The sequence below is a fragment of the Ruditapes philippinarum genome, unplaced genomic scaffold (genome assembly GCF_026571515.1).
Source record: "Ruditapes philippinarum isolate M1 unplaced genomic scaffold, ASM2657151v2 ctg5041_1_1_1_1, whole genome shotgun sequence".
NCBI classification, from domain to species: Eukaryota; Metazoa; Mollusca; class Bivalvia; order Venerida; family Veneridae; genus Ruditapes; species Ruditapes philippinarum.
Genome location: NW_026853079.1, coordinates 31896 through 103984, shown reverse-complemented (window position 1 = coordinate 103984; position 72089 = coordinate 31896). Strand labels below are relative to the sequence as shown.

Genomic DNA, 72089 nt, shown 5'->3' with positions numbered 1-72089 from the left:
TTTTACAGTCTCCGCATGGCATAAACTATGCTTATGTAGTAATGAAAATAGAAACAAAATCACGTTTGAAAACAAATGACCATGTTGCACTAACAATGTGAAAATCTAACATTATACAACATTACAAAGATCACGTTGCCAATAACGAGGGTACTCGAGGAGTGATTGCGTGTTTCATTTAGTTGATTATATATTTCCTATATGCATTTAGATTTAAAATTATTTTAACTTATTCTTGTTAGTATTTAAAATAACTTTAAAGATTAAGGATCAGCGTTCCGAAATACTACAACGGAAATGTTGAAATACGTATAACTGATTTGTAAATGTGAGCAAACTGGAAACTTGCTTTAGTATCATAAAAAATCCTCCCATGGTTATTACGTTTTCATCAAATATGTAAGTTTGACATTCTATGTTGCATTTCAAGACTTTCTTGTATGTATGTCCGTTATATCATTAATATGATCGTTTGATCTGTGAATATATTTTTCATTATTTTAAAAGATAGAAATGACTTATGAGCAGTGTTTGCCCGTGTATGTTTGTATTCATTTTACACAAAATATTTTATATATACTGTATACTTATTCTTTGGTACAGGAATCAATCTTTCGAGTGATTACATTTTGTGAGCCAATTTTACGAAAAGTGGCCATAGGGAGTTTTTGTAAATATCTATCGGAATTTTCCTGTAACGTTCAATTTATTAAACGAGTGGGGCAGTCTTTTTATAGTTCGGTAGATTAGTATTTTATCCATAACATTTTCCAACATCAACTGTTGTTCAATCACCAAAATAGCTGTCAGTTTTGTGAAATATACAGCCATATCAGCTCAACTTGACAATGAAAAAGAGCATAATGTCACTTTAATTCTCAAGTTAAATATTACAATACGTACATGACAACGGCAAGAAAGCTCTAAGCTAGGTTACATACTAACATAATAAGCTATATATAATGTTTTGTGTAAGAATGTTAGGTTTTTAATGCTTATTTATGTCTCATCTATTTACACACATATTTTATACAATGCCATAAAAGCATGTACACCGCTATTCTATGTAGGTATTGTAAGTATCGGACGTACCATTTTCTAAAATCAGGTAATAAAAATTACCTATAGTACCTATAATAACACACTGGTAACGAAACTCTGATACAGATTAAATGTTATAATTAATGAAAATAACTTAATATAGAAATTTCCTAGTTTCCTAACTGTACTTCTTATAAAAACAAGAGTTGTCAGACGAGACAAGACGCTCGACTCATTGGATACCGGACGCAGTAAAATAGTAGAGCAATGTCGTGAAAATCACCTATTATAATATAAAATAATATATATGTATTAGTATCAAGAAATCACTCAAATGTTCAACATTTTTTTCATGAAATAATATGCATATGACCATGTCACTAAAAATTAAACAAACATTTTTCTTCTCTAATGATAGATACAACAATTTGAATTCTGAAGTCAGTAACAAAAATGATTAGAGCAAAAAATTTAAAGAGATCAAAGTAAATTTATGAGTTCAAAAAGAAAATATCTCCTGAAATAAAGATGCTAGTGTTATGAACCTTGAAGTGAGTCATGGCAAAGTACAATTATCTTTAAGTCTATAATAGATACCACACTCTATATAATCACAAAGATAATTCTTAAAAAGAGTATATATTTTCAAATAAATTCTTAGTTAAAATTAAATGGAGACAATTTAGTAAATACACGTCAGCTAAAGTTGTTAATCCAATCACATATGATAAACCAGTTGAGAACAAACATTTTTATGAAGTCTGAATTAAATCCACGAAGAAATAAAGAAGTTATAGAACAAATAAGGACAATCCTTAGTTTAAGGGGAAGATAATTCTGAAAATATTGACGCTGAATATATTGCGAGACAATATATACTTTTTGTGACGGAAAAATATTTATGACAAAAATTTCAATTACTACAAAGAAAAAAAGTAAACCAACATGTTAAATATGTTTTGTGTTTCGTTCTGATAGAATGTATCTTACTTGTAAAACATCTGCCATATACAAACCTTGATATATTTGCTCCTTATAAAAGTCATTAAAAGTGATCTTTCCAAAACGTTTTGTTGCAGTCACAGATAAAAGGTTAACTCGGCTTGTAATGAACGATTGCAAATATAAGCATATAACTGGGCCGTCGGGAAATCTAATATTACTTTGATTGTAGCAATAAGAGTGGGTGTGGATCTATCCTCTTGTAAGAATCATTGGTCTCGTGGGATACCTCTAAATCAGAATAGCTCTATCCAATCTTTAACAGCACTGAGAACTCGTTATGTTATAAAGTTGTCACAAACCGGCTGCTATAAAACACTTCTTCACTACTATTGTACTATTGATCTCTTATATTTGTATTGATCAGATTTCATTAACGATATATTCATATATTTCATTAGATATATATATGGTATACTTTGAAATTGCGGACTAAAGTCGTCTTTATTTTAAATAAATACAAATACTAAGGAATTAGCAATTTCTTTTAAGTTTCGTTATGTTTTGCTTTATTTTTGCCAAATATAACATGCCAACAAGCGAGGTCCTTAAGGTATCCCTTTGATTGAAGACAAAAATAGATACACGATTAACTTACTGTCTATAGCAAGACTAATAAAAGCAGAATTTTATTTATACGTACTTTAAATGAAATTTATTACAATGTAATCTCAAATATATATATAAAAAATGTTATAAAGAAGTAATCATAAATTATAGTCAAGGTATAAGACGCATACTGCCTTATTTTTTTCCTTTGATTAACTACATTTTTGTCTCCATTTCCAGAAAGCTAATTTTCATGAAAGTTATAAAAATGTTTTTAAAAGTAAATTATGGTGAAGTTAACACGTGCAACCGGCGCTTACAATTCACATTAATTACCACAAAGAGGTAAAAGTATCCAAAAATAGTCCTAACTGCGTAAGTCAAGCAGTAGAAACATGGTGATTAATTCTGCAAAATCAGACATTTATCACATATAGTATGTAAATCATTACTTGAAACTTGAATCTGTTTACTTTTATTTAAGTTTTAGTACCTTTTTATCAAAGTCTGGAAACAAAGTGATCCCTCGGAAGCATTTATCACAACAAAATTACATGAAAATTGCAGACTCGGTTTGATTGAGTCTGTACATGAGGGAGAATGAATAAGTGTAACATCCCTCACACTCCGTAGCACCGGCTTGAGCGGTACTCAATTCTCAACACTTATAGTGCTGGCATCAATGATCCCGAAGAACCAGAAAAATATAACAACAATGAAATGAAGTACTGGGCAACTTTTTACAGCTGCCACTCGGCATTTGACACCTGCTGTTGTGAAGTATAACTTTGGAAGCAAAGTGATCCCTCGGAAGCATTAATCACAACAAAATTACATGAAAATTACAGTCTCGGTTTGATTGAGTTTGTACATGAGGGATAATGAATAAGTGCAACATCCCTCACGCCCCCTAGCACCGGCTTGAACGGTACTCAATTCTCAACACTTAATAGTGCTGTTATCAATGATCCCGAAAGACCAGAAAAATATAACAACACTGAAAATCAAGTATTTTGGCTCATCTGGAGTCATGCAGCTTTAAATAGGAATCGTCACTCCAGTCTGCTGACGACTACATAAGAGATGATTACAGACTAAGTTCAATCAGTGTCGTCTGCCGGTTATAGTCCACACTGCTTGTTGTTAAGTAAGTATATAATTTGAAGGGTAAATGGTTTTGTCCGGATTGAAAAATGAACAAGTCCATATAAGATATTAAGCATGTTAAGAATGATATAAGAAAGTTACCTTCACACGCAAATATATCTTTTGAACATTGGCTGAATATGACACAACAACTTTACCACTAAAATGGTATTCTATAATTTCATTCAACTATGAATAGCGTACTTCTGTTTATTATTTGGCGATTTTTTGGCATGTGCTTAAGACACCATTTTTATTTAAATTCCTATAAACTGTATGTGATCAGTTTAGATTGTTATAACGATAACAACTAAAGATTCTAGAAAAAAAGATTAATCTTTTCGTTTATATCAATGGAAAAAATCAATTTGAAATGATATATCATAAGGAAATATTCTGATAAAGATTGGAGTCTTTTCACACATCTATACATCTATGAGGTTTAACTTCGGAATTCGCAGGTGATACACATCAAAGGAAAATTAATTTTGTTCTTTATACTTACTGACAACTCAAAACTCTCGTAAAATATATATCAATATTTATCTTTAACGGAAGCTACTCATCAAATTTACAACTGATAAGATTTAATGTTAAATCATTGATACCTTGAAAATGTATGTAAAGGAAATTAAATAATTACAACAGTATTAGATATATAGGTAAATAATTCAAATCTAAATGTTGTGCAGTTTTAAAACTATTAAGATCGGCACGAAATTTTAAATCCTGCTCAATTTAATAGCTATTTATAGAATATTTATTACGTAATATGAAACAATTAAAATCAGATTAATGCATTGTCGTTATACTGATAATCACGTGTGCGTATGTTCTTTCCATTTTTGATGCAAAATGTAAATTTATGTACGTAAACAAGTCGTTTTTATGTCATCAATCGCGCAAAAGTGACCTAAGACCACAATATTTTACAAAATTATTTCTTTAAAGCTTTTACTACTAAAAATACCAAAATCAGTTCAAAATGTCATGTACTTGAAACCAAAATGATGTTTCAAAATAATGTTGGTCTGACATTAAAAGTGTACTTTGTTTCCTTTTCCGAATTTTATATTAACAAGTACTTTACAATACAACCGAATCACCTTTATAGAAAGGTCTTTTTTATGGGAACATATAACATGTATGCAAACTATAATGTTTGTGAACATATGTACTTAAAGACTAATTGTCTGTGAAGATATAGGATATGGTGTCTATTGACATATACACTGCGTGAACATATAGATTGTCTGTGAACATATAGATTGTCTGTGAACATGTTGACTGTATGTTGAAATATACACTGCCTGTGAACATAAAGACTTTTGTGGACACATAAATGTATATGAACACATATGTTTTCTATGAACACATAGATTGTCTATGGACACATAAATACGGTTTGCGGACATAATATAATGTATGTGAACATATCAACTGTCTGCGAACATATTATTTATCTGATGTCATAAAATCTACCTGTGGACAGATAGACTGTCTATTGACATACAAACTTTCGTTGACACTTACTCTGTCTTTGGACATAAATCTGGGTTAGGACATATATACGGTCTGTGGATATATAAATTGTCTGTTGGCATAAAAACTGTCTCTGTACATATATAATGTATTCTAACATATGAACATATCTACTGTTTTTGGATATAGACTGTCTGTTAACATGTTTGTTGTCCTATGGACTTATGTGCACATGTAGACTGTATATGGATATATATAGAGATTATCTGCGGGCATATTGACTGTATGTGGATATAAAGATTGCCTGTGTGCATATATACTTTCTGTATAAGACTGTTTGTGAACTTGTAAATTGTTTGTGTTCATATAAACTGTTTATGGACATATAGATTACATGTGAATATATAGACTGTTTGTGGATACAATGGACTGTTTGTTGATATATATATACTGTCTGTAGACACAAAGACTTGTGTGAACATATAGACGAACAAACGTGTGAACACTTAACATTTACCCTAGCAAACTTTTGCAATGGATCGGCCCTGCTGTGATGTCGGAACAGTCAATTTAAATTTTAAGGGATGTTAACGTTAAATACAAACTAAAAATTAGTTACCAACAATATAGAGCTTGGCCACACTGCACGGATATGCTGGTCTGGGTGAATGATAACCACTTATTGTTGAGACAAATTGAGTCTTTATTATAACAATGGACATGCATGGACCATTAATAGAAAATGTGGGGATATATTTTGAAAATAATGTTTCAAAGAAACCATGTGAAATGCACGAAACATATGCACAGTTTTTTTGCAAACATTTATAGAACATTCGAATATTTATAGAATAAAGTAAGTGAACATTTATAGAAAACGTGACGTCTAGAAAGCACGTGAAAATATTTATCAAACATATGAATTATATCTACATATTTATTATGTAGAAACAAGAGGCATAAGCATGTGGCGTAAGGCCATACAATATACATGTGTGTCATTTAATAAACTGTGAAAGTATCTTATAATTATAACACAGCAACTTCACATTTCAGTTAAACTACTCATAATCCAGCACGTATCATTTAATATTTCAACAATTATAAGTTTTATACATACTTGTAATAATTAGATCAAGTACCACATTTAGATAACCTAACTAGGAAAATATGTTAACTGTCGTCAAAATAGCAATTATAAACAAACCATAAAAATAGTCATACGGTTTCTAGTACTTGAATTATTCTTTATCATAAACTATTTAAAGTCAAATATTTTTTTTCGGATACACCCATCAGTTTAAGTGGGAAAGTTTTGTCTTTTAATTTACACAAGAATGTGGATTACATTAATCATTTAATTAAAATATTTAAAAATCATTATTTTCAAGCTTACACTTTTGTATAGTTTGTGAATTAATTGAAAGCGTCCTCTATCACTTTATGTTATATTAAAAGACATTCTAATGCCACACTCTATACATATCATTGTTCTGAAGTTATTGGTCTATTTTTTAATTTTAGATTACCGTAATAAGCTACCTAGTCTCTTTTTGTCAGTGTCACTTGTAATTTGTCTTATTATCAAATAATATTTACGTGTAGCCAACGCCCGAAGTAGGCAGACAAAAATAAAATTAATAATTGATTAACTGAACAAATAACCAATATTGAAATAATATTTCTGTTCAAATAGCGACTTGATTAAAACGTTCCAAAAATATCTTTAAACATCGTTTGAATTTCATATGAAAGATATCAAATTAAACTAAATATTCTTGTTTTACATTAATCATAAAGATTTGTTAGCATGATAAAAAGTGTACAGACATTCACACAGTCTTGATCGAACCCAAAATACAATTTTAGTCACATGCACGTGTTTATGAAAGTGTTATTTTTATTTTCATTGCATTACACGCATGTGTTATCTGCTATCAACAAGAAATATTTTTATATTAAAACCCCATTGCACTAGACAAAAAACCGCCTATAAAAACTTTACTAAAATCCCCTTTGATGAAAGCCGTAATTGAATGCATCGTTCACCTGATTTTCAATTCATTAGGCGCAGCTGTAACTCTTTAGAATACTAGAATACTCGAGTAACCGTGATGTAGCAAATATAGAAGTTATGTAAAAGAATTTGAAAAATTTGACCAATTTAGAACATATTAAACTGAAGTATATACAGATTACAAATAACAAAGTCCTCAGAGGTGTCCTTAAAAATGACCACGATGACCATCAGGTGTAGGATTATGTAATAAAAGTCGTATAAGGTTAAATAAAAGTTACGATTTCATGGTATCTTAGCTGACCAAGGTTATGAACAAGTTAAAAGATGGGTTGAATTTGAACATGATAAGGCATAAAGGATATAATATATTAGAAATTGAATAATTTAGTAACCCTTTCATCATTATTAAATTATAAATGATTTTGTTTTTCACGGTTAAGAATTTTCATTGAAATATCAGCGAATAAAACATGTATTATAATGATACCTCTTTAAATTGAAATGTAAAGCTTCATTCATTCATTCATTCATTCATTCATTCATTCATTCATTCATTCATTCATTCATCCGTTCGTTCGTTCTTTCATTTAGTTCGTTAATTCGTTCGTTCGTTCGTTCGTTCGTTCAATCATTCATTATTTTTATTTTGCCTGAACTTGTCTATATAACAGTCTACCCCCCCCCCCACCGCCTGCTACCCCTCCTCTCAACATAATAAATGTTTATCTGGTCTACTTGTTAGTCAAGAGCCGCCTTGTGTATTATATTTATTTTATGTTATAGCTTTCTGTTACTTTTCCTACTCTACTTTTATTTATGTATCTAATGATTGACTTTCTTTTTTCTCGTTTTTTGTGTGTGTTTTTTGTTTGATTGTTTTTTGTTTTGTATTTTGTTACTCACATATGATTTTATAAATAAGTGTTAACATATTGGATTATATTTCATTATAAGTTGTTTACTTGTTAGTTTTGGAAATGAGCATTTTCCATCTTTATTTTTACGCGTGATTAATCATTTTGTTATTACAGGAATCTGTAGAATCTCAGAGGAAAGTTTTTTTATCAACTGAAAGGTAATATACAGATGTATATCTCTAAAAAGTATATGATTAAGGATTAAAGAGATATTAATAATCTTTATCTCAAATCAAAACATTGCTTGTTCACGCTAGAACTCAACAAATCGATCTCCACGTGAAACATGTGCAAAATATCTTAAAATGCCAAAGAACAGTACTAATAACATTATGTCAAGGTACGAAGTTGCTCATGTGCCAACTATCTGTTGCTGCTATTTTAGAAATTAATGTTAATGGTTATAACAGGTTTAAAATCGAGTGTTCCGTACATTGGTTGAGTTCGACTCTGTTAAAGACTCTTCTCTCAGAGATAAAAAACGCAAAACGTAAAAAAGTTGTTTTTCTAAATATAATAAATCTTAAATGTTTATTGTGGCTTAATTGTAACAATTTATTTCCTTACTCGAGTACAAGATATATTCTAACATTCAACAATAAGTGTTTGGCATTATTTCTGACTAAAACTCAACCTACATGATTTTATGACTGACACAGATTGTAGATGAGTTTACCGTATGGAATCTGATAGCATTCCTTCAAAATTCGTAAATTCTAACATGATTAATATTCTAGAATTTTCCAGAAATATTATTAGTTGAAAAAGAAAATCATTAATGAAAGGTCTGATGAATGTTATTTTGAACTGACGAAGGATATTGCGCCGTATGGAATGGAGATGCTTTAACGTATGTCCATCCTGTTTTAAGGAAGAAGGCATTGCCTATTTTTGATCAACGTGTTACTGAAGCTCTTCAACAGGTTCTAAAAGAGGAAAATTTCGGAGAATATTGAACTTTGAAAGATTATCCATTTCTTCAAGTCATTAAGGTTCATCAGTGCATATGAAATATGCGTAAAGCAAAAAAACAAACAAAAAAACAAACAGACGGTCTAAAGTGTTCAGTGGCAAATATAATCGTTATATTGCTGTTGACGATATTTTGAATGTGTATCCATATGTAATGGTTAAGGGTTCCTTAACAGACTCGTATTTCGTATTAAAGATGCACATATGTGTAATTATATGAAAGGACAGTCAAGACATGAAATGACTACAGCAGTGGTGATATGAGCCGCGTCACGACAAAACCAACATAGTGCGTTTGCAACGAGCATGGATCCAGACCAGCCTGCGCATCCGCGCAGTCTGATCAGAATTCATGCTGTTCGCTATCAGTTTCTCTACTTGTAATAGACTTGGTAAGCGAACAGCATGGATCCTGATCAGACTGCGCGGATGCGCAGGCTGGTCTGGATCCATGCTGGTCGCAAACCCATTATGTTGGTTTTGTCGTAACACGGCTCATATGCTATAAGTAAACAATCTTGAGAGTAAACAAAATGTGCCAAATGTGGGTTGACATTTAAGTATGGACCTTTCCTTTTTTCTGAACAAATACTGTGGTTTCTGTGCAATAGAATAACATTAAAGACTGTTTCGCTTTTACTTCTATAAACACTTTGTTATTGGGCTGACCGTCATTTTAGCCACATTTTAATCATTTATAAAACATTTAAATTGCGTCATATTCAACGCATATTAGCAAATTTCAGTGTCAACATTAAAAAAGTAACAACAACAAAACACCTAAAGTATCAACAGATATACGTGTATGTTTATTTTACATATTGTGACAATACAAGGGTGATGTCGAAAAGTCATGTTTTTATTCACAACTTTACACTTTTTCCCCAGCAAATGTCAACCATAATTTAGTCTCTTCATAGACCTATCCTAAATTCGGAAGGTTTAGATTTCAGGATAGAATATTATCATAAACACAAATAAATATATCCATACATTTTATATACGTTTTAACTACAACGGTTAACCTTTCTATGGTAATTTCCATAATGTGACGTCACAACATAGCATGCCCACATTCTTTTCTCCAAGAATAGCTCGAATGTCCCCATGGGACTTATGGCACAAGAATATCTTGTTCTTTGGCAGTTTCATCAAATTATCAAAGAGCAAATTCACACTGATATACCATTCATTGTAGACAATATGCCAATGAGTCTTTTGTGTCTCGGATTGCGCAGTAAAAAACGATCTCGACTTCACCATTAAGCTTCATTTACCGTTACATACAGCTAAGGAAAACATTCCTTTTATATTATGTTTCCATTTTTAGGCAAAACAGAATAAAAGACGTCAGAAACGGTAAAGACCTCCGACATTATGATGCAATGAACATATATTTTGTGGGAATCAAGATTGACTACAATTTGATTCATGCACCCATAAAAACGGAAATCAACCTAAATATGGCAGAGGTAGCCACACTTTTTACCTTATGTTCTTCACCATGAATATTCCAATATGAACGTAAGCTTTCTTCATATTGGAAATTAAGTGAACCAACATTACTTTTGTTTTAAACCCCCGCCTTCTGTATTAAGACATTTTTAGGGGGGCGATGGGCAAAATCTGAAATCAAGAATAATAGAGTTATATCACATAATTCCCTACAATTTAGCAGTGTTTCATCTTTCAAATACTTTACACTTTCATATTTTCTGAATTTTGCCTATCCTTATTATTGTCTTCCTAGTTATATAAGTGTTTGTTTCTTTATAAATGCCCGGCGTTTCATATTATAAAATATTAGACTTCAGTAATGAACAAAAATTAAAAAAAAAACGAATAATTTGTTTAAGAGGCGCAATTTATAACATATTTGGTTTATGGAATTATATTATTTATAATCTCAATAAAATAATCAATTATAACATTCTTCAAGGAGTAGCGATATCATTGGAATTCTTGAAATAGTTTAAATATTCTTTCCACTCGACATACAACCGTTTTCTTTTTGAAGTAGATTTTCAAAAACTTAGATAAGCTTTAGTCAACCGGAATATCTCTGTTAACATTATGATACATTCGTGTATACGTCATAATTAAAACAACTGTAATTTATTGTATCTTTGCTAGTTTTATTACATTTAAACGTTCCGTATGACAGCAAAATGTAATTCTTTATGCGGAAGTAAAATGACAATATGCACCTATAGAAGGCCCAAATCTTATAAAGTTGTTTTTATGAAATCTTATAAAGTTGTTTTTATGCTTTTTGAAAACTTTTGCTGCTTTAGCCGCGAATGTACCTATTTATCCAAGGTCGTACATGATTGACGGTCATTTACTGCATCGGTCAGTCACTGTATAGGTCAGTCACAGAAAGTAAATGTCAAATTGAACAAACAAACTGTGCTTAAAAAATGACATTACTATAATGTCTGCAAATCCTGCAAATGTTTTACTGCTAGTAATTCATTGCTATAAAGATGGATCTGCACACTCAAATAGCTTTCCAGTGTGCCTTAATCTTACACAAAATATTTAAACGGTCTCAGCTAATTTCATGTAAAATAAATACGTAATTGTTATTTTAAAACGAACTAAATCTATTTAAGTAAATATCAACACAATATTCCCCAAGATACCAAATAAACATCAAAATTAGTTACCTAAATCTGGAGACAAACTAACTCAATTAATACAGAAAGATATTTAACAATCCGCACCCAAAGAAACTTAGTCGCCGATCCAATTCAAATATTTCACTTTTACCTACATAGTTTAATATGACTACATAACGCCCAAAATTTAATTGTAAAGTCCCTATTCAAAAAAATAAAATAATAATAAAATATTGTAACCAATTAGTGGTATTTTGTATAAATGGTTTACGTTTTGCTTTATCATTCATCATATTAAAATTCAATCATGTTTCGGCCATAGATTGTGTCCTTCATTCACCACATAAAACCATAAAAGGAAATACAACAGATTTTAGTATTTTAAGAAATATAAAGTCGTCTTTTAACCGCAACTTAAATTTCATCAGCAACATCTTGAAAATTACATCATTACGAGAAATATTTTAATTCCCCCACAATCTACCTCAAATATGCATGTTTTTTACTACTATTTAATCCCAGATACCAAGTGTTTCCGGATATTACCGAAAATTCCCGAACACTGACATCCGTTGCTAATATTGACTGACAGTTTCGTAACCAGCGGAGTGGTTAAAGTTATTTCATTGATTGCCGTCAGATTGGTTGTTACATAGCGATATTTAAATGAGGTATCTGCCTTCGTTATCGGCACGCGGCGAAGTAGTATATAAGTGAGCGAGGTGTACCAGATAGATCAAATAGCTTTGCTACTCAGATAGTACACAACTCGAGATAAAATAACTTTTAAGTTATTCAATAAGACACATCTACGTGAAAGAAAGAACTTTGTCGATTTCTTTACTTACTTGGAGAGTTTACGGTTACAGATAAATCAAAGATGTCTATCGTTCTACCAAACGTTAACGCCGCTGTCTTCAGTGGAATGGAAGAAAGCTTGGGGCAGATGCTGTACTGCAGAGATGCCTCGGTCGAGACTGCAATTGCCTTCCAGTCGTCGACGGGACTTAAACCAGCGAGACAAAATAAAGTTTCACAACTTGGACTTGGTGCAGAAATTGTAGAAAAATTTTGCATTCATTGAAAAGCTGGATAAAATTCGATGTTGTATTGTGGTTCGATACCAATTCGCAGTTACGTGACATTCCAAACCAAACTTACGGGTTAAACGGCACGAATGACAAGCGACAGAGGGGTGAAGTAGACAACATTCCGATTGACGAGCCCGACGGAATACTTTATACGTTCTGTCGGGTGACTGGTAGAAGATCATGCCAAAGACTTGCCTTAATTAACTTTTTACAATAATACAACGAAAATTGTTTGGAAATCGGTCCAAACTGAGCGAATGTGAGGAAGAGAAAATGACATTTTAACATTTTCGCATAGACGAGATTATCAATAACGGATTGATACATACACTTTGACTATTTTCATCGGGAGATGCCACCATGTATGTGTTCTCAACGTGCAATCTAACTTTCGAAGAATCTCAAACTTTCACATATGAGGAGCTTTTCTTGCGCAGCAGTACTTGAGATATGAACATTAGATCTGGACTAAAAAGAATTACACATTTTATTTATTTAAACTTTCATTTTGTTATACTACACAGTGAAATTTTATAATGAGAACAGAAACAATTTGTTATTTTCTAACTAAAATAGGATATTAACAGTAAATTTTATTTGGTTATTAATCTTGTATTACCATTTTGTTTATCAAAAGTTGTAAAGTATGTTAAAACATAAGCAGTAAGCTTTAGTTACTTTCAATACATTGTAATGTATTTTATGTACGCCGTATCGGCACAATATTTCTCTACTTATAAATGAGTTTTGTTGAGTGTCTGTAAGAAAATGACATTTTATTGTGCAATGTTTAAACAAAAAGCCAGTAATTCATTTACATGTTTTATGTAATTATATTTTGTTTAAAATAACATTCAAATTATTTATTTATGAAAAATGGTTGTTATATTACAAATGTTATTTCCGTGAAATTATTTATCAGTATTGCATTTGACTTTGTTATATGTTGTTAAATTTGAGAAAAAAAATAAAAGAAAGAAAAATATAGTAACTTGTCAAAGTTTGTTTTATTAGTAAGATATTGGTAAGCATAGAAATCACACAGAGTAATCCCTATAGCAGGTACAACAATGCAGACAAAGATTCGAGACACGAATCTATTGAATAATTTTCAACAATTTCAATTAAATTGAAAGTGTTCGAAACTATTCCTTCCCTGTAACTATCGGATATCAAATGCGAAGACAACAACGTTTTAGTTTAGTAGATTAAACAAGAGTAAAACAGAACGAATAGGTTCTTTTTATAAATCGATGTCCTGTATCACAGTAAACCCGAAATGCTGTGCATATATTTTGCGAACCAAAAAAAATGTCGAAATCGTGCGTATGATAAGGAAACTGATTTTTTACTTAAAAGTTAACCTTGGATCAAACATTGTCCTTATGCATTTGTCTCCTGAACACGATTGCTATTTTCAATAAAAATGATTAGGTAAAAGGTATAAAACAAATAAATGGAAAAACGATTATATCACCTTCAAATGCAAACATTAATTCTAACACCGTATCTTTTTTACTGATTATTGATTACAGTAATACATATGTGGACTGGAATATTATACTTTTAAAATTTATCCTCTGTATAGAAAATCAAGGTGTTTAAATTATTTACGTCACGTATAACAGTAATTTCCCTCTAATAGCGCGTGAACGAAATTCTCTTTAGATATACGCCAAAATATTATTGGAATGTCATTCCCATATATCAGCAAGCCAATTTAAAATGATTTAGAAACATATAAATCTTAAATCATCTCAAAACAGTTTAATACACATCGTTATCATTCGCATAAAAAGTGAATTAGAATGTCGTCTGCTACAAACTATCGTAACATAATTTGTATTTGCTCGAGTTTTACTAGAGTTCAGGAGTTTACAGTCATGAGCATTCAGCTCCGTTGTACATTTAAATGAAATATAGTGTTTCTATTCATATTAACTATGCCTTAGATGATGGTATTTGAAACGTGCAAAGGTACATATATTCAAATCGCCGATGTTAAAAATCTGATTAACATTTGAACATAGGGTGATAATCCCACCTTTACCGTTTAGCCTTGAATATATTATGTAATGGGCAAATATGACCTTTAATGTACCTTTGAATAAGATCATGAAAATCCCAAGGTTACAGGAGGTCCACATTGATACTTCACTAATCATTTGATTTGTTTGTTTGTCAAGTAAGAAACCTTGGCCGTGTAACGGGACAGAAACATGTCCCTGAAAATGTACAATTTTATTTGTTGAATATAAGAGTTATTCTCATAGGGTTGATTTTCTGCAATGCAAAATCATTTAAAGTATGTTTGTAAATTATAAATTATTACTTTTTAAACAAAATGTTATCATACACATACTTTTGCATTTTAAACAGCTTAAAAATATCTGGCTAAATCAAATCAATGCTGGGTCTCGCTAAACTTGCAATTGATTTAAACTTTTTCACACGTTCTTAATACATGTACATAACACTACCCTGACTACCCAATTGCCTTATTTCCATTTTAAAAAAGTTTTATTACTTGTTTGTAAAAAGTTTAAACGTCATGAATTCTTGGAAGTATTTTTGATGATCAGATTAGTATGGAATGATAGTTGGCATTTGATTACGGTATATTGGTGCAATAAGACCGGATTATACATCTATATGTGAGTGATTCACTGATTTAGATGATATTGATTTCTTCAATTACTCATAGAACGTCAGAAGCGTTCATCAAAATCATGTTAATGGTGGGGATTGGGAACAGATTTTGTGATTCAAAGAAATCATATGATAATTTCTTGCATAAAATTTGAGTGAGAGCATTTATAATGGTCAATTAAATCTAGAGTGTATTGTGCTCATTTAACAGTTGAAAAGTACGTATAAAACTTTTACATGAATGTTCGGATATAAAATGTATATGTACAATACTTTTTTCAAAACGTAACTGATTTCTATATAATTACTCATATTTTTACATAATTTCAGATTTTGTTGATTAGATGACCTGCTTGTATCTAACACTGATTTCTAATGTTTAAAATAAAAATACAAATGTAAAATTAAGCCATTTTAAATATATAGTTTTTTACTTAAAATGTTTTGTTAAGGAATAAAACAGTTCAAATAAACAATAGCACAATGTAAAAGTTAAAAACTTGGACGTAAATTCCTTTAATGCAGGATGTGAAATTTTCAGACAAGTTACGTTAAAAGATATTACATAAATAATCATGATCTAAAATTTGAACTATTATAATGTGATATCAATCATGAGTTAGTCATGATTAAATTTAGCCGAACATCACTTGTTCTATTTAAAAGTTTAGTGACAATTGTGAAATATGTCGTCAGAACGGATTAAAATAGTTTAAATATAGAAAAGATTAAAACGAGTACACGCGGAAAAGAAAATGAATTAAATAAAATATTTATTCAACCATCCTTGCAAATCCGTTCCATTGTTCTGCACCTTTGAATTAGCTGAAAGGACTGCTACCCGTTCTCGAAGCTCCTTGTTTGTTCTGATATTGATGTCATCAATTTGACATACCAATGAAATGTTTTAACGCTCTGTCATGATATTCATAAATCAAGAAATTAAGAAAAAAAATGTTTAGACGACTTTAATACAAAAACTTATAAAATGTTTCAAAAGTCAACAAACCCGTTGAGAAACAAAAGAAAGATAATGTATCAAAACTACAACGGCATTACTTGAACATAATTCGTGTACATCCGAAGACTTAATCCTTGCCAATTTAAGAAACATGTAACGCTGGTGGAGTTCTTGCTGTATATAAGAAAACTGGAATAATAATGTATCAATAGTAATTCCTAAACCATTAGTATAAACGATTAATTGTGTTACGATACAGATCCCAAACTGTTAACAAAAGTAACAAATTTGATAAAAAAATATGATAACAGAATAACTCAGGCCAGTAGCAATTATTACACAAATGAGCATGCTTGAAATGAAAACAATACACTAATGCAAACTTAAAACATAAAAAATAGATAAAAAACATGAAAGCAATGATGAACTTTTATTTTTATGTAGCTTTTTATTTATATCTGGTATAATAACAAATCTGTTTAATAACTTCATGAGTGGAGGTAACATTTACATATTCTTTAATAGAGATTTTGATCATGCTATTACTCTTTATAGTCTTTAAAAGTTAATATAAGTAAGTATAATAATACATTATGAAGCTGTTTAAGTTAAGGCATAACTACATCTTTCCAATCGTTTGATAACGACATAACGACACACGTTGTTAAACTACCGCGGCAATTCGGAAGTGGGAACATAACCACTCCTTTTAGTTTGATTATAGCTAAATTAAGGTAATTTCATTCAAATATAGATATTTTTGTTTGAAAATTTACTTTTTAGACAGATGTTTCACGACTCAAGGTAAAAAAAAAATCAACCACAATTTAATAAGTCGTGCATTTAACAACAGCAAGAAAAAGGTGTGGAAATACTAGGATTTCATTTGCAGAGTCCGTTCTAAGTCATTTTAACAGGGAAACGTAAAGCAGAATTGTTGACAAAATAGTTACCATATCTATGGACAAAGAGACCGTAAACCTTACAAAGGTTCCATCGATTTACCCTACCCTCTCTTAAGATTATTCAATCCTACCATTTATTTGGTAACAATCAGTTACCTTTGTTTACAGAATATATCGTTCTACATTTAAACAAAATAAGAACTATGGATGACTGTTGCGTTCAATAAAATATGTAATCGTTCAAAGAGTCACTATTAAGTTATCTTTCTTAGGTTAATACACTTGATGCTGATCATCCTTAAAGTGAAGCATGCATAAACCCTGGCCAGTGGTATTTGATAAGTAGTTAGTTAAACTTGTCTGACAGACGAGACCTTTGCCTTTGGATTGGTAGTTACGCACAAATATTTAAATTAGGTATCTGCCCACGATATCGGCACGCGGCAAAGTTGTATATAAGTGAGCGAGATGAACTAAATATATCATATCGCATTGCCGTTCAGACGAATACAATACGTGAACAAATAACTATTAAGTTATTCAATACAACTTCGTCTTCACGTTACAATTACAGATAAATCAAAGATGTCTATCGTTCTACCAAACGTTAATGCCGCTGTCTTCAGTGGAATGGAAGAAAGCTTGGGGCAGATGCTGTACTGCAGAGATGCCTCGGTCGAGACTGCAATTGCCTTCCAGTCGTCGACGGGACTTAAACCAGCGAGACAAATTAAAGTTTCACAACTTGGACTTCGTGCAGAAATTGTAGAAAAATTTTGCATTCATTGAAAAGCTGGATAAAATTCGATGTTGTATTGTGGTTCGATTCCATTCCCTAGTTCAGCTGTATTTCGAAGCAGACTAGCGAAGGTTAAACGACTCGTGCGTTGCTACAGAAGGGTCGCGAAGAATACTCTGAATGACACTTTCGAGTGTTGCTGTTGGTGGAATATACAAGCTCATGCCAAAGGCTTGCCTTACATAACTTTTTTTACAAGAATACAACGAATTTATTTGACAATGGGTCCAAATCGAGCTTCGGAGGAGATCACTGAGTGATGTAAACGAGACAACGACATAAAACATTTTGGATCGAACGAGAATATAAGCAGACTAACTGGTGATTTACTTTATCATTAAAGTGTTCCAAGCGTGCAATCTGGTCTACAAGAGAATCTCATATGTTCACATTTATTGACATTTTCCTGCGCAGGAATTCCTGATATTAGAACCTTAGATCTGGACTACAAAAATAATAAACTTTACATATTTAAGGTTAACGGTGCTGGCGTGTATTTTTAAAGGGTAAATTACTTTTTGAGATTGTAGAAAAGTAATATTGTCTTATGTAACATGTCTTTTCAAACAATATTGTTTCGTAATATTTCATATCATATGTTCATTCAAATAATAGAAGATTATGTAAACAATAAACAGTATGCTATACTTTTCTATGATACACTGTAACGTATTTAAGTACGCAGGATTTCTTTTCTCTATATTTTGAATAATATTTAATGTCTGAAAGTCTTAAAATGCTTAACTATTGTGCAATGTTTTAACAGCCAGTAATGCATTTTATTGTTTAACGATTTTAACTTTTTTTGAAATGGTGTTTCATTTTAGTATTGCATTTGATATTGTTATATGTTGTTGAATTGAGAAAAATAAACAAGGAAAAACACATTATATCTTGTTCACGTTTTTTATTATTAACTGTATTTAAATGAATGGATGACCAAATACATGCATTTCTCTATGCAATGTAGACAGAAATGATTACACTTCAACGGTTTCAATTGAGAATTCAAATTTTGCAAATCCGTTATACACCTTATGACTAATGTCAGTTCATTTTCCGACCAAATCGCCGTAATTTTAAGTTTTCATCAATAAAGCTGGATAGAGCAGATTAACAGTCAATAACATGATTGATTGGAAGGAACTGATGTTTTTCATACGTAATTTCCTATAGGCGCATTTTTTCTCTTTTTTTGAAACTGCTTTTATCGTTATAATATTAATTAAATTGTCGTTTTAACAACAATATTTATTAAAACTGCGTATTTTCCAAATGAAACAACCGGCGATATCGGTACTTCTTCAACTTCTTGGAAAAAATCACATGCTATTAAACCATGATAACGATTGCGGACAAAAATCTGCAAGAAATTCAATTGGCACCAGTTTGTGTCGTATTATATAAGAAGAAAAGAGAGAGAGAAAAAGTCCGCCGCAAATCTATGTTTACTGATTATTTAAGACATTTAATGCCGATGAATTCAGAAAAAGACTAGTACATATTCTTTACAACTATTTAAACAGATTACGAAAGTCCTAAATAGATACATTTTCCTTTCATACAAGGAAACTGTTCGAGATGTACGACTGTACATTATAGAATTTGAATACAAATTTAAACAGTAGGTTATCTGCGTTTTGAAGACATGTCGCCTCAAATAAAATTTGATGAAAAGATTGAAACTAACAAATAAATCTATGATAGATGTCTTCCAAACACTTTATACAGAATAATATTTCAGATTCGTTCCGATGCCCGTAATGTTTAGAATACCGGAACCAGATTGGGGAACCATGTCATTCTTTGTTATTGTCGTTAATATCAACATGCGAATCATGAAGGTATTTTTTGAGTATCGGACTTAAATTAGTGGTACACTTTACCAAACGAAATGTACCAGCAAGGTGCATTCGAGTTTTTTTTGTATAATTTACAAAAAATTATAACAATTGTCAATATTGTTTAGATAATAAAACGGAAACGAAATAACTTATATTTAAGCCTTGTTAGTATGTGTTTAATCATCTAAACGATTTATTGTGCTACATGTCAAATCACCATGGACGTGAAACAAAATAAAAAGAAACAAGTTATGAAATAAACTTTTCAAACACACATATTATTACAATAAAGATTTTGTTTTACCAAACATATGTTATAATAAGAAAAAGAAATCAACTGTAAATTTCTGTAATGATTAAAGGGAGACAACCTTCAAAAATTAATTTAAAGAAAATTTTGATGAAACTATCTCCCTTTTAATTAAATAGCATTGAAGCCAAGACAATATAAATCTACTTAATTTATAAGTTAAAAAAAGAGTTTTACCATAATACCTTATTTTTGTACTTGACTTAGTCGGTAGAGAAACATAATTATAGTTACAGATACTATTTAAATGGACATTCAATACTAGCATACTGGCAAAACCTATTAAAGCAATAAATAACAATAATGATTCTAATAATAGTAGTAATAATAAATAAGGAAATGGAAAACGGAATTATTTATTGACTGTAGCTTAACTTACATGCAGATTACGTATCATTAAATGTCTTACTATAACAAAACGTGGATTCGCCGCTAAATTAAAACACAATCGACTGCACCAAATAAAGATGTATTCGTATATACATGTACGAAGATAAAGTTATTTTTTATTCTCTCTTGTAAAAGACTACTGAATAAGGGGAACACATATAATCTCATTATAGGTTTTCATGAATAAAATAATAATTATTAAAGTAAGTTCCCCTTATTTTTACATATTACTGAAAATTAAGATATAAAATTGATATTAGCTTAAGTAGCATTGTAACAGGTACATAGCATGTATTTATATGTATTATTCTTAATTATTATCTATTGAAAATGTTGAACATAACTGAAAACAAGTTTCATTCGGTTTCAAAGGATTGTCCGATTACGCTTGTCGGTTACTCCAAACTTTGCCTTTTGATTGGTTGTTGCTAAGGAATATTCAAATAAGGTAAATGCCAAAGCAATTAGCATGTAACAACTTTGTATAAATTGAGCGAGAATAGCTTCAACTGATCACATCGCATTTGCGTTCAAACGAATTACAATACCAAAGAATTTCTGTTCAACTTCTTAACAGAAAGGTTTTCGTGAAAGTTACATAAAATCTTCATTATTATTTGCCGAGAGAGTTTTTAGAAACAGATATAGCAAAGATGTCTATCGTTCTACCAAACATCAACGCCGCTGTCCTCAGTGGAATGGAAGAAAGTATTGAACAGATACTTTCCTGTAGAGATGCATCGGTCGAGAATGCAATGGCCATCCCGTCATTGAAAGAACTTTTACAAGCGGGACATAATCAAGCAACGAATATTGGACTTGGTGTAGAAAGTGTTTACAACTTGTAAAGTTATTGATAAAGTGATGGAACAATGCTGTGATGTTGTCTTTTAGTTCATTTACATTCTTGCGTTCAGTGGTACTTCATATGAAGACACAACAGTAAAACGTCACAAAAACCAAGCAGAGGAAGATATACTTAGAAGAAAAAAACATGGAGAATGGTATCATCATACGGGAAATGTTATAATTCCAAAAGTTTTGCAGTTCTCATCAATTATTTACAAGGTAAACAGTTTGTTTTAAAAAGGGCCCAGTTGTGCTGTGGTGACCACTGAGACGACGAGGAAATGACATTTTTCACTTTGGATAGAACTACGGCGATTCAAATTGTAATTAGAGGATACAACAATGATTTTATCTCCGACAGATTGTGCTGACATTATTTTTGAGATTGTAAAAAGTTATATTGTCTTATGTTTAAAGCGTTTTCAAACATTATTGTTTCATAATATTTCATATCATTATTGTTCATTTCAATAATTACAAATAATGTAAACAATAAGAAGTATGCTATACTTTTCTAAGTATTTTAGTATGCCGTATCGGCAAAACTCTTGCAATGTTTAAACAGCCAGTAATGCATTTCATTGTTTAACGATTTTAACTTTTTTGAAATGATGTTTCATTGTTTTTAGTATTGCATTTGATATTGTTACATGTTGTTGTATTGAGTAAAATAAACAAAGAAAAACACATTATATCTTGTTCACGTTTTTTATTATCAACTGTATTAAAATGAATGGATGACCAAATACATGCATTTCTCTATGCAATGTAGACAAAAATGATGTAAAATCTGGATTACACTTCAACCGTTTCAAATAAGAATTCAAATTTTGCAAATCCGTTATACACCTTTTGGATAATGTTAGTTCCTTTTCCGACCAATTCGCCGTAATTTCAAGTTTGCAAGAATAAACCGGGATAATGCCGAATAACATGCTTTTTTGAAATCGACAACATGTTTGATTGGAAGGAAATGAAGTCTTATATTCATTCGTAATTTCTTATAAGCGCATATATTTTTTAAATGCTGAAATTGTTATAATATTAACTAAATTGTTGAAAACAGCACTATTTACTAAAACTGCGTATATTCCAACTGAAACAACCGGCGATATCGGTACTTCTTCAACTTCTTGGAAAAAAATCACATACTAAAATAAACAATGACAGCAATTGCGAACTAAGACCTGCAAGAAATTCAATTGGCACCAGTTTGTGTCGTATTATATAAGAAGGAAAGAGGGAGAGAAAAAGCCCGCCGCAATTCCATGTTTACTGATTATGTAAGACATTTAATGCCGATGAATTCAGAAATCTAGTAAAAAAATCTCAACAATGTCCTAAATAGATACATTTTGCTTTATTGCAAGGAAACAGTCAGTATGATATGTACGGCTATACATAATAAATTTTGAATAAAATCTAGACTGTATGATTTCTGCGTTGTGCGGACATTTTTGTTTCAAATAAATTTGATGAAAAGTTTGAAACGATTAGATAAATCTATGATAGAGGTCTTCCAAACACTTTATACAGAACAATAGAACAGATTCGTTCCGATGTCCGTAATGTCAAGAGAACCGGAACCTGATGGAGGAACCGTTTCATTCATTGTTCTTGTCGTGAAAACCAACATGCGAATCATGAAGATTGGACTTATCTTAGTGGTATACTTTACCAAACGAAAGGTACCAGCAAGGCACATTCGAGCTATTTTTTAAAATTTATAAAAATTATAACAATTGTCAATAATGTTAACATAATAAAACGGTTGTGACTTTTATGTAAAGATAATAACTTATATTAAAGCCTTGTTAGTACATGTAAATTGATCTAAATGATTAATTGTGCTACATGTCAAATCACCATGAACGTAAACCAACAAACAAGTAAAAAGAAACAAGTTATGAAATGAATTTTTTTAAACACATATTATTACAAATAAGATGTTGTTTTACCAAAAATATGTTATCATGAGAAAAAAGACATGTCATTTTTAAAGAAATCAACTGTAACATTTTGTAATGATTAAAGGGAGACAACTTTCACAAATATATTTAAAGAACAATTGATGAAACTATCTCCCTTTTCAATTTGATATTATTGAAGATTTTCCAAATTAGCTTCAAGAAAAACAATGAGTTTTACGATAAGATTTTTGTACTTGACTCAGTCAATACAGAAATATATAACAGAATAGTTAAAGATACTATTTAAATTGTCATTCAATACTGACAAAACCTAAGCAAAAAAAAGAATGATTACGTTTTATTGATTGTCTAACTATAACATAACGAGGATTCGTCGCTAAATTAAAATACACTCGACTGCAGCCACATAAAGATGCATTCGCATAGACGAAGATTAAAGTTTTTTTTTATTTTCAATTGTAAAAGACTACTGTATAAGAGGAACACAAATTACCTCATTATAATTTTTCATACATAAAAATTATAATGGTATGTAAATAACAAAGTAAATTCCCTAATTTTTACATATAACTGATAAATAAGAACAGAACATAACACAAAAAACTGATATGAGCTTAAGTAGCATTGTAAGATATACCTTGCATATATTTATATGTATTATTCTTTATTATTATCTATTGAAAATGTTGAACATAACTGAAAATAAGTTTCATTCGGTTTTAAAGGATTGTCCGATTACGCTTGTCGGATACTCGAAGCTTTGCATTTTGATTGGTTGTTGCCAAGGAATATTCAAATAAGGTATATGCCAAAGCAATTAGCATGTAACAAGTTTGTATAAATTGAGCAAGAGTAGCTTAAACAGATCACATCGCATTTGCGTTCAAACGAATCACAAGAGAAATACCAGAGAAATTCTGTTCAACTTCTTAACAGAAAGGTCTTCGTGAAAGTTAATAAAGTCTTCATTATTTGCCGAGAGAGTTTTGAGAAACAGATATAGCAAAGATGTCTATCGTTCTACCAAACGTTAACGCCGCTGTCTTCAGTGGAATGGAAGAAAGTGTTGAACAGACACTGTACTGCAGAGATGCATCGGTCGGGAATGCAATGGTCTTTCAGTCAATTAAAGACCCTTTACAAGCGGGGCAAAATCAAGCAACGAATATTGGACTTTGTGAAGAGAGTGTTCATAACTTGTATAGTTATTGATAGACTGATGGAAGATTGCTGTGCTATTGTCTTTTAGTTCATTTCCATTTTTTAGTTCAGTGGTACTTCATATGAGGAAACATCAGTAAAACGTCACGAACACCAATCAGAGGAAGATATACTTAGAAAAAACATGGAGAATGGTATCATCCCTCGGAAAATGTTTTAATGCCAAAAATCTTGCAGTTCTCATCAATTATTTACAAGGCAAACAGTTTGTTTTGAAAAGGATCCAGTTGTGCTGTGGTGACCACTTAGACAACGAAGAAATGACATTTTAAACTTTCGATAGATCTACGGCAATTTAAATTGCCATTAGAGGATACAACAATGTTTTTATCATCGACAGATTTTTGACATTATTTTTGTGATTGATGAAAGCAATATTGTCTTATGGTAAAAGTGTTTTCAAACATTACTGTTTCGTAATATTTGATATTATTATTGTCCATTTCAATAATAACAAATGATGTAAACTATAAGCAGTATGTTAACATTTTCTACGAATTTTGTATGCCGTATCGGCAAATCTCTTCAGGAATAATATATTTCTGTATTTCAAAATGATTATTTTCGTGTGAAAGTATTAAAATGTCAAACTACTGTGCAATAATAAGACAGCAGGTAATGCATTTTATTGTTTAACGATTTTAACTTTTTTTGAAATGCTGTTTCTTGTTTTTCGTATTGCATTTGATATTGTTATATGTTGTTGAATTGAGAAAAATAAACAAAGAAAAACACATAATTTCTTCTTTACGTTTTATTTTATCACCAACTGTATTAAAATGAATGGATGACCAAATACATGTATTTCTCGTCGCAATGTAGACAAAAATGATGTACAAATCAGGAACACACTTCAACTGTTTCAATTGAGAATTCAAATTTTGCAAATCCGTTATACACCTTATGGCTAATTTAAGTTCTTTTTTCCGACCAAATTGCCGTAATTTTTAAATTTGCAAGAATAAACCGGGATAACGCAGAATAGCAGGCTCGTTTTGAAATCGATCACATGACTGTTTGATTGGAAGATACTGAAGTTTTTCATACGTAATTTCCTATAAGAGCATGTTTTCTCTCTTTTTTTTAAGAAAACAACAATATTTATTAAAACTGCGCATTTTCCAAATGAACCAAAAAGCGATATTGCTACTTCTTCAACTTCTTGGAAAAAATCACATACTATTATACTATGACAACGATTGCGAACTCAATTCTGCCAGAAATTCAATTGGCACCAGTTTGTGTCGCATTATATAAGAAGAAAAAAAGAGAGAAAAAACTTGCCGCAATTCTATGTTCACTGATTATTTAAGATAGTTAATGTCGATGAATTCAGAAAAAAAAACTAGTACAAAATCTTTACAACTATTAACACAGATTACGAAAATTCTAAATAGATACAATTTCTTTGTTGCAAGGAAACTGTTCGAGATGTACGACTGTACATTATAGAATTTGAATAAAAGTTTAAACTGTAGGATTTCTGCATTTTGCGCACATTTCGTTTCAGATTGAAACGATTTAATAAATCTATGATAGATGCCTCTCAAACACTTTATACAGAACAAAAGGACAGATTCATTCCGATGTCCGTAATGTTGAGAAAACCGGAACCATATGGGTAAATACCAACATGCGTTCATGAACGTAACTTTTGAGTATCGGACTTATCTATGTAGAACACTTTACCAAACGAAACATACAAGCAAGGCGCATTCGAGCTATTTTTTATAATTTATAAAAATTATAACAATTGTCAATATTGTTTAGATAATAAAACGGAAAAGATAATTACCTATATTAAAGCCTTGATAGTATGTGTTTAATCATCTAAACGATTAATTGTGCTACATGTCAAATCACCATAAACGTAAAACAACAAACAAATGAAAAGAAACAAGTTATGAAATTAATTCTCAAACACATATTATAACAAAACGTGTGTTTTAAGAAACGACTGTATTAATAAGAAGAAAAGACATATAGATTTTTTTTTAAAAAGAAATTATTAAAGGGAGACAAATTTCAAAAATCAATTTAAAGAACATTTGAAGAAACTATCTCCCTTTTCTATTAGATATTATCGAAGCTATACCATATTCATTAGCGTAAAATAAATGAATGAGATCTACGATTGTACTTGACTTAGTCGGTACAGAAACATATATAGTTAAAGATATCATTTAAATTGACATTCAATTCTGACAAAACTAAAAACAAATAATAATGATAATAATACAAGTAATAATAAATAAGGAAATGGAAAACAGCATTCTTTGTTGACTGTAGCTTAACTAACATGCATTCACTGAAGCATGATAACGTTTCATTAAACGTCTAACTATAACAGAAGGTGTCGTCGCTAAATCAAAATAAGATTAACTGTAGTCAAATTAAGATGTATTCGTATATACGATGATTAAGGTTTTGTATTTTCAATTGTAAAAGACTGCTAAATAAGGGGAACACATCACCTCATTATATCTTTTTACAGATAAAAAATATAATAACATGTGAATAACAAAGTATGTACCTTTATTTTTACATATGATTGATGAATAAGAACAGAACATAATATATAAAATTAACATGAGCTTTAATTGCATCGTTCTAACAAACATCAACGCCTGCAGTGGAATCGAAGAAATGCTGTACTGCAGAGATGCATCGGTCGGGCATTGAAAGAACTTTTACAACAATCAAATTTAACGACCAATGTTTTTTTTCTTTGCTTTTGAATTTTGATATGGTTAAAGGGAGGCAAATGTTACAAAAGATTTAAATGAATATCTGGTCTTATTATCTCCCCTTTTGTTTAATCATGGTAATTCTATCTACCTTAGGCAAAACTAGAAGAATTTCCAAGTTTGAATGAATAAAGACAATTGAGAGAATTGACTATCTAAAATGTGTTTATTAAGGAAACTAATCTTATGTATTTTAAAAGTAAAATATCACTATTTTGTTTACTCGATTGACTCGATATCATGATAAATCAATTTGGTCTAGTGAATATTTCATACTGGCGTAAATTGGAAAGATGGGAAATAAAATGCGTTTTTTTTTTTTTTTTTTTTTTTTTTTTTCGTTTTAATGAATTAAGATAGATTCATCCTAACGTGGTCACGCGTTTTTACAATTTGCATTATTACAAACCATCGCCGCATATATCAAAGCAATAAATACCACCGCACTTAATTAATTCATACATACATTTCTCATAAGTATGCATTTTGATATTCGATTCATGTGCATGGTTAAAACGGAACTGATAAATTAGAAAATGCTACAGCAAAATCAAGGTCAACATAAAGTACGATCTTTTCTGTTTACTTAAATAATACCTTATTTTACAGCATTTAAAACAATATATCTGTTGTTCTTGTTTTAAGTGACTTTGTTAGTTATGATGATTTGTTTGTTAAATATTTTGAATAAACAAAAATTAAATAAACAAAAAAAAAAAACAAAAAAAAAAACAAAAAAAAACAAGAAATACACACAAAACATAATAGTACCTTATGAAAATGTTTTGTATAATTTATCAAAATACTTCAGCACTACAGAGCCAGGACCGTAGAAGATTGTCAATTAGTGACATTGGCACCATCCCTTGTCGGAACAACGAACCTCTTTAGGATCAAACCCTTCCGAGTAAGTCACGACAGGTCACCCACTTATATATATTGGCCTGTCCTGTAAAACGTGTACAGCAGTTCTTAAGTAAAAGAGACCGTAGATAATAAAGACCCCATATTATCCTGTAAGTTCTAACTATACTAATACATCGGTCTAAAATTTGCTTCACCAGAGTAAAAGTCTTATAGAGTAGTTTGGACAGAAAATGTATGAATCTCTTTCATTTATTTTTAAATCATGTTGCATAATTTACATTTATACAACAATAAAGTATTGATATTTAAAGGGGGGAACAGACACAACATACTGATTTTATCCCGAAATTAATAAATGATATTATTTATCTTTCATTTGATTGATTATTTAAACATGACCGTTTCTTGATGTTGTTGTTTTTTGTGTTCTTTTTTGTTTTGTTTTATTATTTGCTTTTATGTTTTTTATTTATTCATTTTTTTACTTTTGTTTTGATGTTATAAAGGGATAACATAAGGTGCATGTGGTAATAATGGTTATCGACATTAACAACTGTGTACGTATTCATTTGTTGTTGTGTTCAATATTATTTTTAGAATGTTTTTGGTTTAGTACAAATTACATTGTTCAATGGAATGAAATTCTGCAAAATGATAGATATATTTTACACTAAAACTAAAACTAAGGCAAAACTTAAGCCTCATTGATAATGTTGTATCAACATTGAAAAGCAACTTATTATTGTTGATCAACACCATCTCACCTCGTATTGTTCTTATATTTAATGGTAACATTTAATATATATCATAAGATGTAGGCATTATGGGAAACGCGTTTGTGTAATTGTTTTATTAAACTATGTGTAGATACTTATATGGTTAAATTAAGCCAAGTTCTATTTTTATAATAAATAAAGTAATTTATCTTAAAGGCCTGACCAGATCTATTGTGGTGATATGTGTTCGTGTATGTCTCTTGTACTTTTGTTATGTGTGATTGGACTGGTTTTGCAAGTTGAGTGATGGGTGATTGATTTTGTATGAAAGTTATTTTTTAGATGATGTGGTTCTGGAATGTGATATTTCTTAGTAACACAGACCAATCATTGTTTGACTCTCAGAGTGAAACACATTATTTGCATTTTAAGTTGACTCATTTATTTCTTTATAGAAATTTTTGTATTTTCTATTTTGATCATTATATTTGATTTCTTCTTACAAAACCTGGTTTGTATGTATTTATTTTAATTGTAATTGTGAAATGTTGATAATGTATATATTGTAATTATAGACATTATTGTAATAATGAAATATGTAATATATGATTTGTCTGTTGTATAATATTTCTCTTTGTTATTTGTATTATAATTATTTTATTTTGTTTTAGGTTTCTTCCAGACCTGACTAAAATACAGAACACACCATTCACTGTTGTTTTGATACACCAAAACCCCACCACTAAATATGCAAATAAATTTATTGAATTTTCATTTTCTGGCAATGTCTTAAAGGCCCAATATGCCTCAGAAATGCTTTTATTTCTATTTCTCAAAAGCTTTTTATTTTTGGTGTCCTTTTTTTTAGTGTTTAAAAACGTTACTCATTGGCCACTTACCTGAACCATTTTTTGCATACGTTGCAATTTGACAATCAGTACTGTTAAAGTGAATAAGTATTTTGCTATTGTTGTGACATTTTTTCCACATTTATCTACTACTTTTTTAGGTAACAAGCATCTAAAATTCTCTAAAACCATTTTTAAACTTTACAAAATTCATGTTTGCCCTTTCTAAAGATGTTTCTGAGGCATAATGTGCTTGGTTCTATTCTAAAGCGTCACAGATTTCTAATTGCCAAAGGAATAGAATGTAAGTTTACAAGAAAGATCAGAGTCAAAAATAAATTGCCGATGGATGCTAATGCAGTCTACAAAGGGCGTTTGTGACAAAGGGGAGATAAACTTACGTGAAATGATCGTAATTAGCGCAAGATTACATTCGGTCGTACGACTCTTTTGAAAAAATATATCACTGAAAATAATAATAAATTTACACAAACAGTGAAGTTATTGGCCATTTCAGTTATCTATCATTGCCTTTCCTTTCTTTGCATTCATTTTATTCTGAACTCACAAAAGAAAAAAAAAACGTGTGTTTGATAAAAACAAATAACAGTCGATTTACTACACTATTCAATTACAATCCGATTTAGAAGAAAAAAGTTCTTGTGTTTTGATTGTACTGCAATCTTTTTAGACGAAAATAGTTTCAAACACTCATATTACATTGTACATTCTAACTTCACCTTTGGAACATCCGACTCCTTTCCTGAACAAATATTATTACCGCGTCACTACTTACTACGAAACCAAAATGCAACAATAATTGTTTCTATTTATATCAAATATTCAACAGAACAACCACCGAGTGCTTCTATTTTAAACACTTTTGATTGAGTAAACGACGGGAAGCCGATTTATACGACTGCCGTATTCAATGTAAATATTTTAACACTTTTGTTCATCGACGTGTTGGAATGCAAGTACGTTGATTAATATTCGAGCCGAAGAACTGTTTTTGAAACGTGCAAATAAGAACGGCGACTTTTCAGTTCATAAACCAGCAATCGTATAAATACAAACAAAAATAAACAAGCGTCATAGAGTTGGAATATGAAACATCTTGCATACGCCGGGCCAGTGGGCTAAGAGGTGATTGCGTCCAGATCATTGCAAAAATATTAGGCAATAAGTAACTATGTTTAAAACTTTGTGTGTAATTTGTGTATATAAATTTACTTAAATTAGTGTTTAGTTATTATATTTGAAATATTATACGAAATGCATGGAATATATGTATAACACTATAACGGTATGCCTCATGTATATACATGTTTACTCTAAGTACCAGGTCATATTCGGACAGTTGAACTGGTCATGCAAATGCGCATATTTCATACATGTAAGTTATTTGTGACTTATTGTGGCAGGGAGGTTGTTATATTTCCGCCTCTTGCAAAACTGATGACCAAGAAGCAATGCAGTCAGCATTATTCAGCATAAAAGTACGGTCATTTCTAAATATGGGATATTTTATAGGTTTGGCCGGGGTTTCAGCTTACGAAACATGCGGAAATAGGTTAAACCGATCCGATTGGTCAAAAGTTGATTGCATGATTAATTAACCCCGATGACCTGCATAATTAACTGAACTTCATAAAATAGACCCGCGCACTCACAAAGCGCGCATTCTGGGTGATACTTTCTTAGATCACGTTAAGTCAAGTTTGCCAATTCAGCGTCAGGGCGGCTTTGATACTTTTGTTTGACTTATTCATTTAAGCTACGTACTTTTCTATTCGCAAGTTATAATTAATAAACGGAGAGCTATTTTGTTGATATACATTTATTTGTAATCGCGGAATAAGGGACTATTTAACCGAGAAATAAAAACTGTTTTAAAAGTTTGATTTGTATTAGTATTCTATCAGAACTTGTGCTGCTTTAATAAATTCCACTAGACACAACGCGAAGTACTCAATTGTCGTGCTATACAAAACCATTTTTGGTCGCCTTAAGACCAGGATAATTAAACTTTATTCCTAGTTTCAGATTGTCGCACGGAGTGGTGTAAACAGCCAAGCAAGGTAGAGTGCATACAGATCAACGGACCTGACAACGATAGACAGCAGTTGACAAGCGGCGTACAACAACAACAACAACAGCTCGATCAACGAACGTAAGTGGTTATTTTCTTTTAATCCTTAGGTGCTAAATTTAAATATGGCTCAAGCTAACCTGGCGAACGAAATGGCTATTCTAAATAATAAAATAGGTACTAATGGGATTACTCAATCCATCCCGCATTATGAAGGGGATCCAAAACAATTTAAAGAATGGCTTAAGGAAGTCGAAAAATACGCAGTCTTGGTTCAGGCGAATCAAGACCGGACTAAATTGATAGCTTACCAGAGCTGTAGGGGGCCTGTCTCAGACTTCATTCATAGGTATTTAACGGCTCATCCAAATAATACGTGGGCGCAGTTAAGAACTGAACTAACAAACAGGTTTAGCGAGATAAGTGATCCGCAACACGCATTACGATTATTACGAGACATTAAACAAGGACGGCATGAGTCCGTTCAAATTTATTCTGAGCGGTTGCTAACGCTAGCTGAAGACGCATTCGCTGGACAACAGGGGGGCTTAGCAGCTGTTGAGAGACATCTCATATCATATTTCGTTGACGGTCTCTTTTATGAATATTTACAATATAAGTGTTTACGAGATTCTCCGCAGACACTGCAGGCGGCTATTACGTCAGCCGTCAATGAACAGAACATTAGGAAACGGTTTTCTTTACGTACAGGGAGGGAGTACGGTCGACAAGGGACCGAACGTCCTTCTGCACGTAGTGAAGAGCCGATGGAAGTTGACCATCTTCGACCGACACGAATTTGCCAATTATGCAATTTAAAAGGCCACACGGCAAAATATTGTCGCGTGAATAAAGATAGAACCAGAAGCAAAAACGTAAATGCAATAGACCGCGGCGAATCAAAAGATTCGAACCGAGTATGTTGGGCTTGTGGCGAGCGAGGCCACATTCGCGTAAATTGCCGTAAAAAATCGCAAAGTAGTAAAAATGATGAACGCAAACATTTAAACTAGATGTCTCCTCGTATGTAGAAGCCGATATGGGGAGTAGTCGAATTAGTACTAACAAAAACAGTAAATTGGGAAATAATAAATTAATTAGTAAAGAAGATAGTAATAAAAGTAATTGTAGGAAAACTTGTAGTTATAATGTTAATTTATCTGGTAACCCTGTATCTTGTCTTGTTAAGATAGGAAAATGTAAACTTAGGGCTTTAGTTGATTCAGGGGCAGAAGTTAGTTTATTACATAAACGTATTTATGATACTTTGTCTAATAAACCTAGGTTGAATAAAAAACATAATATAACTTTACAGTCGGTTAGTGGTAATCAACTTAAAGTTATAGGTAGCGTAGACTTACCATTTAAAATTGGAGGAACAAAATTACATCATAAGTTTCTCGTAGTATCTGACATGACTAAAAATGTTATTTTAGGAAAAGATTGGTTATTTAAATTTGGAGTTCGTTTGTATTGCGACCTTCAAAGATTAAGAATAGGGAAAACATATGTTCCGTTAGAAGAAGATTTACATATTCATTCAATAGTTAGGTTAAAATCAAATAGTGTTCTGAAACCTCAAACAAGTTATACTTTATTAGGTAAAATAAAGGAAAATCCGCATTTTAAACCGGCATTGTACGAATTGACACAAGTCAATGAAGGCTTCATAACCTCCGAACCGGGGTTAATTGTTTCTAATTGTGTAGTTAACGTAGGCGTAGATAGGTCGTTACCTTTACTTGTCATAAATAATACTAATAAAACCATAAAACTTAGGAAAGGCTGTATTATGGCAAAAATTGAGAGCATAGCTGAGGTCGACATAGTGACACCGGGTAAAAATGACAATAAAACGCATGACGCGTCGTCGACTAGACATACAAATGTAGGTGAACTTTTGTCTAAGGTCAAATGTCCGAAAGAGTATGAACAGGTAATTAAATCATTAATACAGAAAAACTCCGATGTCTTTGCCGCTAGCGACCTTGAGTTAGGCCAAACAAATACAATAACAATGAAGATTGATACTGGTAGTTCTGAACCTATTAAATCGAAACCATACTTTACTCCACTTAAAGATCGACCAATAGTTGAGAAAGCTTTAAAGGACATGCAAACGGCTGGTATTATTGAACGTTCACAGAGTCCCTATGCCTCACCGATTGTTCTTGTTTCGAAACGCGATGGAAGTAAACGTTTCTGTGTAGACTTCCGTAAATTAAATAAAGTTACAAAAAGAAATTCTTGGCCATTACCTAAGATTGATGAAATACTTGCACAGCTGGGTGGATGTAAATTCTTTACAAGTCTTGACTGCTTAAGTGGTTACTGGCAGGTTAAGATGCACCCTGACTCTAAGGAAAAGACAGCTTTTACGACCATGGGGAAGTTATTTCATTTTCGAGTATTACCATTTGGTCTATGTAACGCTCCTGCAATATTCCAAGAACTGATGTCGATAGTTCTACAAGATTATGAATCTTTTGCTCTTTGTTATTTAGATGATGTGCTTATCATAAGTTCTACACTTGAGTCTCACTTAGAGCACATTCAATTAGTGTTCAATAGATTTAGGGAACACAATTTAAAGCTTAAAGTTCAGAAATGTTCTTTCCTCCAGCCTGAAACAAATTATTTAGGTTATGTTATTAGTGAAAAAGGAATCAAGCCTGATCCCGAGAAAGTTAAAGCTATAGAAAGCATGGTTGCACCGGCTTGTGTAAGAGAAGTCAGAGCTTTTATTGGACTGTGTAGTTATTATCGAAGAATAATAGCTGGGTTTTCCGAAATAGCCGAACCACTAATTGCTCTTACACGCAAATTTGCACGCTTTAAATGGACCGATGAGTGTCAGAAAAGCTTCCAGTCTCTAAAAGATGCTTTAACAAAGATTCCTTACTTAACTCATCCAGATATAAATAAAGGCTATATAATATATACAGATGCCTCAGATATAACATGTGGCAGTGTACTCTGTCAAGAGTGTGAACCGGAAGAGAGTGTTCTACCAGGTGTAACTACCGAAAGACCGATACATTATCTTTCGCATAAATTAAGTAAAACGCAACAACGTTATAGTACACTTGAAAAAGAATGCTTCGCAATTAAATATGCACTTGAGAAATTTCATCCGTATATACATAATACAAAAGTGATAGTACGCACCGACCATATGCCACTTAAATACTTGTTAAACTCTCCTATGCAAAATAGAAAAGTTCAAATGTGGGCTCTTGCAATTGAGGGCTATGATGTTGAAATAGAGTACATTAAAGGTACTGCTAACACTTGTGCCGATATGCTATCTAGGGTTATTCACCCACCATTAACTCCAAAAGAGGAGTTGGAAATAGATCGCATGGCCGATATACCCGATCAAACGCTAAATGTTAGTGCAGTGAACACTAATCGCGTTGATATGCAACAGATTACCGACCACGTTGATGATGAGTCTCCGACGCAAATCGATAAACCGACATTCGATTTGTTAGAAATTGACATGAGCAAAGAACAAGAAAATGACGATAAATTATTGACGATTAAGAAGCAGCTTAAAAAGGACGATCCGTCTAAATCGATAAGTCGATATGTTATTATTGACGACATCTTATACTTTATATCTGAACCAGATAATGATCCAATATTAAGGTTATGTGTACCAGCTCAACTACAAGAATTAGTTCTTAAACAATATCATTCCGTAGGTCATTTAGGTTTAGATAAATGTTATGACGCAATCAAGAGAAAATATTTCTGGTCTAATTTATATAGACACGTAAATGATTATATTTCTAAATGTGTTGATTGTCAAATGAGGGCGCAAAGCAATCAAAAGGTCCCAGTACAAGATACAACTGTACCAAATTATCCATTTTCTCGTGTATCAATGGATCTCACAGGACCGCTTAAAACTACTCTTAGTGGAAATAAATATGTTCTAGCTTTTGTAGATCATTTAACGGGATATGCAGAATGCTATGCCATTAAGAATAAAACAGCAGAAATAGTTGCACAAATAATTATTGATGAGTTATTTCCTAGACACTCCGCTATTACTCAGCTCGTTTCCGACAACGGTGGTGAATTCACTGGTGACGTCATCTCCTACGTCACAGCCGAGTTGAATATGGCACATATTAAAACATCTTTTTATAATCCTAGGGCAAATTCAAAAGTAGAAAGATTCTTTAGAACTTTTAAGGATATAATGTCAAAAACTACTGATCACGATAATTGGGACACCATGTTATCCCAATGTGTGGCGGCATACAATATGTTTCCAAGCGAAAGTACCGGTTTCTCACCGTTCTTTCTGCTTTATGGACGTGAACCATATCTTCCTCTTGACACCATATTAAAACCCCGTCGTAGATATATGGGTGAAGAAGAACATAAGATTGCTCTTGAACAACAGCATAAAGCGTTTAAGATTGCCCATCGAAATCTTAAGAAAGCTAAGAGAAGACGTAACGATTATGCCAATAAAAACGCAACAGAAGTAAGCCTAGACGTAGGTCAAGCCGTACTTCTTAAAAATAATGCCCGAAAAAGTAAACTGGATCATAGGTACACTCCTTATTACCGTATAATTGAAAAGAAAACGCCCGTGACCTTTGTCATAAAGAATATCTTGACAGGTAAATCTGTGCATGCTCATGCAAGAAACATTAAAAAAGCAACGGTCGATGATTGGGACGTAAGTGACCTAAGAACTGATGAGAGGTTAAGAAGGGCAGCCTATGTCGTGCCACCCTCTGAATCAGATTCTGAGAGCTCGGATTCAAGCTCTAATGATGAAAGACCGAAACGTCTTAATAATCGTGTCAAACGATTGCGAAGAGAGAGATCTGACTCCTCTGCCAGTGACACGAGTGATATTCCGCTTGCAGAAGTGCAAAGGAAATTGAGACGTAAAAGGTTAAGAGAAAATTCAATTTCTGATAATGACACTCCTTTGACGAAATTAAGAAAACAGGTAGAGCTTAAGCGTTCTGTTAAGCTACCTGATATTAATAATTCTTACTCAGGTTCCGAGTACGAACCCATGGACGTAAGTGAAAATGATAGACCTAGTACCGCTCAAATTAATGCCGTACAACAGTCTAAGTATGATAATTCTGTAGCTAATAATGTAAGCTTAAGTAGTAACAGAACTCAGCTTAAGAGTCTGTTTGAGTCAATTGCCGCAATGTTGTAATGTATTTTAACATTTTGTGGTACTCTATATGTCGTGTAGATTAGTTGATTCTCTGTAGACCGATTGTGGTTTGAGCGCTAATTTAAAGTACATATAGGATAATGAAACATAATTTGGTGCTTTATGAATTAAGCAGGCTGAGTAGGCTTTCCATAGTTTCATTATGTTGGATTTAGATTTATGTGTTACGACGCATAATCTTGTATAGATAGGTAACTGGTATTATGTATTGTATATATCTAGTTATGTGTTGTAGTTTAAGTTATTTACGTGTTAAGGTAAGCAGTAAGATAGTTATGATAACCCGTACGTTACGATAGTGACAAGTTCATCATTAAAAAGAACTCCGTAATTGTCATATTATGATGATTATTGTTTTGTAATTGCGTTAATGTCATAAGTTATGATTACGCGTGATTGATATTTGGACTTAATTAATGCGATGCGTAATAAACGTCCGACATTTGTATTTCAGGTACGTCACGATGAAACCGTTCGTGGTTCTCTCTTTATTACTCATGTGTTATCTTTCAAATTGTTGTATGTCTTATTTGTTAAGAGAAAATGTCTTATTTTTCAAAACAAATCGTGTTAGTCTCACGCATGATTCTTGGCGCATAGCTTTAACATTAGATTTAGAGCCTTATGATATTTTTATAAGAAAAGTATCGGAAGATTCGAAAGAAATAGAACAACTCATACGAACAACCGTACAAAGATACCAAGGAAATAAAGATAATCCTAACTTTGTAGTCACCTTTAAGGGATTAGAACAAGAAGTATCTCGTTTGACGCATACATATCAAACATTACGAGCAAAATTTCATAACAATAAATTTATTAGGCAGAAACGCTCTTTATTACCGTTTTTAGGAAAAATTATCGGTTGGGTCGCCGGTATGTCAACCGATGATGAATTAAACTCTGTTCGTAGAAACGTGATAAATTTAGAGAAAACACAAAAAGCGATATTACATGTTGTCGACGAAAACTTAACCGTCTTGAATGTTACTCGCCGATCGACGATCGAAAATCGTGAAACGATCAATCAGATATTGACGTCTTTAGAACAAATGAGTACGGATTTCTCTAAATATAAAGATCGTGTTCATCTTGAAGTTGTTAAGATAACCGAATTTGTTCAAACTTATTTAAGAGTTTCGCATATTGTACAAAATTTCAGAGAAATCATAGAGCGCGGTTTTATATTATATGAACACCTAAGTTCACAGTTGAACGCTGTAGCATTATCTCATCTTAGTCCCGTGTTAATAGAACCGAGCGAGTTAAGTATAATATTACATGAGATAAAACAACAATTACCTCCGATGTTAAAATTACCTTTTACCGAAGAAAAAGATTTTTGGTTATATTACCGTAATTTACCATGTAGCGGTGCGTTAATTGATAACCAGATTGTAATAGTATTATATATTCCGGTCGCGGAAATGTACGAACAATTCGATATATATCACATGGCTTCGTTACCGCTTCCGATTAATATTACCGAACAGAAAATCGAATCGACTATGGTCGCAGATTATAAACTTCATGGTGTAGGTTTAGCTATTAATGAACAAAGAACTAGATTTGCTATTTTAAATAAGGACGAATTAAGTAGTTGTTCCGTTCAAGGGCTCCCATATTGCCGATTCAGTTCAGCGTTATATTCAGTCGCTACAACTAAGAAATGTCCGATTCATCTATTTTTACACAGTAAAGATAAAATTAAGAAGTATTGTCACAAAACAGTAGTACCTAATGTTGCGTTGCCAACAGGCTAAAGTCATTGGTAATTTTGGCTCTTTACGCAACAGTAACAAAGTTTTTATTAAAATGTCGTCGTATTTCTAATGTACGTTGAGTTATTTGTTCAAAGGGAGTTGATATTTTTAAAGTCCCTGTGGGTTTGCATAGAAGGGGGGATACGCTTTTTTTTTAACTAGTCAAATAAAAATAAATGCATATAAATTACTTCGGACGGGAAAATTTTATCAGGGAAACCTTAAGAAAGAGGGCAGATTTATGGCAAGTTTTTCGTTAAACTTCCAAATTTAAAACCCTATCGAAATACCTAAAAAAACGAAGCAAATCGAGTACAGCCTTTTACAAAAACTGGAAAGCACATTGCCGTTTAAAAGGGAAGAAAAAAAGGTTTAAACATTCATTTCCCTCAGGGTTTATATTTCCCAATTATTTTAGTTTATTATTTTATTAGGGGTAGCCATGTTCGTCTTCTGTAGATATGTCCGTTTAGGCAAATTCAAGGGTTGTATAGGCAATGCGAAATTTGGCACCTTGGGTGTAAAGAAAGAACCTTCTTACGCTGTAACCTATAACAGAGCTAACGAAATGTCATCGATTGTGAAGAGTGCTCCTCCGATCACAGACAAGATTGCCGAAGAATACATTGCGCTCTACCCAAGCTTGAAAGCTGATAACACCAAAAACTCCGAATAACTAACTTTTATGAATATTATATATGTTGTGAACTTTGCATATATATAGCTGACAATCGCTTATCGATATACATAGTGCGATGACTGTAAATAGAGACTATTGTGTTAAATTGCTCTCCTTCAGAGATATTTACATTATCCTGTCACGACATGGATATATAATGATGTGAACTATCTATTTATGATGCATATAACAATTATATGACAATAATAATCAGTGATGGACACTTCCGAAGATATCTACATAAATAACGATATAACATTTATTTCACTGATGTTGACCTTAAACTAATAATTACCAGGTCATATTGTGGACACGTTGTGTTGCCAATGGGCGAAAACATCGATATAAACTGTTGTTAATAACTCTCATAATCTCACGCTACGTATTCATGAGATTATTTCAGATGATTTCGACGCACTGGTTTCTGGACGACGAATGACGTTATCCTGTCTCAGATGTCTAACTACCGTAACAGATGACGACAGATGTCTCATTGAGGTCCAACAACATCTACGATGTACTTCCGATGTTCTACGATGTATTTCCGATGTACTACGATGTACCCCAGATGGTCCATGGACAGCAACAACGAAAAAAAAAATAAACGCGTGGTTTTCTATGTATAACAAATAAAAAAAAATCATTTTGAAATGTTTTATATACGCGCGGATTGTATATTCAATTGTTTTGTAAAGCTCTCCTACTATGTAAGGTTGTCACGTATTTTTGAAGGCATACCTTACGTATATTTTAAATTCAAGTTAAAAATAAATTACAATTAAATTTATTTTTTTAACATAGGGAGGCATATAACACTATAACGGTATGCCTCATGTATATACATGTTTACTCTAAGTACCAGGTCATATTCGGACAGTTGAACTGGTCATGCAAATGCGCATATTTCATACATGTAAGTTATTTGTGACTTATTGTGGTAGGGAGGTTGTTATATTTCCGCCTCTTGCAAAACTGATGACCAAGAAGCATGCAGTCAGCATTATTCAGCACAAAAGTACGGTCATTTCTAAATATGGGATATTTTATAGGTTTGGCCGGGGTTTCAGCTTACGAAACATGCGGAAATAGGTTAAACCGATCCGATTGGTCAAAAGTTGATTGCATGATTAATTAACCCCGATGACCTGCATAATTAACTGAACTTCATAAAATAGACCCGCGCACTCACAAAGCGCGCATTCTGGGTGATACTTTCTTAGATCACGTTAAGTCAAGTTTGCCAATTCAGCGTCAGGGCGGCTTTGATACTTTTGTTTGACTTATTCATTTAAGCTACGTACTTTTCTATTCGCAAGTTATAATTAATAAACGGAGAGCTATTTTGTTGATATATACATTTATTTGTAATCGCGGAATAAGGGACTATTTAACCGAGAAATAAAAACTGTTTTTAAAAGTTTGATTTGTATTAGTATTCTATCAGAACTTGTGCTGCTTTAATAAATTCCACTAGACACAACGCGAAGTACTCAATTGTCGTGCTTTTTTAATTATTGCCCTTTGTTTTTTTTTACACTTTGAACATTGTCCGGGACATAACTCTAAAACTATAAGAGGTATCAACATAAAACTTTGTAGGTAGATAGATCTCATTGATAAGGTGTGCAGTGCACAAGAACCGTAACTCTGCCTTGCCTAATTTTTAAATTATTGCCCTTTGTTATTTTTACACTTTGAACTTTGTCCGGGACATAACTCTAAAACTATAAGAGGTATCAACATGAAATATATCTCACTGATTACGTATGCAGTGCACAAGAAACGTAACTCTGCCTTGCCTAATACTTGAATTATTGCCCTTTGTTTATTTGTACACTTTGAACTTTGTTCGGGACGTAACTCTAAAATTATAAGAGTTGTCAACATGAAACTTTGCAGATAGATAGATCTCATTGATTAGGTTTGCAGTGCACAGGAACCGTTACTCTGTCTTGCCTTATCTTGGAGTTATTGCCCTTTGTTCATTTTGACACTTTTGAGCATCACCCGGTTCAACCGGTTCATGTTTCACAGTGCAATTGGAAGGGGACTCCTTCCAAAGTGTGGACATCACTTTCTTACATAGGTACTTAATGACGGCTCTGATTTCAACTTTCTCCATTTGGTCTAAATGACACACCCCTCTACTGATCAAAGTGCGTTTTATGTTAAAACCGCGTGAAACTCGGTCAGTAATCTTCAATAAGTTATCGGTATCGACATATCGTGTGTAAATGTCAATGTAGTGTATATCGGACCGAGAACTTTTTTATCATACCTCGTAGAAGTTCTGTAATGAAAGGAAACCCTTTTTGTCACAAACCATTTATATCTATAACGTCTGATTACTTCCATTCAATTTTTGTCCAGTTAAGTTTTGCGGAGGTCCTTAATTGTGGCTGAAATTTATCAGGGGGGGGGGGCTGCGCTAGATGTGAAGTTGCCCTTCCTTGTCCATGATTGTCTTTAACCAGGTTTTCCGAAGGAAAAAACTGGTTATTAGATTGAGGTATGTCGGCGGGCGGGCGGGTGGACGAGCGGGCGGGCGTAAACAATTTCTTCTGTGCGCAACTCCTCCTACATTTTTCAACGGATTTTGACCAAACTTTCACAGAAGCTTTGACATCAAGTGCCCTGGTGCATATTGTCAGGGTTTTGTGATTGGATAATATTTGACCTAATTATGACCCTTTGTTTTTTTCCTTATATAGAATATATAGTGATCAATTTCTTCTGTGCGCAACTCCTCCTAAATTTCTCAAAGGATTTTGTTCAAACTATCACAAAAGCTTTTTCATCAAGTGTCCTGATGCATTTTGTTGGGATTTTGTGATTGGATAATTTTTTTTACCTAATTATGGCCCTTTGTTGTTTTTCCTTATGTAGAGTATATAGTGAACAATTTCTTCTGTGCGCACTCCTCCTACATTTCCCAAGGGATTTTGTTCAAACTTTCACAGAAGCTTTGTCATCAAGTGCTCTGCTGCTTATTGTTTTTTTTTTGTGATTGGATAATTTTTTACCTAATTATAGCCCTTTGTTTTTTTCTTTATATAGAGTATATAGTGAACAATTTCTTCTGTTCGCAACTCCTTCTACATTTCTCAAGTGATGTTGTTCAAACTTTCACAGAAGCTTTGTCATCAAGTGGCTTGATGCTTATTGTTGGTTTTTGTGATTGGATAATTTTTTACCTAATTATGGCCCTTTGTTTTTTTTATATAGAGTATATAGCGAACAAATTCTTCTGTTCGCAACTTCTACATTTCTCAAGGGGTTTTGTTCAAACTTTCACAGATTAGCTTTGTCTTCAAGTGCCCTGATGCATATTGTCAGGGTTTTGGGATTGGATAAGTTTTCACGTTATTATGGCCCTTTGTTTTTTCCATTTAATTTAATTATTCGTGTAATTTATCCTTTTAATCACAACAAACTTTATTTAGTTATAAAACAGAAACTATCTAGGTTGTTGCATGCCTGCCAGCTCATCTGTCTGCTTTTGGGTCCTGTAGAGTCAAAGTCAAGGTCATTGTTGCTAAAATAGAAAATATTTTTCCAGTCAGGTCAATGTTACTAAAATAGAAAATAGGTTTCCGGTCAATAACTAGTTTGGAATAAGATATTTTTATGAAATTTGGTGTAAAGCATGTTTTTATAAAGACCTCACTTGGGATGGTTTTTGGCCCCCTAAGGTCAAGGTTACAGTTACTTAAAATAGAAAATTCCTTTTTCATGATTTACATTGCACTTAGTTACTTTGTTTGTTGCTTGTATTTGTATTTCAACTACAACATATTTATCAACAATGGTGATAATTGAAAACCTGGTTTCGTGGCATTGCCATGTTTCTTGTCATTTTATTTTATTGGTTAGTTTGTTTTACAACCATAAAGCTCGTGTGTATTTCTTTTAATTACATGCTTCTTAAGTCATTACTAAAACATCAAGAAACGTAAAGACGTTGTCACATTATAAATAAGAGATTCTGATGCCATCACCGACATTTTGTTGAATCAAGTCGTGGGACAGAATCTTTCACCTAAAGTCTGTGTGATTCTTATAAGAGAGAAAAGTAAAATTCACCAAAATGACAAAATGTAAATTTGTTTGTTTCAAAATATGAACCTGACCAGCTTTTATCTTTAATATCTACATCAAATGAGAAGCTATGAAGATTATACCATAACCGAGTGCATCACATACATTGCATTAATGAATGGACATATTAAAGTTTTCCCAGAAAGTAATGTCATTTCATTCTGTTCTATTCTGTTTTCTTAGAGTAGTGAAATTTTTTTTTACAAATTCTTTCACAACGTCGAAATGACGTCTTCATATAAGCACAGTTTATTCTAAAAGTATGCCATTTTGGAGCATGCGACTCACCAGGCACTCCCACCTTGCCAGATGAAAATTCAGGCTTGGGTAAAACTAACGGAAACACCTGTTTGATATGAAAAAGATATACATTTGTATTAACGTGACGTTGTGACCCTTGTTTAAGAATAAAATGTGAATGGAGCTGGAAGATAATGCTTCGCTTACAAATAAATGGTGTTTTTCATAAATATAATTCGAATACTATAGTGGTGTTTTAATTCCGTTGAGAAAATATTTATATTCAGTCTCATCCACAGCATCATATACAAAATAACCCTGAAAATCGTTCAACATTTATTGTACCAGAGGAAGTTAAAATAGAAATCTACATGCATCAAATTCCTTTGATTGTACTACCAGTAATTCATTTTCAACGAATCAGTTAGAATGCGTATAGAAAACGTAACACACCGTTGTAAGTTGTATTAGTGTCATGACGTTTTGAATTGACACTCAAAATTTCAACAATAAAGAACAAAATTAAATTATAATTGTTGAACTTGTGATCGATGCTGTCTACTACTAAGCTAGTCTGCCTTGTTATATGGTCGTATGAAAAAGACATCTCAATACTTTTAATATAATGTAACCAGAAATGGTTTTTTCCTTGTGGAAATGATGATTTTCACGTTTTGGTGATAAAACTGAAAATATGTCCTACTATTATATTTCGGGTAAAATTCGAAATAGTTGCTGGTCCTGTTAAACTGCATAATGACAATGATCAAAATCACTAAACGCCGTTAATACATAAAATACTGGTATACATGTATGCCATTAATAGTTTTTGCTTAATTGTTTTAGTTAAAGTTATCAAGTACTTTATTGTATTATATAACAGAGTATGAATGAAGTCTAGTAACTAGATACATATTTAGACCACAGTTCTAGTTGCAATCTCTCGTGTATGTAACATAATTATTATTTACGAAGTGTTTATCTGAGTTTGTGTGCAGAGTCTCCCATGACAAATGACACGTTTTGCTGGTCTTGTAATACTCTGCAGTTCTGCAAACAAAACTTTTCTCCGTGGTACAATTTTGAACACAATCTTCTAGTGAGATAGTTCTTAAAGTTTTAGTGTTAAAATAGTCCAACAATGCGTACATTTCAACCTGGTAAGTGTTACCATACCCGTAGTCTCCACAGTCTGAAAATCAAGATAATTTGAAAAAAAAAGAAATATGCATATAAGATGAAATTTTCAAATTTATTATATGCTAATAAATGAAATATTGATGAAATAAAATGCGATTTTCATTTTCAGTATTTTTACTGTAAAAATAGTTATCACTACAATGAAATATATTTTCTGTATTTCCACTGGTGTCTTGCCGGATTACTTCTTCTAAATTTAGCCAAAACACTACTTTAAGGGGTTTAAAAAAACAGGAAATATATTCATGTATATAATAAACAGAAAATCCAGGTTCCTTCTATAAATACATGATCATTTTTCATCTAACGGTATGAGAACTATCATACATCACTCATGGCTACCACCACTCATGAAATATTTATTTTCATACCAATTTCATTTATTGAAAGAGCTTAAATATCCTCTATCAATCAAAAATTAAGATAATTAAAGTTTTGTAGGGAAAAAAATGATGGAAATGCAAACTCATAAAGACATAGGGTGTAAACGGCGGATTTAACATTCCGTTAAGATCATGCGTGTTTTATGAAACAAATGTAAATATGCATATATGCTTTTTAAAATTTCCCGTCGATTCTTTCCGTGAATTAATTAGATCTACGAGTATATCTTTATCAGAAACCCAATCATTTACAAGTGACGCAAAAGAAACGTTTACATGTATTGCATTGAAAATGCAAGCAAATACGTGTAATATAAGTGGCGCTCTGTTACTGTTTACAGTTTTTGTTATATTGAGGCATATCCCTGTTGACAGATTTTGTAATATTGAGACCCATCCCCGTTGTCAGATTTGTTTTATTGTGGCCCATATTCTGTTTGTCAGATTTGTAATAGAGTGGCCCATCCCTGATTTCAGATTTAAAAGTATTGAGGCCCATCCCTGATTTCACATTTTATTATAATATTGATCCATATCCCTGATGTGAGATTTTATTATATTGTGGCATATCCCTGATGGCAGATTTTATTATATTTATGCCCATTCCTGTTGTGAGATCTTATTATATTGAGGTCAATCCCTGATGTCAGATTTTATTATATTGAGGTCCATTTCTGTTTTCAGATTTGCAATATTGAGGTTCATCCCTGTTGTCAGATTTTATTATATCGAGGCATATCACTGTTGTCAGGTTTTATTTTATTGAGGCCCATCTCTGTAGTCAGACTTAATTTTATTGAGGCCCATCTCTGTGGATTTTGAGGGATATCCCTGTTGTCAGATTTTAATATACTGAGGCATATCCCTGTTGTCAGATTTTATTATATTGAGGCATACCCCTGTTGTCAGGTTTTATTATATAGATGTCCATCCATGTTGTCAGATTTTTTTCATATTGAGGTATATCCCTGTTTTCGGATTTGGAACATTGAGGATCGTCACTGTTGTCAGACAAAACAGTTGATGAAAAATGTAAAATCACAAGTATAATATGTGCACAATATTTTTGACTTTATTTTCAGCATTCATTTCATTTATGCCACGTTTATTGTTTTTTATGTTCGGATAATCATGAAGTTTTCAGACACTCATTGAAATGCTTCATATAATCTTTGAAAAACACTTTATGTTAAACATACCAGATCTTAAACTTACCAGAGAGACATGTTTTCGTGTCATGGTGGTAGCTCATGCCAGGTTTACATTTACAAGACATCCATTTACATTCGGAATTCTTAACGTCACTGCACGTCTCGTTTGTTTGACAAAATTGTCTCATCGAACTTGAAGCCGGGAGAATTTTCTCCTCTTGTAAACTGGAAACCTGTTATATAAGTTATAAACCGTAAATATATCTTAAAACGAACATTTATACGGTGTTTCGTTAGGGCCTGCGCGTTTTCTCTGAGATCGGAAAGCGCGAAACATGACGATGGTGACAGTACGACAGTTTGATGGTGACAGTACTGTCGTACAGTACTGTCGTACTGTCACAATCGTACTGTCGTTTTTGCCACTATCGTACTCTTGTACTGTCACCATCGTACTGTCGTACTGTCACCATCGTACTGTCGTTTTGTCACCAACGTACTGTCGTTTGGTCAACATCGTACTTTCGCTTACCTATCGAGCATGCGTAAACATTTCATTCAACATGGCTGCAAAACTTTGAACTGATACCGCCGTTTAATAAAAAAAAATCTTTACTCTTTCAAAGATCAACTATCAAGGAAATCGAAAGTTAACAGAATCAAAATCAATTCTACATAAATAAAGAGCTTTATGAAAAAAATGTACACATGTCTTTTCATAATTTGTATTTCAACAGATAGGCCTCATCTAGAAATTTTGTATTGACTAATTTGTAAAATATTGTATTTTATTTAAAGACCTGGATTATCAAATCACTCTCATCAATACAAGAATTTACTTATATATATCACCAATAAAGGAACATGCCCGGGAAGCACCGTCTGGTTAGCTTAATATTATGTAAAGCAATGAACTGTGAATCGGGCGATTTCAGGTGGTCATTTTCACTGTGATTTGCCATAATTCCTTTCAACGGCCGTTCACAATGAACCTTTGCTCTGGCAGGTACATAAGTAGTACCAGTTCCTTGCGAAAGTGAAGGCATCTACGTCGTAGTACTGATAAACTGCTTGCACCATGCGTATGTGAATTCGAAGTGGTTGACTGCCGTGATCCGAAAGGTAAACTACAAATACCACCATGGCAGGTCAAGCATTACTTTATGTGGCTGACCAGTATAAATTTTGATAGCTCATTATAAACAAATGTATTCGGGTAGCAAAAGTTAAAAAATCCAAATCACTTACTTTCTTGACGAAGTTATCGAACTCTTGTTGCAACATATCTACTTTGTTAGCAAATTTGGAATGATCCTTTTTTCTTTCTTCCGCCTCTTGCTCTACTGTTTTCTTTATGACTGTGACCTCACTTTGAACAGATACTAGATTAATCTCTGCCTTGATAATTCTTTCCAAAGTTTGAGCCTCATAGTGGTATCTTGAACATTGCTGCTCTTCTATCAGGGCACCTATATATAGTGACCATCAAACACTTCATAATGCTGATTCTAACTGGCAGATATATAATTTGGCAATTGGTCAGTTGACTAATGTTTGAATGTAAGAAAAACAAATTCATCAAATACATCTAAAATCATATTAGATAGTAATTAAAAATAATAAGAGAAACCATTTAAAATATATAGCAGTTTACCTGAAGCAAAGTATCCAGTGAAGAAGAAACTATAAACTACAAGTAAATACAGCATCATCATTTCCCCAAGTTTGTTACTTCTCCGTGCACAGGATTCTTCGGAATGATTAGAAAATGCACAATGTGCTACATAAAAGTAAAAAAAAAAATTATTGTCGTTACAAAGATGAATCGGAAACAGAAATATTTTGGTAAGTTATGATTTTCCTGTCACTTGACAGTTTTACCAATTAGATACTAGCAAATGGTATAATTAGTAAAACAACCTACTTATAGCAACATTTTAGAAATACATTTGTGGTAAAACTTAAGTAGAAGGAAGGGATTAATGGTCGACATCCTTTCTTTTAAACAAACACGGGACACTAGTGTAATATAAGTTGAGCATTATAAATATACAAAAAAAATACAAGTAAGCTTTTAAAAAGAAGCATGCGGGAGGTATTTTGCAGCTGTTGAAGATTTGTCTACTTGTTCAAATGGCGGGAAAGTAAGAACTACTGATTGGTCGAATTGCATCTGCGAACAATAGAAACATATCGGCTTTTTCCGCCAGTTTTGGATAAGCTCAAATTAGGAATAATCGGCATGTTACGATATCACCATGTTTTTTTCTTTTAAAGAAATCTGTCTTAACACGTTTTCGCTGAAAATGTCTATCATTTAAAACACTATGCTTGTATGATAAATGATAAGTCCAAGTGAAAGCATGATAATAAAATCAATTAAACTTATAGTATGCATTATTATATTATACAGAAATACATAAATGAACATGTTTACTCAATAGCATAACGACTTGTTCAACAATGCAACTTAGTGCAATATATACTTGCATAAAGTAAATATATTTGTACTATTTGTGGTATACAATATCAATACACTTACTTTTGATAAAATTCTTTTAACTTATTAACAGCAGAAAAATAATCTGAGAAAATCCCTTTTCGAACTTTACAAAATATAGCTCAACTTTTAAAGTATCCTGAATATAGATTAAGCAGTATGGACTTTGCACGACCTCTTGTTAAGCGACTACAAGCATGCCTCCGAAAGCTGATTCTACCGACATTTACTGGCGCGCGACATTAAGCTACGAGACCTTACCTAATTTGGAACGAGGAATGATCATAATTAAAAATAACTGAACTGTACCATCGACCTAGACTGTCAATAATTCAATTTTTACAAAAAAATAAGTAAAATATACCAGCTTGGATATACCATCCTAAAAACAATACTCATTGGAGAGGACTTGTTTCAAATTTCACAATATTGTAGCTATTATTTATGTTTACTGATACCATGTTTCAAAATCGCTATTCACATGACAATAATCAATGTATACAGTCTAAAGGAATATATACGGAATTAAACACTGTTTATAGTGTTAAATGTTACGTACATATAACTGATAATTTCCGATTTTTCCTATAACCTATTTGTCCATCCCGATGTTATCTGATGACCAATCAAAAGAGGCACGCAGTCCGGCTATCCTAGCAATCTGAAGCAATGTGTATACTACTTTAAATGGGACAGTCTAGTTGGAAACAATTTAGAATGGTATACCTACAAAAAAAAATTATTTACGATGACAAGTTATAAAAATGATGACAATTTATGCAGGGTACTTCTTTCGAGGTTTTTTTTTATCTTTAGAATATCTTTTGAATGTCTTAATTTTCTTTTTTTTCATATTTCCATACTGCTTATGCTATTTTTTATAAATATAATTTGCCATTAGCTTTCTCTTCCCTGATATGTCGTTTGATGTGTTTGTTTTTGCGTGAATGATTATGTTGTATTAGATGTTGTGTTAATTGTTTTGTGGGTTGTTGTGTTGTGTTGTTTAGTGTGTGCTTGTCTTGTTGATTATTGTGTGCATTGTTCTGTTTATTGTTTTGTTGATTGTTCTTTCTGTTGCTGTGTTGATTATTCTGTCAGATGTTGTGTATATTTTTTGTCGGTTGTTGTGTTGGTTCTTGTGCAGCGTTAAGTATTTATTTTTTGCTCTGATACGAGACTTATTTGTCACAATAGGACATACGAGTATATCATGACTGATGTTGTTGCGCCTTCTTTGTCAATTCATATCATTCAGCCTTGTGCCCTTTGTTATACATGACCCTTATTGTATTGTCTTGAAGGCTTGCATTTCATGTATCATATCTTGTGCTAGATCTTTGTTAACATGTTTCCATTTCTTGTTGCATGGGTGACTCATTTCACAAAAATAGCATTTTATTGCGATTTTGCGATCTGTTAAACTAAACAACGCCGTGCAAACGCAGTCTAGTGTGACAGGGCCTTAACAGAGTTTGAGTAAATTCTAGTAACTAGATACATATTTGGACCACAGTTCTAGTTGCAATCTCTGGTGTATGTATCATAATCCTTATTTTTGCTGTGGCTATCAGAATTTGTGTGCAGAGTTTCCCACGACAAATAACATCTTTTTTTGAACTTCCAATACTCTGCAGTTCTGCAAACGAAACTTTTTTCCGTTGTACATCTTTGAACACAATCTTCTTGTGAGATAGTTTCAAAAGTTTTAGTGGAAAAACCTGTCAACAATGCGCCCATTTCAACCTGGTAAGTGTTACCATACCCGTAGTCTTCACAATCTGAAATCAAGTTAATTTGAAAAAAAAATGGATGAAAAAGATGAAATATTGCTATTTATTTTACACTTTTAAATGACATTTTGATTAAAAAATTGCGTATTTTCATTTTCAGTATTTTATTGTAAAAGTTTATTTTTCACTGCAGTGAAACATATTTCCGTATTTTCACTGGTGTTTTGTCGGACTACATGCGTCCAAATTTAGCCAAAACACAAAATTTAAGGGGATGTCTCTTAAATTGTAATGTCAAAGAAGAGAAAAATATATATAATAAACAGAAATTTCAGTTTTTTTTCTATTTTTCTATAAATACATCATTATTGGCTACCACCACTCTATTTTCATACCATTTTTTTAATAGAATAAGCTTAGATATCCTCTATAAATGAAAAATTAAGATAAGTAACACTTTGTAGGAAACAGAAATTATGGAAATGCAAACTCATAAAGACATAGGGTGTAAACGGCGGATTTAACATTCTGTCAAGATCAGAAGTATTTCGTGATACAATAGGAATAATGCAAATCGCTTTTTTTAAATTTCTCGTCGATTTTTTTCAATGAATAATTAATTTTATCTTTATCAGAAAATCCAACCATTTTCAAGTTAAGCAAAACTGTTGTTTTTGGCACACTTATTGCATTGAAAATGCAAGCAAAAACATGTAATATAAGAAGCTCTTTGTTAGTGCTATCAGATTTTGTTATATTGTGGACCTCACAGTTGTCAGACTATGCTATATTGAAGCATATCCGTGTTGTCAGATTTTGTAATATTGAGACCTATTCCTGTTGTCAGATTTGTTATATTATGGCCCATCCCTGTTGTCAGATTTTATTATATTGATGACCATCCCTGTTGTCAGATTTTATTATTGATGCCCATCCCTGTTGTCAGATTTTATTATATTGATGACCATCCCTGTTGTCAGATTTTATTATATTGATGCCCATCCCTGATGTCAGATTTTATTATTGATGCCCATCCCTGTTGTCAAATTTAATTATATTGATGCCCATCCCTATTGTCAGATTTTATTATATTGATGCGCGTCCATGATGTCAGATTTTATTATATTGATGAATATCCTTTGTATCAGATTTTATTATAATGATGCATATCTTTGGTGTCAGATTTTATTATATTGAGGAAAATCCCTGATGTCAGATTGAAATATATTGAGACCTATTCCTGTTAGATTTGTGATATTGAGGCCCATCCCTGATGTTCGATTTTATAATATTGAGGCATATCCTTGATTTCAGATTTCATTATATTGATGCCCATCCCTGTTGTCAGATTTTATTATATTGAGGCCTATCTCTGTTTGCGGATTTTGTTACAGTGAAAATCACCACTGTTGTCAGATAAACGCAATGGATGAAAAATGAACAATCACAAGTATATGTGAACATTCCATTAATTTCATTTATGCTATTTTTATTGGTTTTTTTTCTATCTTTGGATAATCATGAATTATTCAGACACTCATTGAAATGCTACAAGTTTCAATATTGCAGTTAATCTTCGAAAAACACTTTATCTAAAACTTACCAGGGAGACATGTTTTCGTGGCATGGTGGTAGCTCATGCCAGGTTTACATTTACAAGACATCCGCTTACATTCTGAATTCTTAACATCACTGCACGTCTCGTTTGTTAGACAAAATTGTCTCATCGAACTTGTAGTCGGGAGATTGTTCTCTTGAACACTGGAAATCTGTGCATTAAAGGGTATAAATTAATATAATTTATATTTTTATAAAATTTATCAACAGTAAAATAATATTGGTTCCATTATCATATGGTTTATTCCCGAAAAAGTTGTAACATAGAATGTCTATGTTATTTGATACACATGGATAATGTACGTAAACAGAATAAAATGTTCCGTAATAAAAAATATTATTTTGCTATTTTAAGTAGGATTTTATTCGTTTATCAATGGCTTTGTGCATGCGCCACTCGCTTTAAGGCAATTAATTACCATTTTTATTCCATACAAATATTTTAGAAGCATTCTTTTTTTTTAATCCAAACGATATTTTTGTCCAGATATACAGCTTATACACTTTAATTTTATAAACAGTAAAAAATTTACAAACAAAAAATTAACTTCATGGAAAATGAAATAAATATTCAGTTCGTAAAATATCTTGTTGAAATGATCTTAAAATATTCATAAGGCGTATCAAACTCTGGAAATGAAGTCAGAATTAATAAGTACAATGTTTTAAATTCATATTTTCAGCGTAAAACGAAATATACAATTAAGTTATTTAGTGATCGCGGACACTTATGGCTATCACCAATAAAGGAAAATGCCCGGCAAGAACCGTCCAGTTAGCTGAATATGTAAAGCGATCCATTGTGAATCGGGCGATTTCAGGTCATCTTCGTTGTGATATATCATAAAATCTTTTCAACGGTCGTTCGCAATGAATCTTTGCTATAGTAGATACATAAGTAATACTTTTGCGAAAGTGAAGGCATCTAGTCCTGGTAAATTGCTTGACAGCATGCCTAGAAACGATGCTGTGACTGAACTGTGCTCTTTTTAATTCGAAGTGATTAACTGCCGTAACCCGAAAAGTAAACTACAAAATCCACTACACAAGGCCAAGCATTACTTTATGTTGCTTGTTGTAACCATAATGAATATTGATAAGCAAAAATTTTGATTAAATCAAATGTATCTAATTATCTTAAGTTAAAAAACACTTACGTTTTTGACAAAGTTATCGAACTCTTGTTGCAGTACATCTAATTTGTCGGAAAATTTGGACTGATCCTTTTTTCTTTCTTCAGCCTCTTGCTCTACTGCTTTCTTTAATACTGTGACCTCACTTTGAACAGCAACTAGATTAATCTCTGCCTTGATAATTCTTTCCAAAGTTTGAGCCTCATAGTGGTATCTTGAACATTGCTGCTCTTCTATCAGGGCACCTTAATATGGTGACCATCAAACACATCATAATGATTATTCTAATTGACAGATATATAATTTGGCAATTGGTCCGTTAACTGCTTTTTGTACGTAAAAAATGATAAAGTAATCATAGATCATTTAAAATCATATTTAATAGTAATTAAAAATAATAAAAGAAACCATTTAAAATATGTAGCAGTTTACCTGAAGCAAAGCATCCAGTGTAAAAGAAAATATAAACTACAAATAAATACAGCATCATCAATTTCCAAAATTTGTTACTTCTCCGTTCATTGGATTCTTCTGAATGTTCAGACAAAGCAAATTGTGCTACATACAAGTAAAAAAATTAAGTTTTTGTCGTTACAAAGATGAATCGGAAACAAAACTATTTTGGTAAGTTATAATTTTCCTGTCACTTGACATTTTTACCAATTAGATACTAGCAAATGGTATAATTAGTAAAAACAACCTACTTATATCAACATTTTATAAATGCATTTTTGGTAAAACATAAGTAGAAGGAAAGGATTTATCGTTGACATCCTTTGAAACACACATTGGACACTATTTTAATAGAATTGGGGCATAATGGAATATTCAACTTTGCTTCTTTAAAGCTGCACGCCTCCAGTTGAGCCAAAATATTTCAAGTTATTCTTGAGAAAAATGTCTTAAGATCTTAACAAAGTAAAAGATTCGATATTTAATAAATTATTAACATGTTATGTGCGATTAATGACTGATTTTGCAGTATCAGTCACTATTATTCTACTGCGTTACTAACGTTTGTAATGTGTATATTACTTTCTTTGTTCACTAAACAATATTTCACTTTTACATACATTTTCAAAGTTTTTAGAAAAATGAAAATGAATCGAATCCGGAGGCATGCTGCTATAAAATGGAGAATGCGAGAGGTCTTTTTGCAGCTGTTGAAGATTTGTTTAATAGTTCAAATGGCGGGACAGTAAGAATTTCTGATTGGCCGAATTGCATCTGCGATCAATAACAACATATCGGCTATCTCTGGATAAGCTTAAATGAGGAATAATAGGCTAAGGGTTCTGAAGTTGAAGGAGCAGCAAAAGTTTGGTACACGGTTCACTCGGTCATATCATAGTGCTTGGTGATATTGTTACGAAAGTACCCTTATTTTTCCTTTTTTAAGAAATCTGTCTGAACGCGTTAAATGTCTATCGTTTAGAACATTATGCTTGTATGATGAATGAAGTCCAAGTGAAAGCATGATAACAAAATCAATAAACTAATATTAAGCAATCATTATATTCTAGCAACATTCTAAAAGCAAATTAAACACTTTAACTACAACGACTCAACTCAACAAAAACATTTCTACAACTCCAATAAATTCAAAGAACACTTACAAAAAGAAATACTTATCTTATATACCATTTTGTTCGCGCATGCAGCTAGCGTGGTGTGCAAAAGTAGATGGGCGTGCGACCCATTGGCAGAAACCAGTTTGCACGACTCCTTGCGCGACCTGAATATCGCGCGACCTATTTAAAGCACTGACATGCCTAACAATGTTCAAATAGGCGCACAAGTGGTCAAGGTATACATAATGTTGTGCAGAACAAACATAGGAACACAAATATATAAATATACATGTTTACTCAATAGCATAACTACTTGTTCAACAATGCAACTAAGTGCAACATATACTTGCAAGTAAATAAATTTGTATTATTTTTGGTATACAAGATTGATACACTTACTTTTGATTGACAATTCTTTAAACTTATTAACAGCCTGTTGTGTCGTTTCACGTGTTGGTTGTTGCGTAGAATGTTGTGTTGGTTGTTGCATTAGATTTTTTATTTGTCGGTTGTTGTGTGGTGGTATGTTTCTTGTATGCTTGTCTTGTTGTTGATTTTGTGCATTATTTGTCGATTGTTGTGTTGATGTTCTTTTCTGTTGTTGTGTTGATTATTCTGTCAGTATTTGTGTTTTTCTCTGTCGGTTGCTTTTGTGTAGTATTATAAAGTATTTCTTTTTTACTCTGATACGAGACTTATTTGTCACAATAGGTCATAAATCATGACTGATGTTGTTGCGCCTTCTTTGTCAATTTTTATCATTCACCTTGTGCGTGCCCTTTGTTATGCATGTACCTTATTGTATTGTCTTGGAGGCTTGTACATTATGTTTCATATCTTGTGTTCCTTCTACATCTTTGTGAGACTTTTCATTTCTTGTTCCATGCGTGTCTCTCTTCACAAGATAGTTACAAACAACATTCTCTCGAGATTTAATCTCTACTATTTTATCTTCAATAACTTCCGTGTTTACAACGAAAACAATGATACCAGGAATGTACTTGTGTTTTAGGACATGACATTTATTTATAGAACGATCTCCTTTAACTAGCACCATTCAATTTCTTCATAATATTATTGATGTATAGATTTAGAACCTTTGAGAAAATATAGGAGAAAAAGAATCTGTATTATAAAGTATAATAATCACCAATGCAATGCATCTCTTGATGCAAACCATGAAATTCCTTAGTTTCTGTATTGTTTTGTCATGCAGATATAAAACAAAAAATGTGCAGATAATACAAATACAGCATAATACTATTGATATATACAGTTAAATGAATTTACAATTGTTTTGTTTTTAAATTTCTTATATAAAGTTCTCTTATAGAATTAACATAGACATGCGTCCAGCAAATTCGATCCCTTTTGGTTAGTTATTAAAATAACATCATTAAAGATGAAGGATGGTCCCCTATGGTACCGTTGCTTTTACTATTTCAAATAAATTGTAGAAGTAAAAAGAACTGACATTTACTATTTGCTAAACTTTTGCATATCGACTTTAAAATACACATTCTAATCAAAGGATAAGTTTGTGATTTAAATTAGAAAATCCATGTTTTGAGCGAGTACTCAAAGGGAGAGAACTGTGATACATTCTTGAAATGAAGAGTATGGTGTTCATTTTGGTACATACCATTTAACTTTAAATATAGTTAACTTAGTTAACAAAATATGATTTTTTGTACATTTTTATCAAGTTTATATGGAATTTTTATCTGTTCCATTATTCAATTTGTTAACACGGAGGACATGTCCCTTCCTCAGAACAATATTTATCAATCATAAATCTTATTGTTTGTCTCTGAAATTTTATATATGGAAAGTCTCCCCCTCCCCCTAAAAAGTAGAAAAAAAGATGAGTTTAGTGATTAACAAAGTAGTTAGAAGCAGATGGCAGAAACAGTATATTCATTATCATTGAACAAACGAAATAAAGTTTAATAACAAAATGGCTAATATGTTACATAATTACATATGGTCTCCCATTTAATCGGAGTTGTCAAGATGCTGTATTGTATCATAAAAAAACATCGTAAAGTCTTCTCTGGTTCCTTGCCTTCATTAACTAAGGAAAGTAGTGTGAGGGGAAGGAACTCCAGACTAAGTATAGTTTAATCAATTATAGCCTGATTCAAAGATAATTCATGCAACGTACTGTTGTTTATATTTTAAGACTAATTGAACGAAGAAAGCGAGCGTTAATGAGCAACTATAGGTTTTCATTGTTGAATGGTTTTTAGTGAGGGATATGAGAAATGAATAATTTTTATACATCAGCAACATTTATGCCTACGATTTTGTTTCTGATAATTCTTCTAAACTATTATCAATAAATATTTTTCAAGATAAATTTGCTTTCGGCTCCTCTACTTATTCTCCTGTTTATGACCATTTTACAAATTTAGTGTTGCCCTAGACGGACTTTTGGTATGCTAAAGTTGCTCTTTGTCGCTTCAGTATTTTTAAGCGGCGTCACAGCTGTTTCAGCAGACGACCTTCAATTGTCAAAAAATGAAATAATGTTTTATAATGATTGGTTAATATGGGGGTAGAATATAGAAATGTTGACAACACATTAAAAGGCTAATAATTTTCATATCATTGAAAGACATTAACTAAAAATGAAAACAATTCTAATACTTTTCGTCCCGATTAAAAAGCAACACTTCCGGTTTCACTTTAATGGTGGAAACAGTTGATAGGTGGGGATGCAAGTGCAAATTAACACATTTTCTGATTACACCGGAATAGGCAAAGACGCGGTACCCGCGGTAAATACTATAATTAGCTTGAAGTTGTCAGCACCATTTTAATTGCAATAAAAATATTATTGTAAAATTTGCAGTATGCCTCATTTTAAATATTAAAGAAGCGTCCTGGTGCTAATTTATAATATTCCATGAAAAAACTCCTTCGTATGACTTTATTACTACTCCTAATTAGGGCTTTTTGTATCTCGTGTGTCGGAGTAATAAAGTCCTACGTAGGAGTTTTTACGTCCTACATAGGAGTTATTAAGTCCTACAAAGAAGTTATAAACTCTTTATTAGGTTTTTTGACTATTTTTATCTCCTACGTAGGAGTTATTTTTTGAAAGATACTTATATATTGGCCGTAAAAATATACTTAATACTGAGGTGTAATTGTAATAAACTTTGGAGAAACTAAAGAGTTAAACAAACTGATAAACATCTAGAAGTGGAAAAAGTATGACAATTTTTGTTGGTTTTGTTTAAAAACAGAACAGACGCAGCTTATTTAATATAAAATAATATTATGCTTTTTATTAAGCATTCAGTCAAAATTGTTCAGTTTCCATTTCTTTATATTACAAGATATAAATAAACGCCATTGCTAAATACATGTTGAAATCAGTCTTAGTTGCAACCTCGGGTATATGATATATAATCCTGATTCTTCTTGTGATCATCTGGATTTGTGTGCAGAGTTTCCCACGACAAATAACATATTTACTTGGCCTTGTGATAATCTGCAGTTCTGCAAACAAAAGTTTGTTCCGTGGTACATCTTCGAACACAGTCTTCTATAGTTTTTGTGTTAAAGCCGTACAAAAATGCATCTATCTCAACCTGGTAAGTGTTACCATACCCGTAGTCTCCACAGTCTGAAAACCATGTCGATTTGAAAAAGTATATGCATATAAAATGAATATTGATACATCTAAAAATGAAGACAAGTAACATTTTAGTATGGTGGAATGCAGTTTAACTAATAAAGGCTTAAAAGATTTGACATTTTTGCTTGTCAAAATAGTGTATGTTTCCGGAAACAAATGAAAACCTACATCCAGCTTCTTTTACATTTCCATTGGTTCTTTTTTAAGTTAAATGATTATATCTTAATAAAATTAATACTTAATTCTCAAGTCATGCATACTAACTTTTAGGTACACTAAGTTATTAATAATTCCATGGAGCTAAATATAAAATGGAGAAGAGACTGTGACGTCACACAGTTAAAATCAGTATCGGCGGAATTGTGTTCCCGCAAGTTATCATATGTCGCGAGATTTTGCGAGATTTGATGCATCCTGGGTAAAAGTAGCCAAAATACCGCCATATTGAATTCCCGGAGGTACATTAACAAAAAAGACTAAACATTTTTTACTTATATAAGAAGCAAAAGTTATTTATTCTAAAACGTACAAAACACAATTTTCCACACAAATATTTCTCCAATGAAAATCCATGTCGGCAATGTAAGCATCTAATTCACGGATATCGCCGAAGTTAAACGATAGCATGAAAATCGGAGACTAGTGGGAAAGCCCGATTATCACCGAAGCGCGCAAAGGATTGTGGGTCTGAATCGGGTTGAGTTTCCTATCCGTTGTTTATATATCAGTGATATTATATTTCAATAAGAAAATACATATACTCATTTTAAGTATGCTTAATAACTGAAATAATGATATTGAGGTTCACCCCTGTAATGTGAGGTAAACAGGTGAAAAAAGCAAAATCATATTGTGTATTTACACACCTGAATTTACTACATTCAACATTCAACATTCATTTCGTTTGATACAACACGTATGTTGAGGTTTCTCCATTTTTGGATACCAATTTTTTTAACTTTTCTCACAAAGGCTTCTCCTATTGAAAAAAAAAACCAAAAAAAAAAACAACAAAAAAAAAAAACAAAAAAAAAAACCAAACAAATTTTATACAAAATATTTGATCAAGGTTTTATCTAAAACTTACCAGAGAGACACGTTTTTGTGTCATGATGGTAGCTCAGGCCTGGTTTACATTTATAAGACATCCATTTACATTCGGTATTCTTTACGGTACTGCACGCTTCGTCTGTTGTACAAAACTGCCTCTCAGTAAGTTTTTTTCTCCTTATTTATAGGAGAGACCTGTATTTTATTTTTGAAACAGAAACAAAACAAAACATTTCAAACTGTGGAAATAAAATCAGGATGAATGATATAATACGCAATGCACATTGTAATCGTAAGTAAGTTTTACTTTCCAAAATATGTAATTACCACTGCATGAGTGGTCCTCAAATCACCAAAGTGAGGACGTCGATTATTTCTTTATTTTGGTGACTAAATACATTTCCTGCTGCCCAATTCTAGTAGTACTTATTAAGATTTATATTTTTTTTTGCGATTCAAAACAGATTGAGCATACCCATTTTAAGTAAATGAAGCAGGATTAGATTCAAAATAGTTTTTAACAATTTACTTACGTTCTTGACGAGATCATTGAACTCTTGTTTCAACATATCTACTTTTTCAATGAGTTTAGATTGATCATTTTTACTTTCATCTACGTTCTGCTCTGCTGCTTTCTTTAATACAGTGACATCCCTTTTTACAGCTACTAGATCAATCTCTGTCCTGATAATTCTTTCTAGAGTTTGAGCCTCGTAATGGTATTTTGAACATTGACCTTCTTCTAAAATTGCACGTAAATCACATGTTAAATAAAAAAAAAACCATTAAAACATTCAGTTAAGTTAATGATCTGTACCAAAATAGGGAATTGTTAATTTGGAATTCCTTTGATATCAAATCTGAGAAAAAAGGTGTCTTTTTGGCAGTTGTTTTTGCAGAACTTTCTTAAAAAGTCATATCTGGAAAGAGTTAAAGCTTGGAATTTCTTTATTATCTACGTGTATTTATTAAATAAATAGGAAAATGTATTCTACAAATTTTAAGGGAAAATATGTTACGTTTCAGATGGAGAAAAATTACGCAGATGCCCACCCTTTCTATCAGGAAGTTAAGCTTATTCTTTCAAAGGCGTAATAAACTACCTTTCATAAAATACTTCTGCGATTAATTTATTACGGTAACTAACAAATTAGAGATAGTAAATACTTCCAAAATATCACAGAAAAATATAAACGTTTTAGATCTGGAATAAAGTGCAAAAATTATATCATATATATCATAGCAATCGTTGAAATTGAAGACTGACTTTAATAAGAATTTTCTATTATTCTATTTATCTGTGAAAATATCATTTGATAATTTCACAGTGAAATTTATCAAATATGAATTGACACTTTTCAAGGAAGAGACTACTTTTTAAAGATTTTGCCCATGTGGTACCTCACTTTTATTTATGGTTATATTTCCAACCTATCTAGAGCTCTTAAGAGCAAACCAACGCTGACTTTGATAATTACATAAAATTTCAAGCGCAATCATAAAGTTAAAACTCACTTCAATTCATTTAATTTACAGTGTCACATTATTAATTAAATATAATAAGATTGCGATTTTCATTCGGATTGTTTTCTTCTTTTTAATTTTGGAAACCTGATCAAATCGAAAAAGGCAATTTTCACGTTATTAGCTTTCATAGCTTTTAGGGTATTGTCTTTCAAGATTATTTCTGCACATAATCATTAGTTTAAAAAAAAAGAAATCTAACGAATGTTTCATTTTAATGTGAAGCATATGTGCTAGTTTTTATTGATTTTGATTCATAAAATAGCTAGAATGTTCTGCATAATTCACTCCTTTAACCATATACTTAGTTAGTCAAGGTAAGATACATACTTGAATTAGTTAAAGAAAATAAACACTCAAATTTTAATTTTCTTTATTCATAGATTATAGCATGATATGGAATTTAATAGGCTATGAATATGAGAAAAATACCAGCACGGAAGGGCGAGATTTTCAACAACAAACAACAACACAGCACCACCGGAAAGGTACAAAACATGAAACCGAACAAAAACATGAGAGGGCACAAGGACGAAGCAAGGAGGGGCGTGCAAAATATCAGCATTTGTAACAAACAATTAAACACTTTAATAAGAAAAAGCATTTGAAATTATATAAAAATAGTATGTTCGGCAATAAGTTATCAAAAGCTGATACAGAATAATGGTGCATTTCGGAGGGGACGGATGTGATTTGCAATTTTAATTTGTTTTTAATTTTAGTGAAGTAAGTGTACATTAAATATAAAAAACAAGATCAACAAGACAGGGCGACATTCCAAACAGCCCCACCCCACCTAGTAACACAGGACCACCGGCAAGGAGCCCAGCAGGACCACAAACAAAAACAGGCAAAAGAAGGACGGGGTGATTACTTAAAAAACACATAATAGGAAATAATAGAATCCGAGCAGGAAATTTTAGTGACAAAAAATAAATAGGCATACTTACGTTAAGGGTGTAGGGGAAGGGGACTAGAGGGGGGTCGGGGGGACAAAATTAAACTAAAACAACACTAGGGGCAAAGAAAAGATACAACAAGAAAACAACAAGAAGGAATACAAAAGTGTCACCGTTATAGTATGAAACAGCAAAGACATACATCTGAGGAACACAGAGGGCGCCGCCTTGGAAGGATCAGCAGCATAAGCACTGCTGGGGAGTTTAAACCTTACTGTTAGCCCCACCATATCCGTTTAAACGAGACAATGAATATAAAATGAATCCCCGCAAAAATAAAGTCACGTCATATAGCAATACTTATACATGATTGCTTATAAATTACGAAGCGCCCTAAATTTTTTCCTTGTTTTGTATCTTTCGGTTAAACATCAACTAAAAAAAGGGAAAAAAAACTAATTCTAATTACCTTTTAATGTTTAATCTAACTTGTTTTGTTTACAAAGCTAAGATAAAATGAAATTTGTAATAATGTTACTCCTTTCAAAATACTTTTTGTCTGATTTATAGTGTCTACAGGAGGTCAAACTGTCTTAAAACTTAACATTAATGGCTTGAACTTACTTCACTCCCCTTTATCAGTATATCTCTATAAGAATGTCCCATTTTCAATTTTAAAAGGATGTTACTGAACTTTAGTAAATGCTGTATGACCAAATATATTTCCGTACTTTTTTCGTTGGTTAAACTGTTCCTTTCTTTGTCCTTGTTTCCCACATCTTTTACTTTGATTGGTCATTCTCTACTTAACATTGTATGTATATTATAAGTTACTTTTCACTGTAAAGATAAGACAAAATGGGATGTCACTGTCACGTTTTGGCTCTATCAGTTATTTCTCTTCTCAACATATGAAACTGTTTTGCTTAAGATACATCGCAAGCTAGCCAATTTGTTTATGCACATGTAATCCATGCTTGTCAAGAGGACAATCCCCATTTAGTATGAACTAGGCAAGGATTTTTTTAGATGATTTGTAGATTGTATTCTTTTTAACCCCTACAATCGCAATAGAAAGCCTTAAGTAATGCTTTGAATCATCAACAAGAGCTTTCAGTTGGGGTATATTTAGTTTGTTAATAAATAGAACAAGCGTAACATTTTCTTACTTAAAGTTTGTTGAATAATAAGAATAGATTCTTGATGCAGGAAAAGTGAAATCTCTATATGTAAAACTTAAATTGTTTAATGTATGCTTTTATAAAAACATTGTATTTAGTACAATGTAAAACTATCCGGGTGTGCAAAGCCATTGTTAAAGCTGATTCACATGTATTGATCCACTCAGTCATCATTCTCATGAATGATCTTGAAAAACAAATATTTTCATGGAAATATTTTAAATAAAGTTTAAAATGATAATATATCGACATCCGTGTGCACTAATACCTTTCTTTCGACTTTATCATTTATAAATAGTATTGGTTTAAACTAGATAAACAGGGTGAGCGACTCTGAGCATGGTTATAATTGATTCACATTATGACATTACAAGAGCTATTATAATTGGAATTTTCTTTCATTTTTTCAATGCCATTTAATGACTAAATAGGCTGCTACAAAAGAACAGAACAGCTGTAATAATATCTTACAATATATTTTGCAATTCCAACGTAATAGCTTCTTTGTTACAGCGAAGTGTTTGGATATTCAGTGGGTGCACTAAACTTGTGACCCCAACCCTATCCGTTTGCTTTCCTTAAAAACTAAATGATAACATTTTACACAAACACTAAACATACAAACAATGACAATCTTAGTTCAGCTAGTTTAAAAAGATCATGAAGCTATTTGAATCATTGATACTGCGCAGCGACTTATGGAAAGATTGGGAAAGGTACCGAAATTCTAGACCTGGAATTTTTGGACTATAATCTGCAGTGAAACATGCTGCACTACATTCTATAATAAAAGCTTCACGGAAAAGTCCCGACTAAACGAATTCTTCATCGCAGCGATGCAATAATCATAAGTATAAATGAATCTTTAATTTATAGACATCCTCTTTGGGTTAATTCTTCAATTCCTAACAATATACCAGTGCACGGATTCCAAATAACATCTTCAAACGCATAACATGATTAATAGTGGCAGAAGGGGAGGGGGATTTGATTTGTGAATGAAGATCCGGTCGAAGAAGAAAAAATTGAGAAAGAAGATGTATATTATATATTTGTATGTTTTAATTAATATCATGGTAGTTGTTTTATTCAGTTTACAAAAAAAACTTATATAATTCCGGGATCAATGGTAGCAACCGTAATAGACAAGACTTAAAAAGTCAGGAATTGTGTTGATATTTCAATGTTATTATATAAACATCGAATTCTGTCAACAACTCTTAAATATATGCATATGATTTCGATTAATCTTTCCTTGGTCAAATTTGAAAAATTGTACATGTGTACAAGTTTAATGTACAGTTTTTATATGTTTTGTTATGTTTTTAAGGAAAACAAGTTATAATCGATTTACAGTTCTCTTGAGAATAAACGTATTGCCTTGCTAAAATTATTTTACTTGCCTGTAGTCTGGCGTGTCATGACACCCTAGCAAAACCCTCAAGGTTCTTATCCATATTTTTACCTTGTACATAAATATTTTACATGTAGCAAAGAGTGTAGGGGGTTAAAAAGTTGAAAAATACGATTAATTGTTTCTTTTTATTGAAACACAGAACATATCAAAAAATTTATGGACTCTGCTTTTATATAATAAATGTTGTTTTTTTAAGTCAAAATGTTCAGCTCATTCCTTTTTTCATATTGCAAGATATAAAAAAGGCCAGCGAAGATTACAAGATACATGTTGAAACCACAGACCTAGTTGCAATCTCTGGTATATGTAACATAGTCCTGACGATTCTTCTCGTGAACTTCTGGATTTGTGTGCAGAGTTTCCCAGGACAAATAACAAATTTTGGTTGCCTTTTGATACTCTGCAGTTCTGCAAACAAAACTTTTTTCCGCGGTACAACTTTGAACACAATCTTCTAATGAGATAGCTTTTAAAGTTTTAGTGGCAAAGCCAGACAACACTGCGTCCATTTCAACCTGGTAAGTGTTACCATACCCGTAGTGTCCACAATCTGAAATCAAGTGAATTTGAAAAAAGCATACAAGATGAAATATTGATATTTATTGTATACTTGTAAATGAATTATTGATGCTTATTTTGAATTTCAGTATTTTCACTGTAAAAGCTCATTTTTTCACTGCAGTGAAATATATTTTCAATATTTTCACTGGTGTTTTGCCGGACTACTTTCTTCTAAATTTACACAAAACACTTTTTACGGGGATATTACACAAATTGTGATGTCAAAAAAACAAGATTTTTTACATGTATATAATAAACAGGAAATCCAGGTTCTTTCAATATTTCATCTTAAAGAATGGAAATTGTCATAAATCACTTGTGGCTATAGCCACTCATGGAATATTTATTTTCATAACACTTTTATTATAGAAAAGGCTTAAATATCCTTTATAAATGAAAAATTAAGATAAACAACGCTTTGTAGGAAATAGAAATGATGGAAATGCAAACTCATAAAGACAATGGGTGTAAACGGCGGATTAAACATTCTGTCAAGAGCATGCGTGATACAAAAGGAAATATGCATATCGCTTTTCGTAATTTCCCGTCGATTTTTCAATCAGAAAACCCCATCATTTTCAAATGAAGAAAAAAACGCTTATTGCATTGAAAATGGAAGCAAGTTCATATAGTATAAGAAGCTCTTTGTTAATTTTATCAGATTTTGTTATATTGATGCCCATCTCTGATGTCAGATACTGTTATATTGAGGCATATCCCTGTTGTCAGATTTTGTTATATTGAGGCCGATCCCTGTTGTCAGATTTGTTATATTTTGGTCCGCCACTGTTGTCAGAATTTATCATATTGATGCGCATCCCTGTTGTCTGATTTTATTATATTGAGACCCATCCCTGTTGTCATATTTTATTAAATTGATGCATATCCCTGTTGTAAGATTATATGATATTAATGCCCATCCCTGATGACAGATTTATTTATATTGATGCCATTTTCTGAATCTCTGATGTCAGATCTTATTATATTGAGACCCATCCTTGGTGTCAGATTTTTTATATTGAGACCCATCCTTGTTGTCAGATCTTATATATTGAGACCAATCCTTGTTGACAAATTTTATTAAATTGATGCCTTACCCTGATGTCAGATTTTTTATATTGAGACCCATCCTTGTTGTCAGATCTTATATATTGAGACCAATCCTTGTTGACAGATTTTATTAAATTGATGCCTTACCCTGATGTCAGATTTTATTATATTGAGACCCAGCCTTGTTGTCAGATTCTATTATATTGAGACCCATCCCTGATGTCTGTTTCTTTTTTAATTGATCTCCATCCCTCCCTGCTTTATTAAGGCCCATCCTTGATGTCCATCCCTGATGTCAAATTTTCTTACATTGTTGCCTATCCCTGTTATCAGATTTATATATTATATTGCCCTGTTTGCGCATTTTGTTATATTGAGGCCAATCAATTTTTGCGGATTATATTATATTGAGGCATTTCCCTGTTTATGGATTTAATTATATTGAGGCCAATTCCTGTTTGGGGATATTATTATATTGAGGCCCATCCCTGTTTGCGGATTTTGTTACTGTCTTCAAATAAACACAGATGACGAACTTAAAAAATCACAAGTATGTGTACACATTTTTTACCTTATTTTAAGTATTCATATATTCATGCCACGTTTATTGTTTCTTCTTTGTTTTAGTGTCTAGCTTTATTTGTCATCCAATGAAAACGCTGTATTTCTTCAAAATTATGTACGTTAATTTTCATAGAAGAACAGAAACTGATACTATATCGAATTTCGTTCATAGTCGACTTCTATTTTTCAAAGTACTTCATAAAACCGCATAGTGACGTAATAAAGTAAACAATAATGAGGCCAAATAAAGCTTGACACTAAGTATGTTAGTATTCATCCTTAGCTGTTCTACAGAAATTAGAAACATTCTCCTGTCGCTATCGCTCCCGTCGAAATTTCTAATTTCTGTAGAACAGCTCGGATGAACACTAACATATACTTGATAATCATGATTTTTTCAGACACTCATTGAGTAGATATGCTACTGGTTTACTATTGCAGTAAATCTTGTGGTGGATACACATTATCTAAAACTTACCAAATCTAAAACTTACCAGAGAGACATGTTTTCGTGTCATGGTGGTAGCTCATGCCAGGTTTACATTTACAAGACATCCATTTACATTCTGAATTCTTAACGTCACTGCACGTCTCGTTTGTTTGACAAAATTGTCTCATCGAACTTGAAGTCGGGAGATTTTTCTTCTCTTGTATACTAGAAATCTAAGTATTAAGTTATAAACAGAAACGTAGCAGGCAGGCTGGTCAACTATCTGCACCCATTAGTTATACAGTTTGAAAAATATTTAAAAGATATTCATAAGACATACCAAACTCTGGAAATAAAGTCAGAATGAAAAAATACAATGTATTTAAATAAACACGTTTCAGCGTAAAACGAAATATATTAACTTATTTAGTGATCATGGACACTTATATATATCACCAATAAAGGAAAATGCCCGGCAAGCAACGTCCAGTTAGATCAATGAATAAAGCAATCCACTATAATTCGGTCGATTTCAGGTCATTTTCGTTGTGATTCATCATAAAGTCCTTTCAACGGTCGTTCGCAATGAAAATTTGCTCTGGCAGGTACAAAAGTAATAGCAGTTCCTTGCGATAGTGAAAGCATCTAGTACTAGTTAACTGCTTGCAGCCTGCCCAAGAACGATGCTGTGGCTGAACTGTGCTCTTTTTAATTCGAAGTGGTTAACTGCCGTGACCCGAAAGATAAACTATAAAACCACAGCAAAGGCCAATTATTACTTAATGTTGCTGATCATTATAGATTTTGATATTCTCATTAAAACAAATGTAAACCTGTCAGCTAAAGTTAAAAAAACACTTACGTTCCTGACGAAATTATCGAACTCTTGTTGCAGCACATCTACTTTGTCGGCAAATTTGGACTGATCCTTTTTTCTTTCTTCCGCCTCTTGCTCTACTGTTTTCTTTAATATTGTGACCTCATTTTGAACAGCAACTTGATTTATCTCTGCCTTGATAATTCTTTCCAAAGTTTGAGCCTCATAGTGGTATCTTGAACATTGCTGCTCTTCTATCAGGGCACCTATATATGGTGACCATCAAACACATCTTGATGATTATTATTATTGACAGATATATACTTTAGCAATCGGTCAGTTAACTAATTTTGTATGTAAGGAAAAAAGTAATAAATTGGTATCTAAAATCATATTAAATAGTAATAAAAAATAATAAAAGAAACCATTTAAAATATGTAGCAGTTTACCTGAAGTAAAGCATCCAGTGTAAAGGAAACTATAAACTACAAGAAAATACAGCATCATCATTTTCCCAAGTTTGTTACTTCTCCGTTCAAAGGTTTCTTCTAAATGTTTAGAAAATGCTCAATGTGCTACATACAAGTATAAAATTGAAATTATTGTCGTTACAAAGCGGAATCGGAAACAGAAATATTTTGGTAAGTTATGATTTTCCTGTCACTTGACAGTTTTACCAATTAGATACTAGCAAATGGTATAATTAGTAAAAACAACCTATTTATAGCAACATTTTATAAATACATTTTTGGTAAAACTTAAGTAGGAGGAAAGGATTTATCGTTGCCTTCCTTTGAAACACACATTGGACACTATTTAAATAGAATTGGGGCATAATTGAATATACAAGTTTGCTTCTTTAAAGCTGCACGCCTCCAGTTGAGCCAAAATATTTCTAGTAATTCTTTAGAAAAATGTCTTAAGATTTTAAGAAAAGTAAAAGTATAAGATTCGATATTTAATAAATTACTAATATGTTATGTGCGATTAATGGCTGATTTTGCAGTACCATTCAGTATAATTCGACTGCGTTACTATCATACAATAGAAGGTATTGATTTATATTTTGACCTCTTTTTGGAAATGTGCGTGGATTGTAAGTGGCTTTTGTAAGGTGCATATTACTTTCTTTGTTCGCTAAACAATATTTTACTTTTACATACATTTTCAAAGTTTTCAGAAAAAATGAAAATTAACGAATCTGGAAGCATGCTGCTTTGAAATGAAGAATGCGAGATGCCTTTTTGCAGCTGTTGAAGAATTGTTGAATTGTTCAAATGGCGGGACAGTAAGAATTTCTGATTGGCCGAATTTCATCTGCGATCAATAACAACATACCGGCTATCTCCGGATAAGCTTAAATGAGAAATAATTGAAGGAGCAGAAAAAATTTGGTACACGGTTCACTCGATCATATCATAGTGCTTGGTGATATTGTTACGAAATTACCCTTATTTTTCCTTTTTAAGAAATTTACCTGTTCTATTTCGAAATGTAAGCGATGATCAGACATGGCAATGGTAATTAATTTTCAACAAAGTTTTAATAGATTTTGATAACTAGTAAAAATATAATGTAGGCTTAAACATTATAACAATCATGTATAATTATTATGATACACGGAGCCACGCCGATCGCTAGCAATATACATGCATGTACATAGTAGCAACAAACAAAAAGTTATTGATTTTATATGCAATTTAAGAAGAAAAGAATACCTAATATATTTTTTTCACAAAAAGAATATACGTTATATACATTATTAACTGCATATTAATAAAATAACATTACTTTAACACAGGTATGACTGGAAGTTGTATTTGAAACGATTTTTCCTACAAGTGAAGGCATACAGAGATATCACTGCTTCAGATTGTCTGCTGCAGACAAGTCGGCTATTTTTGTTATTAGACATAATACTGACGTTCAAACAACAATCAACAGCCCACAGGATTAAGTCGTACACGGCGCGAATATTTATACCGTAATGTAGAAAATATGTGCGTCCTGCATACCAAGATGCCACGTGCCCGGCATACACTGAAGAGTGATTCACGCTGCATGCGTACAGACTGAATGATAAAATTCGTTATTGTTTTCAAGTTCAAATTTTACCATTTTTTATGATGAACGTTTTGCTATTAAGTTTCTTAGGTTATGACAGCAGGTCAAAGTTTTATAATGATAGAATGTAATTGTTCTACATGTATTATTCAAGAATACGTTGAAAACAGTGATATAAATTAGTTTTTACATAATATTATCTTACTTTTATATATTTTAGTATTATTGCAGTTAGTGCAAAATTAAAACTTTGAAAACACATGAATTCATTTGTTATGTGATTTACTGCTTTTGACGTCGTCATACATAATTATGACGTTACGCAAATCTGTCGTTGACTTTGCATTAATGTCCTCTTTTAAACTTCTATATCTCAAAAACTATTTGCAATATCGATGTAAAATAAAGGGCAACGCGCAAAATAATGCATGGTATAAAACTAAAAATCAATAAAAAATGCCCGAGTGCCCTTTTCTTGTGGCGGCGGTCATATATTTGTGGGTTTTAATTAATTTAATCATGGCAGTTGCTTTAATCAGTTTACAAAAAAAGTTATATAATACCGGGATCAATGGTACCAACTGTAATAGACAAAACTTTAAATGTCCGCACAAAATCATTTGAAGTAAAATAGGCGATGTAATATCTACTTCCGTCCAGCAATTTCAATAGATGAAAACGTGATTATGTCCTTAAGTCAAATTTTGTTTGTTTTCCGTACATAGTGAATATATATATAATTGTGATGATCGTTAAATGTAATAATATTAACATCGAATTTTGTCGACATGTCTTAAATATTTGCTTAAGGTTTGGATTAAGCTTTCCTTGGTCAAATTAAACAAACTGTACATTTGACAAGTTAGATTTTGACTGACAGATTTTAGATATTTGTTGTGTTTCTGTTTAAAGGAAAACAAGTTATGATTAGTTTACAGTCCTCTTGAGAATAATTGAGAATAAACGTATTGCCTTGCTATAATTTTATTACTTGGCTATGGTCTAGAGTATCATGACACCCTTGCAGAACCCTCAAGGTTCTTATCCTTATTAAATATTCGTGTCTCATCATCATCATCATCTCCATCCTCATCATCATCATTTTATAGTCATCATCATAATCATAATTATAAACATCATTATCCACTGATAACATTATCCTTATATACGTATAAGATTTACAATAATGATTAAAAGCCATTTAGTGTTTGAAATGATTTTTTGTCCAATAGGAGTGCAGTATTTCAAATGAATCGTATTACATTTACTTTGGTAAATCTGCAAACTGTAAATAAATCTAGTAAATCGACTGTTTATAAAAATAATTTAAAACACTAAGCCGTTAAAAATTTATTAGTACGTATTTACAAAGATAAATTGTATAAATTTACCTTTGTAAATACGTACTAATAAACTTTAACCTATACTTAGTATGATCAGGTGCGGCACAACCGCGTAAACAATTAATTTTGTTAATACGTTCTAATAAATTATAACAAGCTTAGTGTTTTAAATAAGTTTTTTTCAAACAGTTTATTTACTAGACTGATTAACAGTTTGCCGATTTACCGAAGTAAAAGTATTATGATTCATTTGAAATATTGTTGTCCTATTGAACAACAATAAT

General features: G+C 32.0%; 4 protein-coding genes across 5 annotated transcripts; 2 read left to right on the top strand and 2 right to left on the bottom strand.

The window, feature by feature from the left end:
• Positions 1-31175: 31175 nt before the first annotated feature.
• Positions 31176-38954, top strand: LOC132733092 (uncharacterized). The gene is made up of 2 exons (XM_060719691.1): positions 31176-32051; positions 37646-38954. The coding sequence occupies exon 2, from the start codon at positions 37656-37658 to the stop codon at positions 38952-38954; it is 1299 nt and encodes a 432-aa protein (XP_060575674.1). The 5' UTR covers positions 31176-32051; positions 37646-37655.
• Positions 32096-32983, top strand: LOC132733112 (uncharacterized). The gene has a single exon (XM_060719711.1). The coding sequence runs from the start codon at positions 32096-32098 to the stop codon at positions 32981-32983; it is 888 nt and encodes a 295-aa protein (XP_060575694.1).
• Positions 38955-44281: 5327 nt separating the features above from the next.
• LOC132733152 (uncharacterized) lies at positions 44282-49914 on the bottom strand. Its single transcript, XM_060719757.1, has 5 exons — positions 49765-49914; positions 48360-48485; positions 47954-48174; positions 46770-46938; positions 44282-45163 (listed from the first exon to the last, which is right to left on the bottom strand). The coding sequence occupies exons 2-5, from the start codon at positions 48418-48420 to the stop codon at positions 44901-44903; spliced, it is 714 nt and encodes a 237-aa protein (XP_060575740.1). The 5' UTR covers positions 48421-48485; positions 49765-49914; the 3' UTR covers positions 44282-44900.
• An 8639-nt stretch (positions 49915-58553) lies between these two features.
• Positions 58554-69012, bottom strand: LOC132733132 (uncharacterized). 2 transcript variants are annotated; one of them, XM_060719754.1, is made up of 4 exons: positions 68848-69012; positions 68444-68664; positions 67646-67814; positions 58554-58893 (listed from the first exon to the last, which is right to left on the bottom strand). In XM_060719754.1, exons 1-4 carry the CDS (start codon positions 68906-68908, stop codon positions 58739-58741), a joined length of 606 nt encoding a protein of 201 aa, XP_060575737.1. In that variant the 5' UTR covers positions 68909-69012; the 3' UTR covers positions 58554-58738. The 2 variants fall into 2 exon arrangements, with proteins under 2 accessions (XP_060575737.1, XP_060575732.1); XM_060719749.1 differs by lacking the exon at positions 58554-58893 and adding an exon at positions 65117-65526 and having other exon boundaries at positions 68848-69003.
• Positions 69013-72089: the final 3077 nt, after the last annotated feature.

Excerpts from the sequence above, each read along its gene's own strand:
- LOC132733112 (XM_060719711.1), top strand. The coding sequence starts at position 32,096 with ATGGCTCAAGCTAACCTGGCGAACGAAATGGCTATTCTAAATAATAAA.
- LOC132733092 (XM_060719691.1), top strand. The coding sequence starts at position 37,656 with ATGAAACCGTTCGTGGTTCTCTCTTTATTACTCATGTGTTATCTTTCA.
- LOC132733152 (XM_060719757.1), bottom strand. The coding sequence starts at position 48,420 with ATGATGATGCTGTATTTACTTGTAGTTTATAGTTTCTTCTTCACTGGA. Across the intron at positions 48,175-48,359 it reads CACTGGATACTTTGCTTCAG|GTGCCCTGATAGAAGAGCAG; the intron begins GTAAACTGCTAT and ends CACTATATATAG. Across the intron at positions 45,164-46,769 it reads CACGAAAACATGTCTCTCTG|ACTGTGGAGACTACGGGTAT; the intron begins GTAAGTTTAAGA and ends CTTGATTTTCAG.
- LOC132733132 (XM_060719749.1), bottom strand. The coding sequence starts at position 68,908 with ATGATGATGCTGTATTTTCTTGTAGTTTATAGTTTCCTTTACACTGGA. Across the intron at positions 68,665-68,847 it reads CACTGGATGCTTTACTTCAG|GTGCCCTGATAGAAGAGCAG; the intron begins GTAAACTGCTAC and ends CACCATATATAG. Across the intron at positions 67,815-68,443 it reads TCGATAATTTCGTCAGGAAC|ATTTCTAGTATACAAGAGAA; the intron begins GTAAGTGTTTTT and ends CTTAATACTTAG.